This window comes from Canis aureus, chromosome 11, assembly GCF_053574225.1.
Source record: "Canis aureus isolate CA01 chromosome 11, VMU_Caureus_v.1.0, whole genome shotgun sequence".
In the NCBI taxonomy this organism is placed as follows: Eukaryota; Metazoa; Chordata; class Mammalia; order Carnivora; family Canidae; genus Canis; species Canis aureus.
In genome coordinates, this window is record NC_135621.1 from 27,813,875 (window position 1) to 27,873,155 (window position 59,281).

Consider the following 59,281-nt stretch of genomic DNA (forward strand, 5'->3'; position numbering starts at 1 on the left):
AACAAAAGAGGCCTAATTCTGACCCTTAGTGTTTATCTATCTCTGGGATAGAAGTTAGGATGAAGGGGAATCAAAAGGAATATGGTCTGAGGAAATTTTGGGGGGATTATGGAACTGGTCTGTATCCTGATAGTGGTGGTTACATGAATCTATGCACAAGGTAACTAACATTCATGTATACATACCAAGAGCTAATGTTACTGTTATTTTTTAAATAGTTTTTTTTTTTTTTTTAAGGAGTGGAGGTAGTCAAAAGGACTACTGCAGGGAGACATAACAGGATAAATCCCGAAAAGATGCTCTGGGAATTTTAACCATTAGGTAATTGGCAACCTTGGAAAAAACCTCAGTGAGTATTAAGGTTGGGAGCCAAGCTGCAAAGGTTCAAAGAATAACTTGAGCACTGAAGGGAAGCAGTCAGTACAGCCTCCTCTTTTAGAATTCCCGGAGGTGAAAAGAAGAACAGAATGGCACACAGCTCAAACAGATAAGGAGAACTGGGAGATCTAGCAAACTGGCAGAGCCAACCTTCCACAAGTTGCTCCATTTCAGTATTCTTCTAGAGCATGCATTTTGCACATGAACTACTTTTTTTTTTTTTTTTTAAGATTTTATTCATCTATTCACGAGAGACACACACACACAGAAAGAGGCAAAGACACAGGCAGAGGGAGAAGCAGGCTCCATTTAGGCAGCCTGACGTGTGACTCGATCCTGGAGACCCAAAGGCGGAGCTAAACCGCTGAGCCACCTGGGCTGTAAACTATTTACTTTCTTATTGTCCCATTAAACTAAAGCTGCTAAAACAAACCCAAAGTGATTACATTTTTAACACTGCTCCTTAGCTAACATTTACTGCACTCCTACTATGTACCAAGCACCATCCTAGATACAAAGGGACTAACGCCTGGTCCCTGGAAGATCCAGAGCACAGGATTTCTCACAATAGCAAGGTACTGGAGTGGAGATTTGCACAAAGGGCTCTGAAAGCCTTGACCTTCTGAATCAAATGCATTTTTATTCATCTTTATAAAAATCAAATAGGGAAGAAATGGAAACAAAGCTTAGATGTAATTTTGTAAAAATGTTCTTAATTTCTAAAAACGAAGAATGAGTTTAACTTAACATTAAATTTTTTAAATTTTTTATTTATTTATTCATGACAGAGAGAGAGAGAGAGAGAGAGAGAGAGGCAGAGACACAGGCAGAGGGAGAAGCAGGCTCCATGCAGGGAGCCCAACGTGGGACTCCATCCCAGGTCACCAGGATCAGGCCCTGGGCTGAAGGCAGGCACTAAACCGCTGAGCCACCCAGGCTGCCCAACATTAAATTTTTAACTTAGGTATGGACAACTTCATCACCAGTGGCACTTCCTATTTCTTTTCCTTTCTACTTTTCAGTGTCCTTTCTACCTTTCTTCCTCTGGATAATTTAGGAGGCAAAATGGAATAAGCACAGGCTTTGAAAACAGACACACTTAAAACTAAACCTATCCCTTAAAATTACTAGCCATGAGGCTCTTAGAGGGTCTTTTTCTTATCCAGAAAACAGTAATGACACCTATGTGACAGGCTTCCAGTAAGGATTAGGAAAAAATACATAGAGGCTGGCATGTGAGATGCATGCAGTAAATGTCAGTTAACATTATTACTATCGTTTCAACAAATGGTATTGCTCTGACTTAAAACACTTTTAAGTGCTTCTATCTGAATGAAGAAAAAAAATATTTTTTCAAAGGCATGGCATTGATATGCTACCTCAGAAATGCAGCTTGGTAATTTCTTCTTCTTAAATCCTATCACAAACTATTCTGCTCAAATGCTGATGTTTGGGACAAGCACTCAGAGAAGGCCAAGAACCAAGAAAATATAAAGGCAGCATTATCATCATTGCTGTGTCTGTCCCAAGCGGGCCAAGCCAGTCTGATTTGTGTTCTGGATTCCTTAATGTAGGGACCTACTACATTCATATCCCTCTCACTACCTACCCACAGCGATACAGCACGCTGTAGAGGTGCAAACCAACGTGCTAAAAGTTCTGTCTTTAGAGAGGCATTTACATAACATTACCAAAACAATAAATATATTCTCAAAGCCAAGATCATTGATGCTTCTCCAAATCAACAGGAAGCTATGGTCCATTGAAAGTCCCCACAACTATGAAGGAAATAGCCTCTATTGTTAAACTTTCACAAAATGCTAAGATGCGAGATTTTTATACACCTTCTTTCTATACGCTTAACTCCTGGGGTGCGGGGAGGCAACCAATGACGTTTTATTCACTATGGAGAAATACCTCTCGCCAATTTTGTTGCATAATTTCGCTTAGACTGTAATACAAATGACCAACTTGAAATTCGTCTTATTCCTCGCACAATTTCTAGCATAGATGCTAAAGAGTAATAAAACAGCCAAAGGATCCACGAAGAAGCAAGGAATCTTGAGACCGAGGTCGGCACACTCTGCCTAGAGAACTGAGGATGGGCTGGTCCTTACTTAAGATGCCCAACAAGCAGCTACGGTTACGGGGCGACCTCGGCCACTTTGGGGTATCTGGCCCTCCGTGGGCTGACAAACCCACTGGTTTGGACCCAAGGGATGCCAACTCAGGGGGAGACAGGAAACACTCCTGGCGCCGGCTCGTCCCATTTCCTCGTGGAAAGCCTGGACAGCCTCTCGAAGGTGGCCACGCCGCAGGGCTCTGGGATGAGGGGCGCGACACCCCCTTCCCCGGCCCGGATTAATCAGGGGAACGCGTCCACGCTGCCACGCAGGTCCCGCGGTGCCGCGCAGGCAGCCACCGGGGCGCTCGGGGGCCTGACGCCTCCGTCTACCTGCCCCCCAGCCAGGCAGGGGGCCCGACGCGCCTCCGAGGGCCCCCCGCTCTCCGCCGCCACGGGGAGCCCCTCCCCGCCCTGGAGGCGCCCCCCCGCCCAGCGACGGGAAGCGAACCCGACTCGACCAGCCCACCCGGAAGCCCTCCCCCAGCTCACACCTGCCGGCGCGTGACGCCCAGAGCCGCGCGCGCCCGCCCGCCGGCCCCGCCATTCGGGGCGCCCCTGCCCTGCGCGCGGGACGTCGCCCGCGTCCCTCCCCGACCCGGGGTCAAACCCACCGCACGCCCGCCCCCACGGAGCGCGAGCTCCACGCCGCCGCCGCCGCCGCCGCCGCCGCCCCCGCCCCCGCCGGGGCCCGCGCGCGCTCCCGCCCCCTTCGGCCCTGTCCCCGCCGCGCGCGCTCACTCGCGAGGACACGCACACGCTGCGCCTCAGCTTGACAGGCCGGCCCGCGCCGCGCGCTCCCGCGGGCGTCCTCGCCCACCCGGCCGCCCCGCTCGGACTGGGCGGTGCGCGGGGGAGGGGAAGGGCGGCAGTGGCCGTCGGTCCTCACTCACCGCCGAGCCGCGCCGGCTCCGAGTGCGCGGCGTTCCGCTGTGAGGCGATGCGCTGCGATGCGCGCGGTCCCCGCTTCTCCGCAGGCTATGGAGGCGACGTAGTAGGGGGACTGAGGGGGCGCGGGGGGGTCACTCCCTCCCTCTTCACCTCCCAGAAACACGGGGACCCCAGAAACTAAAAACAAAATAAACAAACTTTCCCCTCCGCCTCCCTCCCCCAAAACCACAACACAAACACTCGGGGGCCCGCCCAGAGCCCCACTCCATTGGCCGCAGGGAGGATGCTTCCGGCTCTCACTGGCTGGCGCTTGTGCCCATCAAGCTGCTGTTCCGCCCCTCCGAGTCCTCGCCGCTGCCGTCGCCCCTCATTGGCCAAGCGCTTCCCGTTTGACGAGCTAGGATTGGCTGAGCCGCCTGCGCCAATCATTCGGGGACACACCCCCTCAGCATCCCAGAGGCCGCTTCCTTGGTCGCGGACCCGGAGAGGCGAAGGGGAAACTAGAGCATGATGGCGGCCGAGCTCACTTGGCGCAACCATCGTCTTTTTTCTTTTTTTAGCTCATGGGTGCCTCGCCCTCGCGCTGTCTCCCCTGAGCTCCTCTCTCCATCCAGTATTGCCTAATAACGGAATCTATACGCGCCGGCTCCTTGATTTATCCCCTTCGAAGTGCTGAGTGTGGGCTGGTTGTGCGTCATTGGACCGTCAGAATGTCAGTCCTTAGTCACATCTTCAAGCTATTGGCGGAACGGCCAGAAGCCCCGTCCAACAACAAGGACTGGTGCCATTGGTTCGACTCCACAGAGTTCTTTCCCGGTACCTTATTGGGCCGGGAGGCGCGTCAGTCAGACCTGGATGCTCCGTGCTCCGGGTAATTGTTTGCTTGGGAGTTTGGGGGACTCCGGTCGTTTGGCCCGCAGCTGACGATGATACTGACTGTCGTTTATTTTGTGCCTCCTTTGTGCCAACGACTGTCCTCAGTCCTTTACAGGGATTATCTGTTTGAACCTGTGGGTTTTACATTCTCTGAATTTTACAGATAGAAACGAAGGCTCTAAAGAGAATTAGGACACTTGCCCAAGGTCACCTAGATAGAAAGTAATTGGTGAACCTGGCACTGGTCTTAGGAGGCTGGTTCCAGAGCCTTCGCTCTTTTTCACTGGCGCCTCTCCCTTCGTCCCGCATCTTACCTGCCTGCCAACACAACGTCTTAAAAACGTTTCATTCCGAAAGCAAGTTCCCCCGTCAGTCTCTGGAGGTGACATTGTGGGAGACTAAAGTTACGGAGAGGTTGTTACTGCCGCCACCGCCTTCTCCCTGGCACCCGTTCCTCCCCACCCTAAAGTAAACCATCTTGGTGTTTCCCGACCAGAAGCCCATCTACTTCTGTGTTTATTTTCTCAGCTTTATAAATGAACATTTCTACCATCCTTGTGTGCCAAGCCTACCTCCTCAACCCTCCCTCATCTATCTTCCAGCTCCCTCTTTGGAGAGAGAGAGAGAGAGAGAGAGACTTCGAGAGCCAGAAACAAGGAGAAGGAGAGTTTAAAGAGAGATAAAGAATAAATTGCTTTAGAGATAAATAATTTATCACATGCAAATGGAACAGCCCTTCAGCTCCTGGGAAGCTTCCAGAGTGGCCCCTGATGCAGTGCAAGACGTGTGCTTCTGGCTCCTCGCCACTAGATTCTCTGTGGCAGCTTTCAGAGAAGTGAATCCAACATTCCAGCCAGGGGAGGGCAGGATGCTAAGGACCCACTGCCAAAGAGCCAGCCCCAGCCTCTGGGACTGAAATGATCTCCAGGAGCACAGCTCTGGACTCCAGCCCACATTCCGTCTCGGGTAATTAACATTTTACCATCCCAAATCCCCATCCCCTGTAGCTTCAGTAGGATCACCGCCCTTGTTTTACTTCCTGATCCAAGCTGTTGTGTAACCTCGTTGGCACTGCTTTAGTAATAAAACAACCACTGTAACACTGTAATGCTCAACACTGAACAGACTTTCAGCAGAGGAAGACAAGGCATTTCACAAACATCAATTAAGATTAAATGGCAGGTATTCCTAGGGTAACTGCCAGCAGAAGGACAGAAAAGAAAGATCATGAGTTAAATTCTAATTAAATGTCCTAAAGAACCTGAATCCTTATAACTACGGGCACATACCCCATACCAGCATTCCAATATGGGGCTTCTGAACCAGAAGACACTGTTCAGGATTCAAGACCTTCCTTATCTTCACATTGGTTCTTTGTAACTCTTTTAACCCATAAATCAGTGCTTGGTTTTATAGTTAATTGTTGGACACATCTGTGTGCCCCAACTTAGTTGTATGTTCCTTGAAAACAAATGGTTTCTGGGACACCTGGGTGTCTCAGTGGTTGAGTATCTGTCTTTGGTTCAGGGCATGATCCTTGGTCCAGAGATCGAAACCCACATCGGGGTCCCTGCAGGGAGCCTGTTTCTCCCTCTGCCTATGTCTCTGCCTCCCTCTCTCTCTCTGTCATGAATGAATAAATAAAATATTTTTTAAAAAAAGAAATGGTTTCTTTTTCATCTTTATATTGTTCTGATTATAAAGGTCCCCAAACAAATAATTATTCAGTAAATGTTTATTGAGTCTGTCAGCACTTTCCTAAGGTACAAGGGCTACACAGATGAATAAAACCTCTGACTTCAGGGACCTCCAGTCTGGTGGGGTTGGCCAAAAGGTAAAGATCATCACAGTGCAGATGGCTTGGAAGAACACAGGAAGAACATAGGACTCAAGCTTGGCAGGACAGAAATGGCTTCCCAGAAGTGACATCTACAAGGAGAACTAAGGGGTGAAATGCAGTTAGCTGGCCAAGAGGCTGATGACATGTGGTGACCTGTAATATTTGTTCTCTGTGGGCAGGGAGCAACAGAGGACTATCCAGGAATGGCCAAAGCCTGTTTTTCCTATAATCTTTGTGAGGGCCTTCATCTCATTGTATTTTCCCTCCCCAGGAGAAAACAGGAAGCTGGAAACCCTGTCGTGTTTGCCCACTTGAGAATAGGAAAATAATTTTCAAATAAGATTACTGTTTTTCCAATAATAAAAGTAACACCGAGTAAAGATTTCGGACAGTATAGAAAGTTTTAAAGTAGAGAATATAAGCTCTCCTAAATCCCTACTAGAGCCAACTCCTGTTAAAGAGAGTATCTTCCCAGACTCATGAATAGACCCACATGTGGATTTCTTCTTCCCACAAATAGTGGGGTGTGGTTTAACATGTGCACTCTGAGAGCTCTCATTGCTCAAAACTGCAGCTTTGGGTGGAACCTGTCCTCACTTTCTATACTTATGGGATGGAGGCCAATAAATCAACCAAATGTTTATTGTAGAAGATGATGGCTTCAAATTCCTGTTACAGCAAATGACAAATTACCACCGTTACAGGACTCTGGGGCTTGTTCAGGCTAGTGTAAAGTCAATGAATGGGGGCGGGGGAATCTGCTGTGCCCACTGCCTTAGGGCTTATGGGTATGCTTTGGTGGTTGCAGAGTCAATCTGTACCCTGAAAAGGCAGTCCAGGTCAAAGAAGAATGTGCTAAGGTGCTCTTCTTTGCTGTTTCTCGTTCCTTCTCTGCATGCTACTTGGGGAAAATATTTTTTGTTTGTTTGTTCCAACTCACCCAGCTTTGAGAGTAAAAAAGCTCGTTAAGCCCTGCACAATTGTATTTAGGCCAAGTGCAGTATGTTCTTGGAGTGCTCTACTATTCTTAGAGCTCTATATGTAGGGTTCTATACAGTTGGCTTTTTGCTGGAAGAGAAGGCAGATTTAATGAGTGATAGCTGCCTTGGATGGCTACCAAAAGTGCTCTAAGCCATTTCAAGCAACAGGCCTTCCTCTTTTCCCTTGAGAGATTGCTCTGTGATCCCTGAACATATTGCATGGGCCTGGACAAAATCCAATGCAACGGGAATTTCTGTGAACGATTCTGCAATGACCCACAAGCTTGGGGTGACATAGCCAGCTGGATATGCTCCAACTCTGATTTCTGTGACACAGAAGAACTCTGTCCACCCTTTGCACTGGCCTCTCATTGCTATGAGATATTTGGAAGTGTTTATAAAGCATTCTGCAATTCTCTAATCGTATAACCATGGGAAGATCCCTGTAAAGGAACCTAATCCAAAAAAACAAGAAGCCTGCTGACAGCTGATACTGCTCAATGGGGTAGTGGGTATGGCCAGAGCCAAGGCCAAGAGCAGTGGGGTAGGGGAACTTTCTAAAGGGTGCTGATTATAGGGGACATGCTTATAAGTATTTATTACATGTCAGGTAGCATTTATTGTGGAACAAAGCTCTTGTGACCGACGCTATGCCACTTCTAAATCATCTTTCTTCTTATGACCACACTTCCTGAAAAGCTCCCTGTGAAGCAACGAACACCAGACTCCTCCTGTTTGCTGGCCAACGTTAGACCCACAGGAGGCTCGCAGGAGAACCAGAAGTGGCTGTTAATAATAACTACCCTCTCACACACACCTGCTTACTATGTGTCAGACACTACACTGAGGGCTCTACCCGGATCAAGGCAGCTCATCTTCACAACCCTGGTTAACCCCAGTTTCCAGAGAGGGAAACTGAGGCACTGGTTACTAACAAATTTGCCCAGGTCACCAAAGGTAATAACCTCAGAGCTGAACCCAGACAGTCTGACTCCAATGAGTAAGTTCTCTTCGCTGCTGTGTTGCCCGAGATGTCCACATCGAGAATGCCATAGGGCAGCTGGGGAGACACCTGGCCTCCAAAGGAGCAGTTGCCCTCAGAGCCTTCCTTCGCTCCACTCCAGGCTGGGCTCGTTTCTCCTACAGACTCGGGGAAAGAGGTGCGCCTCTTCCTGGCTAACGTATTGCCTCCGGTGGTCCTTCCTCCGCATCCCAGTTGGGAACTGGCTCTCCTCCCACCCACTCCAAAGCAGCCTCCTTTCTTCCTGCCCTTTCCCCTCCATTTCCTTTACTCAGCTTCTTAAGTAACGACCTGAAGCTGTCTCCATTGGTGCCCCTTCCTTCTTTAAACCCGACTCCTGGCCTTAAGGCTCTGCCGACACTCATTTCTCCAAGCTCATCTATGACCTCTTGTGGCCAAGATCCAAGAGCCTGTCTCAGTTCTCGTTTCCATGGCTTCATCACTACGTTTTACTCCGAGAATCTTGGCTTCCCAAAATAGCCAGCTTCCCTCCTACCTCTACAACTGTTCATGCTCTTTTTCATACCACCTCTTTCTCTAAGCTCCTTCAAAGGAGTCTGTCTGCTCTTCTCTCCTTCTGTTGCCTTCTGGGGGCATGAGGGTGGGGGCGAGGAGCTGGGTCATTGTCCTGCCTTCACCTCTAGGATTGCGACTTTCATCCCTCTGTCTTCAGCCTTCATTCTGCAGCTCAGTTGCTGTTCACCTTGAGCAAGTCACATACAGAGTGTCCTCTTCCTCCCTTCTAAAGTGAATATATTAAATCAGATTTACTCTTCTAGATTCTAAAATAATGATAAAACCTGAAGTTTTGGGATGCCTGGGTGGCTCAGCAGTTGAGAGTCTGCCTTTGGCTCAGGGCATGATCCCGGGGTCCCAGAATCGAGTCCCACATCAGGCTTCCTGCATGGAGCCTGCTTCTCCCTCTGCCTGTGTCTCTGCCTCTCCCTGTATCTCTCATGAATAAATAAATAAAATCTTTTAAAAAACCCCAAAACCCTGAAGTTTTGTTTTTGTTTTTTTTTAAGATTTTACTTATTTATTCATAGAGACAGAGAGAGAGAGGGGCAGAGGCACAGACAGAGGGAGAAGCAGGCTCCACGCAGGGAGCCCGATGTGGGACTCGATCCAGGGTCCCCAGGATCAAACCCTGGGCTGCAGGCGGCGCTAAACCGCTGCACCACTGGGCTGCCCAACCCTGAAGTTTTTAAATACATACCACACCCCGGCAGGACCAGCTACATAATTTGCGGCCATGCGGAATGAAAGCATGGGGCTCCCTGTTCCAAAATCATTGAAAATTTCAAGACAGTAACAGCAGAACATTAAACCAAATGTGGGACCCTCACCTTCTGAGTGTGGGGACCTGTGTGACTGTGAAGAAGATTGGCTGCCCATGAAACCAGCCCTAGTGCCAGGCACTGTCTTCAGAATTTTATATGTATTAATTTCTTCAGTCCTTATAACAACCTTAAAAAGTAGAATCAGATGAGGAAACTGAAGCAAACAGAGGTTAAATGACTATCCAAGGTCACGTTTTTTAGTTGGTAGAACTGAGAAAGATATCTGTTGGTCAGGGCTGTTGTGAGATTCACACGGTGAAGGATGGTCCCCGGGGACCCCTTGAGAGAACTTCTGGTGGCCCCTCAGCTGGGCCACACCCATCCCTTCCTCAGTGAGTTTGCAGACCTCCCTCCATGGCTTCCCTCTTTCTTCTGAACCAAGGTCCATGCTTCCTTCAAAGCTCAGTTTGAGTCCCCTCTCTCCTTGCAGGGGCTTCTGGAGCAGAGAAGTTGGGCCCACTTCTCTACTCCCCCAGAGTCAGTACCCCGTGTAGAGTCAGAGCCTGGTCATGGGGCTCTTTGTAGCCTTCAGAGCACTCACTTGCCCATTGCTTGACTTCTTGAGGTTCACTAATAACCAATTCTACAAGGCTACAGGGAAAACTTCTTTAAATCTCTCTCCACAACCTCATGGTAGCCTGTCTTACCTACCAGACTGGGAGGCCTTGAGGGCAAATATTATATCTGAATCTTCACTACATCTTTGATGCTTATAATTCTCTTGAAAGAATTCTTTCTAGGCTCTGGACCTTTCCCTGGAATGCCTTGCCTCATTCTTCCCTCTCCCATTCACTCCTCAGGTATTGGCTTAGAGACCACCTCCTCCTCTAGAAGGCTTCCCTGATCTCAACTTGTGGGTTAAGTGCCTCCTCTGGGCTTCCACACCCCCTGTACTTCCCCATCATAATGCTTGCCTTCCTGTGTCCATCTTCCCAACAAGGTTATAAACACATTGAGGGCAGAGACCAGGTCTGTCTTATTGTATTGCCTAGGTCACACTAAGTCCTCAATAAGTTTGCTTGAACAAATGAATCAATAAAAGTAAATATTAAATACATGTCATTAAACTCCAGGTTATTTAATGGCTTTCAACACAGGACTGGGCACCTGATAGATACTTATGTAAACTTATCGAATGGGTGAAAACCAACAACTCCGGAATTTCTGTAAAGAAGAAAGTTTTAGTGGCAGCAATCTGGTTAAAGCAGCAATCTGGTTGGTTCCTCTTGACAGAATAATGTCAAAGAAGGATCCCAGGTGTGACAACGAAGAGTTAGCATTGAGAACACAGAAGAAAAGTGTGCTGGGGCTTGCCGGCCACAGCCAGCCACTGCCTGTTTTTGCATAGCCCACAAGCTAAGAATGATTTTTACATTTTTTAAGTGGTTGGAAAAATTAAAAGAATAATATTTTATAGCACATGAAAATTATATGCAATCCCAATTTCAGGGTCCAGGCAGTTTCATTGGGAGGCAGCCACACCCACTCATTTACATACCACCTGCAGCAGTTGATTTAGTGTTACAGCAGTGAAGGATCCACATGTCCACAAAGCCTAGAATATTTACTGTCTGACCTCTTACAAAAAAAAGTTTGCCCACCCCTGGCCTCTGCCATCTTACTCTTACCCAGAGAAGGAAAAGAAACGTGTTGCAGCTGGCCACAAGGTGTCAGCATCTCACCATGGTGCTTTCAGCTGAATGGGCTCCTCTAAGGAACCACAGCCAGGAGTATGGCCCCAGGCCCTTGCGTGCCCTTGAGCAACTCCCAGTGCCACCAGGGAGCTGGCTGTAGTTGTGGAGAACGACGGAGCTTAGAAGGTAGAAGAGGGGAGCCTGGCTGACTCGATGGGTTAAGTGTCTGACTTTGGCTCGGGTCCTGATCTCAGGGTCCTGGGATCAAGCACCTGGGATGGAGCCCTGCATCAGACTCCTGGCTTGTCCCTCTCTCTCTGTCTGCCTGACACCCTGCCATTCTCTCACTCTCTCACTCTCTCAAATAAATAAATAAAATATTGAAGAAGAAGAAGAAGGAGGAGGAGGAGGAGGAGGAGGAAGTTGGGGAGGGTCTGGAGCTCACATGAAGGGGATAGGACTGGTTTGGGAAGTCCAGGGGCCTGGTGCAGGTAGGCAGGCTTTTTTGGGTGCGCTGGGTTTTTTTTTGTTTGCTTGTTTTGGGTTTAATTTGCATTTTATATATGAAGGGTTTTCCAAACAAACTAAAATTCTTTATTTTATCTAAAACTATCCATGAAGAAAAGCTGTGGGCCTTTTTCACAATCAGATAAGAGTGTAGCCCTCTTTCATGCCTGGAACCAACAAGCCCACAGAGCTAAGGTTGAGGAGGGGTGTGCACCGGGGAACATAGGGCCCTGCCCAGCAAAGCAGCCCACAAGTGGCACCCTGGCAGGATGTATTCCACCTTTCTTTCAAACCCTGGACCTTGAAACTCCTTTCAGGTGGGTGGGTATTTAGCTCTGTGTGCCAACTACTCAACCTGAAAGTGACAATCATATAGGGAGGGGCAGGGAGAATTCAGGAGAGAATGTCCCAAGAAGGAAATGATAAAGCTCTTTCACTTTAACACACCAACGGAAGTATCATTGACTGGTAACTAAGTTTCTTCAAATATTCACCACTGTGCTGAGTGCTTTACTCCCCACAGCCTCTGGAAAGTGGCACCAAGATTATCCCCATATTACACATAAGGAAACTGAAGTTCCAGGTGGGAGGCGACTTGCTGGGTCACTTAGCTAATAAGTAGCCAAGTGGGGAATCTACCCCCACACTGCCCAACCTGTGTGGCACCATGTGCCTCAGCTAAGGTCAAAGCAAACGGCATGCCCCAGCACCCCCCTAAAAACACAAGCTCTACCAGGGCCTCCAGGGCTCATCATTCATCCTAACTAAAATAAGCCTAACTCACAGTCAATATGCACTGAAGGAACAAAATGAATAAAGCCTTCCAAATACTCCAGTGAAGTGCCTTTCCTTGTCCAATCAGCCAACTCCCAAAGCCTTCCAGAAAGGTCCAAGCTGCACTCTGGAAATAATCACCAGGCATGGTTCTTGGTTCTTAGCATAGAATGGCATGTGCTTCCCCTTTGCTTGTGCCGAGGACGGTGGCCACTGCAGACAGACTGCCTGTTCTTGGCTTCCTCCTCTCTCTGCCAGACTCCTCATACTCTCACTGCTTCTGTGTCAGGTCTGAGCTGGTCTCCTATGAGACGTGGACATCTGCTCCTGGAACTGCTTTTTTTGTGGCTGCAGACAATGCCTAACTTCTAGTCACTTTACTGACTGAAAACGTGTCTCTAGCTGCCTATTGCTTGGAGAGGCCAGTGGAGTGCTCCAGATGGGTCCAGATAATTAGATTCCTGCCCTTCCCATGACTTGTTGGGTGACTGGACACATTTCCTCACATCAAAGCCCTCACCTCCTTGTCCCATTTTTGTGTTAGCAATTTGAACGGAAGCATGCAAAGTCCCTGAGCAGCCAGAGAGGCCTGGAGACCCAGGCCCACCCAGTCTGGAGTACCTGAGGAAGACTGTCCACCGAGGACACGTACTGAAAGAAGTCCTCCTTGAAGAAAGGATTCGGTCAGGAAGGACTTTTCATAACTCTGTTCTCAGGAAATTAAGTAGCAGAGAGCAGACTCCTATTTGGTGTCCATGTCTCAGAAGTCAGGAACAAGATTGAAAGGGTCATGATCAATTCTGAAGCCTCTGACACCACCCACATTGATTAACCTGGCTTACTCTATCAAGTGTTTGTCAAGTTTTCAATCATCTAACAAACAGACATTAACTGGATACTGTGGATAGAAAAGTAACCCAGATAAATGATGGACAGAATGGGTACCTACAACCCCTGGATGGGAACCCCAAGGACAGAATGGGTACCTACAACCTCTGGATGCGAACCCCGAGGACAGAATGGGTATCTCTCAGCCTCTGGTTGATCTAGCAATTACTCAGCCCAAGAACACACTCACAGGTGCACATGCCACCTTCCAGCTTTCTTGAAGGCACTCATCCTCTCAACCTTGGTCTGGCTCAGCCTGCTAAGTCCGGGGTGCCTGTTCTGCACCAGACCTTCTGCCCCTGGGGCAGCAATGCAGACGATTACAGTGACAGCCGCTGGGTCCTGCAGGCAGGGCGCCGTGACTGTGGCACACAGCCAGATGATCAACTACAGCCCCAGTGTGTGGCAGGACTCATCTGCTGCTAAGGGGGGCTCTGCTGATGTTGACTTGTGACACTCCAGGTAGCAGTTCCCACTTGGCCTGACTTGAGCCTGGAAGTTTCTCTGCTATCGGCCTTGGCTGCCTTTTGGGGTGAGGATGCTGTTGGGCACACACAGGTCTGGCCAAGGGTGCGTTTTATGGAGGGCTTGACTGAAACTAAAGGAAGGCGAACAGATTGGGAGGAAATGTAACAGGGCGCTCTGTGGAGTAAGGCAGATGTGTGCACATAAACACACCTGTTCTGGGGAGTACAAGGCAGTGAAGAGCTAACCAAGGTAACTAGAACGAGACAGAAGATGCTATTATGTCAGTTACAGAAAGCAAAATCTTTGGCAAATCAGCCACCCTCTATGGGCCAAAGCATTCCATCAAAGATACTAGCTTCATAGGAACATGCACGTGAAAGCACCTCAGAGAAGCAGCCTTTAAGGCCGCAATGAGCTGTCTCGCTCAGTAGGGGTGACTTCACCCCCTATTGACACTTGGTGACACCCAGAGACATCTTTGGTTGTCTGACCAGGAGAAATGCTACTGGCATTTAGTAGGTAGAAGTCGGGATGCTTCCTAACATCCTACAATTGTATAGGACAGCATCTCTCCCGACAGAGAATTTATGGCTCCCAAATGTCACCAGTGTTGAAGGCGAGAAGCCCAAGCTAGAGGAGCAGGCTTAGATCTGCATTTTATGCAGGGTGGGACCTTGGGAGAGCTGTGTACCTCCTCATCTGTAAGACCTGAGCTGCACATTACACAACTTTGGGAAGGTCAAGCCCCAAATGTCCAGGAAAACTTTTCATAACACTGTAAAGGCTTCTTTTCTGAGCTTTTCTTAGTTTGAAACCTGCAGGTGATGGAAGCATCTAGTACAGTCACTGGCATATAATAGGTGCTCAGCAAATTAAAGAGAAAATCATCATAGTAAAAACAAAAAAGGCCCATGTCCCCTTTCTGGCCTGTGTGCTCTGCATCTCAAGCCACCTTTTTTTTTTTTTTTTTTTTTGCCTGTCCATTCTATTAAGTTCTGTACAGGCAGAGGGTAGTGATGTTAGCAGAGGCTATGTCGAAAGCACCTTTGAATGATCAGGGATAGGACTGATCGTATACCCCGAGGACAGAAGACACAGGAGACCGGGAAGTTTTGCCAAATCCAGGGAGAGACTCCAGCCCCAGGAGTCCTATACTTCTCATTCCTATGGGGCAAGATCCAGGTGGCAGCTGCCCCAGGGTCTCGGTCCTCAGCTGCCTCCGCTCAGGGGTGTCAGCCCGCCCAAAGAGCTGTGCCAGTTGTTGGCACTCAGCCTACAGAAGCTGGACCCAGAGCGGGCAAGTTGGTGGAGGTGGCAGGTATGGAGTGTGCTGTTTCATCGTCTCCTCCGGGAGCCCTTCTGACGTTCCCAGCCTGTGGAAGCTGTTGCGAGGGGATCAAGGGCATGATCCACCCTCAAACGTGCCATCCGTCTGAGAATGCCAGATGTACCCTTGAGATTTGACGAGAGAGCGGATACTTCACAAAGTGTGTGCAAGTGCTGCAGCAGAGGGCGGATGTACTAAAAACTGCGAAGCCCCACGGCTGAACGGAGCGCGCTGGAGCTCGGGCAGACGCTAAGCTTGGTGCGGCAGGGTCCTCAGCAATCTTTGGACTGCGGCCTTGTCCCTGTCCCTGTCCCTGTCCGGAGCCTGCCTCAGCGCTGGGGGAGGTGCCTGCCTCAGGAGCCGGCACTCCTGCCACACAGCACCGCTTCCCATGGCCTCCCACCCCCCAGCTTCTAGGAAGAAAGTGGGAGAACCCCATCTTGGCGCCCGGGGAAACGGGCAGAAAGGCAGGCGTGGCTCAAGGCTTGGTGCTTCCAGTCTGGATCCTCTGACAGGTTAGAGCTGGGGAGGACCTGGGCCCGCTCTGGGTCAGAGGGGAGAGAGACAGGAGGCCAGCTTCTCTTGTGGGTAGAGGAACGAAGCCTTTGGGAAGAACCCTGAGGAGCTGGTCCCTTCTTCAGGCCTCCTCCCTTGCCCTCACCAAGGGTGATCTCTTCACACCCCCCCTGCCATTTGCCCACGTGTGTCTCATACCAACAAGGTGATGGCCTTGAGCAGAGGGGACACCCTCCACGGCCCAGTTTCTACCTCCCCCTTCCTTCCCCTGCAGAACAAGCACGTGCCACATTGTCAGCACTTCCCAGGAAGTGTTTAATCCTCATAAAAGCTCAAGGAGGTGGGTCAGGGTCCCCTGCCCTCCAGGCCCCTCCCCTCAGAAGCTAGCCTCAGGATGAGGGGAAGAGCCCCTGGGAACCAGGCTCACCCTTCCTTTCCTCCCCACCGCTGGAGGCCAGGTTCTCCTCCAAGTGCACCACACCATCCCACCTGCTGGTTCACTTCCGTGCCCGCAGTGCCCTCCCCCAACCCTGCACCTGTGCCCCTCCCCAAGGTGCTGGTGCCTAAGGGTTTTTGCAGAAGGAAAGACAGAGAGGAGTTTGGTTCAAAAGTAAGAGGCTGAAAAAGGCTGCCTGGTGGTGCTTCCACTGGGTGCCGCAGCCTTTCGGCTCTGCTGCAGCTATGATCTCCCAACAGTAGGCTCACAGAGCCTGCAGTTTGGCAGTTTCTCTGTTGTCCATTCCAGAAATCTCTCCTCAGACCCCTCTGGTTACATAAGTGTGGAGAGGGCAGCATGGGACTTTAGGCTGCTCTCCCTGGCTTGGTGTTGTAGCCATGAGGCCAGGCCTCTTTGCAGAGGACAAGGATCCTAGATGCAGCCTGACTTTTGGCAGAAGGCAAAGGCTGGTCTTTGGCTGAAATGGACCTGGAGAAGGCACAAAAGTCCTGGCTGTTGAGGGGGCTGAGGGCCATCTTGGGGGCAGGGGAAAGGACAAACGCCCTTGTCTGCAGGACTCAACCTCTCATACCACTTGAATCTCCCACCCTCGGTCAGCTCTCTCCCTGCCCTGGGCTGCAAATCAAGGCACATTAACAGGAGGAAGGGGCCCCAGGGAAAGGCACAAGAAGAACCCCCATATGTGTTTGCAGCAGGCAACAAGCCAAGGGGGTCTGGACCACTGGGTAGAGACTGCTACAACAGTGTGGAGAGAAGGAAAGGAGACCTTAGTCGGAGGGCTCTCAGAATGGCAGGGTCAGATCCTGCCACTGGCTGGGGGGAGGCCTTCCCCTCATTTCACTCTGGGTGTAGTACAGGAGCCTGCAGGAAGCAGGCCAGGAAGGCCGCAGCAGCCGGTGCCCCAGCAGTATCTTCCACCTTGAGTTCAGAGCCCAGGTCAAGGCTGGCTCCCTGGCTCAGAGCCCCATTTGTCCTCTTCCCTTATATCCCACCAAACCTCTTGGGGGACCAGAAGCACCGGGAAGCCCAGGGAAGGAGAAGTCAGGGAGCTGGGGCTGCCCTGGAGACCCCATCACATCGGGCATGAAGACATGGGCTCATCCCATCTGGGGACCTGCAGGGCAAGGCTGACTCAGTGGAGAGAGGGGGTCCAGCATAAAGGAGAGCAAACATGAGTCAAGCTTCCACTTAATGTAAACAAGAAGGAGTGACCCCTGCCCGGCCACCGACAGTCTTGTAGGGGCACGTGATCATCTTGAGATGCTGCAGACTCTCACATCTGGGGTTGAGGGGCCCTAAGGCCAGGATGGAGGCTGATGGGCAGGAAGCGAACAAGGGTCCAAAGTGCAAACTGGTACAGGGTTTGACCTGTGTTCTCCTTAGGACAGGGCCGGGGGCATCCACAGGTCCTACCCACCGCTGGCCCAGGGCTCAGGAAATCACACAATTGCTGGCCTTGGCAGGACTGGGACTTGTTTTACCTGCAGAGACAAGTGACACAGGCAAGGAAGACATAAGTGTTGGTGGACTCGCCTCCCACTCCTCTCCTGGGTACTGCCCGCACCCCAAATTGAGGGGTGGGGCTCACTGTCCCCCTCTCAAGCTGCTGATCTGGAACCAGTAGGCCCCCCAGGAAATCAAAGGAAAGGTTCTCCCTGTCTGGTACTCTCAGCAAGACTGTCACTGTTTGGGGGTATCAAGGGATCTCCGGATATCAGCAGTGTTGGGGGGGGGGGCGGTAGGATCCAGAACACCAATCTACTACGATAATCAATGACTTAAAAAGGCTTGCCAAGAGGTGGCTTACCAGTAGCTAATACTGTACACAGCCTCCCTCACAGCTTACAAACCGCCACCAGTCATGCTCTCAGGCAGCCCCCCGGGGCAGCCGCGCTGTGAGAGGGTGCCATTAGCCCTGCCTCACAGCTGAGGGCAGCGGGCCACCAGCTCCCCAGAGCCAGCAGCAGCACCTGGCCTCCAAATCCAGCCGCAGCTCCTTCCACTGTGCGGTTACTCCAGGAAGGGGTCACCAGGGTCAGCAGGCTGGCGGAGAGCCAGGCAGCGTGGCTGGGGGCGGGGGGTAGTTTTAACACAGAGGATGGAGGGAGCACACTTCATTGAGGGGGAAAGAAGAGGGAGAAAGGGGCACCCAGGTGGCTCAGTTGGTTGAGCATCTGCCTTTGGCTCGGTCGTGATTCCCAGGGTCCTGAGATTGAGCCCCACCTTGGGCTCCCTGCTTAGCCGGGAATCTGCTTCTCTCTCTCCCTCCCCTGCTCTTGCTATCTTTCTAGCTCACTCTCTCTCAAATAAATAAGATCTTAAAAAAAAAGAAAGAAAGAAGAAAGAAAGAAAGAAAGAAAGAAAGAAAGAAAGAAAGAAAGAAAGAAAGAAAGAAAGAAAGAAAAGGAAGAGAAAGCTGTTCTTCTCCAGGCCAGCCAGAGAAGCATGCTTCTCTTCCCAGGCCCCTTCTATCCATTTCCACTTCCTTTCAATCCAAAGCCGAGGCCGGTGGCTTCTCTGGCGGGATTTCTGTTTTCATAGCTGCAGAGGGAAGAGAGGGTGGCAGGGAGCTGCGAGGCAGATGCTGACACCTCCTGGCCCTCCAGGTGTTGGGCTGCTGGGCCTCTGTCCTCCTGGGCTCCTGCTGCCTCTCTCCCAGGTGCAAGCTTCTTCCTGCCCGTCCCTCCCTACAACTCCAAGGGTCCCCTCCCTGGCGCTCACACCACCTTCCGCTCACACCACCTTCCGCTATCACTCCAGCTGTGAATTTAATTAATGTGGCGGCTGCCTCCTCTCTTGAGCCATTAGGAAGGGAGACACTGAAGAGGCTTTAGTGGAGCCCTTCCAGACCCCCCCCACCCTCCAAGCTCAGCTCACCACCACCTTGTCTGGGCAGACTGAACCCACTCCTCGGGACTTGCTACAAGTCCAGCTGGGCCTCCTTGGGGCGTATCAGACTTAGAGAAGGTGGGAGGGCAGCTGGACGACTGTACCACCCGCTCCCTGGGGGCTCCAAGGGTCAAGGTGCTTGGGTCATCCTCCATGGTGGTGCCAGGCTGCCTCTGATGCAGCTCTGCTGGGGACTACTTCTGCTGTCCCACAGTCCCCTCTATGCTGCAATGGACACAGCAGTCCTCACTTCCTCTCCTTAGTGGCTTCCTTCCTTTGCTTGGCCTACAGAGCAGATGCTGAGTCTCTCCCTGGAGGCAGCAGCATTTTGGAGACAGGAAAGCAGATTGATTTCTGCCTCCAGAAGCAGGGGAGTGTGGCTCGGGGGTGGGAAGGGCAGGCCTGCTTTCCAGGGCTCCTACTCTCCTGCCCTGGGGTAGGGGGAAGCTGAGAGAGGCGGAGGGGTGAGGATTGGGGGAGCCTGAGTTTGCCAGTGTGTGCTTCCCACTTGTTCCATAAGGATCCTGAAAGCCTGCAGAGCTTCTTTAGACTCAGGATTCAACTCCATGCCTCTGACAGAGAGATGGTTTGAAGACAAATTCTTTGTGTGCTGTCATTCCTTCGGCGCACTTAGAGTCTACCTCATGCAGCTGTTTGGCAGAACCGAGGAGAATCAGACCTGCTCAGGTTAACAGGACAAGGTCTGTGTGGCAGGGGCAGCCCAAAGGTGATTTGAGGGAAGGCCAAACTGCAAAGGGAGCTAACACTGCAGAGACTGAACCTAGGGTGGGAGCTGGTGGAGGCGCCTGGGGCATCAGGACAAGGATGCTGATCTGGCTGGTCCAGACAGGGACCACGGGGTCTACCTACCAAGGGGTTTCAGGACTTCATATTCCCCCTTTCTGGAAGATTCTTCCTCTGGATGACCACACAGCTTTCTCCCGCCCTTCATTCAAGTCTCTGTTTCAATGCCCCTTTGTCCCTTCGTCAGAGAGGCCTTCTCGTTCACGCGTTATAAAAAGGGTCATTGCCCTCTCTTGCCCTTCTGTTTCCAGTACGGTGTTCATTCCATAAGAGCAGGGACTTTGCTTGCTTTGTTCACTGCTGTACCAGGAACTTAGAACAGCGCCTGGCACAGAGCAGACACTACATAGATATATATTTGTTGAGTAAAATGGGTGACCAGGCAGGGACAAGCTACTTAGAGGTTCATACCAATACTAACAATAAGCAGCATGAGTAGATCTTGACTGGGTGATACACAAGCCCTCACTCACCTAGATGGTGATGGACAGGCGCCTTGGCTAGGACCAAGCAAAACCAGAAGGGTGGAGGGATTATGACAGATGCCAATGAGAATGAGGATGCTTGCCTCTTTTCTAGAACCAAGTGGGATCAGTTCCTCAAAGGATGCTCACTTGACTCCCCTCACCTTCCTGTGTGATTGGGACCCTGACTGGTAATAGTGCTTGAGTTTATTAAATCAGACCTCCAAACACTGGCTGGGGCATGACCCATGATGGTCAGGAGTGACCCTGGATTTTGAAACTCTATCTTGACAAGACAGCTCTTGAGTAGACTTATCCTGGAACTGGAGACCCACAGGTCCCCTAGGGAGCTCTGAACCGCAGAAGCACGTTCCCAACCTTCCATCCATATGGCCCCAGATTTCTGAGAGAGATTTGAGACTTCCAGTCCCCAGAGGTGACACAGGTGAGCCTGAAGTCCCAAGTTCAAGAGCTTGGTGGCCATAGCACGAGGACCCACACCACATTGCCAGTTAGGGTGGCCCCCCATGCATGAATCAGGGAACCCAGGAGAGTTCTGGAAATGCAACTGTCACTGCAGAACAGAGAACTCTGAGAAGAAAAGCATGGGCCTGGGGGACCTTGGAAGGTGGTGACCCAGAGGCACTCTGGAGTGTTAATGGCACTCACCACTAATGGGATATGGGGGGTGGGGTGGGGTGGGGGAGTCCATTGGTAAGAAGCCTGTGGCCCTTCCAAACAGTCTTTAAAGATATAGGGAAGTGGCACTAACTCTAATCTTCTGGAGATAGCCACAACACTTGGTGCAGGGCCCTGGGACACAAGAGACCCTGCTGCCTTATCTCACTGCGTGACCGTGGATCAGAGGCTTGCTCCTCTGCATCTCCTATCTGTGAAACGATGGCACCAGGAAGTGTGGTTGCGAGTTCTGTGTGACACCATGTAGCATGTGTCTACCCAGCACTTGGTCAGGGTCAGGGAATGTCTATTGTGTTGGCATTTCCCAGTGATCTTCCTGGAGGGACAGGAGAGGCTCCACAACATTATTGGGAACATCCTCCCCAAGTCTGGCAGCCCCATGAGAGCTTTATCTGAGTGTCATCATAATCCGCTGCTCTGGGGACCCCTTATATGGAAAACACTCAGGACACTTGTTTAAAATACAGATTACTGAGCCTAGCCCAACGATACAGATTCCTCACTGTATTTTATTTTATTTTATTTTATTTTATTTTATTTTATTTTATTTTATTTTATTTATTATTTATTTTTTTAAAAGATTTTTTTTAAAGATTTTATTTATTTATTCATGATAGACATAGGGGGAGAGAGAGACAGAGATACAGGCAGAGGGAGAAGCAGGCTCCATGCAGGGAGCCTGATATGGGACCTGATCCCGGGACTCCAGGATCACGCCCTGGGCCAAAGGCAGGCGCTAAACCGCTGAGCCACCCAGGGATCCCCCTTCTCACTGTATTTTAACAAGCCTGTCCAGTGAATGTGCTCCCTGAGATTGGGATCTCTGTCCCAGAGGGCCTGTCCCAAGCTCCTGGGTGGACATAGGTGGCAGGCTTGGGAAAGGTGTTAAGTGCACCAGTGCAGAAGCAAGGTCTCAGTTGTTGAGAAAAACCGAAAGGAAAAGGAGCTCAGCTTCCACCAGTAGAGGGGGCAGTGAGCCTTCAAACCACCAGGCAACACCCTCCCACCTCCAAACCTGACAAGACACCACCCTCCCATCCCAAGACCTAAAAGAAGAAAGGGATTTCCAAAGGTTCTCCCAAGGGCCACACTTGGACCTGCAAAAATTTGCATACTGCTTGACAACTATATACTTCTTATCGAGCAATTTTACAGGCTGCCAGCATTTGCCTTTTCTATTTTTCTCTTCTACCCACCCTATCCATCAGCCCAGGGTCTCCCTTGACAAGAGGGCAGCAGGGAGAAAGAGGACAGAGTCAGAATCAGGAACTCAGAGGGACCTCAGAAACCCTCCCTGGCTCCGTCCCTCCTCTTCTTGAACAGGAAACAGCCCTGGGGAGGGGAAGGGATGTGTCCGGGGTATGGGGAGCAAAGTGCTGGGACCTGAGATCCCACATGATGTCTGCTCTGAATGGTGGCTGTAGGAAAAGGATCCTTTCCCTAGATGAGGGCTGTAAGGTAGTAAAGTGATTTCCTCCCAAATGACAGTTCTAGGAGTACTGGAATTACTAGTTCCAACCTTGGTGGCCCCAAGCAGTTGGGAATATGACCCTCTGGCACACAGAGTCCTAGTGACTTCGCTTCTGCCCAAGACGAGGCACCAGGACACCCCAGCTGGCAGTTAAACATTTAGGAAGCTGGAGGCTTTATCAGCCTGTGGGCAGAGGAGGGTCCTCTTTCTTGCCCCTGCCTTGGAAGGAAGCAAGTGGCAGGGACAGTAAAGAGCTCATTAGCAACCTGAATATCAGGCTCTCGGAAACTGGATGCCCAGCAGGTAGGCAGAGGCTGTGCTGGATGAGGCCACTCTCTTTCTTCTAAGTATGGAGAAGCAATAGGATGACCCTACTGGGCACCCCTGGGGCCTCTTGAGCTTTATGTGCTGGTGTGTTGGGCCCTCAGGGGAGCAGCTTCCCTAGGGTGCAGCCCCACATGCTTGGCTGGCTCCTGGGCACCGTGTGCTCATACTCAGAGGGCAGCGGCAGTGGCAGTGACCAGCCAAGTTCTCCAAGCAGGGGAACTCACTGCTGAGAGACTTAGGAAAGGCGGCAGCAAGGGACAAGACAATGGGGCCTTTTGTTTCTATGGAAACCACACCTCAGGGTGAGGGGCTGAAGGGAGAGAGCTTCCACTACACCTGCAGTCAGGGCAAGGGAAATGGCCCTTTGTGTGGTTGGGCTGCCCCTCCCCCTCCCTTCCCTGCCAGGTGTTCACCATGGCAACCCTTCCTCCAAACAAGAGGTGCAAAGTGGCAAAGCATCTGGTGTTGGGGGAGCCAGGGAGAGTGGACTGGGGGCCACCACCCCTCCCTCACAGGACACGGGCCCTGGCCTGTGTTTGAGTCCTGACCCTGCTACCACTTACTGGGCCCTGGGACCACTTAATTCACCTCTCTGAGCTTCAGCCATCTACCTCTGTGGTTGTCGTAAAGGCCAAGTGAGAGAGGAAGCATTTAGTGAAGGACCTGGCACATGGAGATGCCCAATAAATGCTTCCCAGCCAAAGGAATTCAGAGACTCCCAGGCCTGTCCTAACTGTAAGAAGCCCCGACCGAGTGTGTCAGGTTCTGTGGCGAGCTGGTGAATCAGCGGAGAGGAAGGTGGTTATGATCCTTGCACTCAAGCCACTATCGGCTCAAAGCTGGGGCTGTGGGGGACACAAGAGACCTGGAAGCACTCAGGCTGCCCAGGGCAAGGCCCCACCATCACCTGCCTGGCCAGGTGGAGGCCAGTCTCACTGCCGCAGGGTGCCATAGCCACGGGAGAAATCCCAACCTGGAGACAGACCCCTTGCACTCAGAGGTGCTGCCATGAGGAAAGGCACCAGCAGTGAGCAGCCTGGCTCTCACCACCAGTCTGGGGCCGGCTCCAGAGAAGGAGAGGCCCAGACCTCTAGGGGATCCCAGAGAGACAGCCAGGAGGAGAGCGCCACCAGGAAGAGTCTCTCCCAAATATAAGCAGCATGGCAAACAGTGCTTAGCAAATAAACACAGGGAAGAAACAAGTCAAACTATTTACAAGAGAGAGGAGGAAAGTGGGTCAGGGCATTGGTGGGGCCCAGGTGAGGGTGGGGCCTGTTTGATCACACTGGATTGTGATGAGAAACGTTGATGTGGCCAGGAACAAGTTTTCTAGAATGAGCCCTAGGCTCAGAGGCGGAGGTCAAGCCTGCATCAGGCCACTCCGCTGCCCTGTGCCTGTTTCTTCAGGCACAAAGGAGAAAGTGTCCAAGCCTCTAGAAGCAAGAACAATAGCTCTTAAGCTACTTCATGTCCAGCACTGTTTGAAGCACTTCATAGCCTCAGAACAGCTGAGCAAGGCAGGTACCCTTCTCCCCTTTTGTTTTATCATTTTTAAAGATCTGCTTAGTATTAGAGGGAGAGAGAGCACGAGTAGGGAGGGGCAGAGGGAGAGAAAGAGAGAATCTTAAGCAAGGCTCCACACACTGTGCAGAGCCCCATGCAAGGGGCTTGATCTCACGACCCTGAGATCATGACCTGAGCTGAATCAGAGTCAGCCCTTTTAGCCAACTGAGCCAGCCAGGTGCCTCACTCTTCTCCCCTTTCAGAGGAGAGGAAGTGAACTCGGCCCTCCAGCGGCTGGCTCATGACCATAAGGTAGAGAAAAGCTAGCACAGGATGGGAACTGAGGACCGTCTGACCTCAGAGCCCCCGCTCCCTGTGTGCCAGCATATAGGAGACAACGCTCCTGGATGAGGACAGGAGGCCCAGCGAGCACCAGGCCGAGAGGGAGGGCTCACCTGAGATGTCAGCACTGGAACCGTCTTTGGGCCTCTTTCCTGTCACAAACTCCACTTCTGCAAAGGTCTCGGTGGAGACGGTGCTGGTCATGCCGTTGGGCGCCGTGGGACTCTTGGCCCGCCGACTGAAGAACCTCTTGCTGAAGCGCTTGCCCTCGTTGGCCGGGGTGGCCTCCCCGTTGGCAGCCTCTCCCTTGCCGTTTCGGACAAGCACCTCCGGAGGTCTGGGCTTCAGGTCCACACGCAGGTGAGAGACCAACCTGCTGTCCTTCTGAATCAGCTCTCTGGGGGGAATGGGCTCCACAGGGGGCAGCATCTGCTCCAGCGTGACCAGGTCATTCAGGAAGCTCTCCAGCCGCCGGGCCGCCTCGCCGCCTCTGCCACCCTCCTCCTGCCCCTCTGGGTTGCCGCTGGCCTCCCGCTGCTGCCGGGCGGCCCAGCGCATCAGCTCCCCAGGTGGGTGGCGGCTGCCTGACACCAGGGCGTACTTGGGGTTGATAAGCTTGCGAGCCACGGTGGAGGAATACTCAGGGCCCAGCCTCCTGGCACCCCCTGCCAGGTTCAGCTGCTGGTACAAGTTCACCTCCTCTGAGATGGCATACAGCTCCCGGAACTCCACGTCGAAGGGCTCCACGTTCTGGCCTGTCAGGAGGAGGAGCAGGTTCCTGTCCACGTAGGAGGAACTCCATGTGAACCTGGGAATGGGAGGACAAGAAAGTGTGACACGTAGGCCCAGCCTATGGCCTCACCCTGCCAGCAGCCCCCTGGCGGTCCGTCTCACCCCCCCCCCCACACCCCACCTCATCTATCACTGAGGCTGATGCCTGGCTGCCCTGGGGAAGGCGTCTCCAGGACCCACATCCTCCCTCTTTGCCAGACCTTGACTTCAAGTGCACAAAGCGGGCAAGGGCATGAGAAGTCAGGCCTGGATTCCAGCCTTGTAAAGTAGGACACGTGGGGAGTATGGTCACAAAGGTGTTGTGAGGCTCACGTGTGGTACCACAAAGAAAACATTTAGCTCAGTTCCTGGCACAAACACACACTGAACAATTGGTAAAGCAGCTGCTGCTATTGTTAACGTAGCTCTTCTCAGAGTCTTTAGGGTGCACAGTGTCTGCAAACCCCCACACTTCAGCCCCATCAGAGGCCTTCTGCCACTTGTTGTTTCATGGCTCCAGGTATCTTTCCTCACCTAGATTTCAGTGTACTTGGAGGGCAGAGACCACACGGATACAGTCTCATGTTACTGGCAATTTACTTCTGAATTGGAATTTGGCACACATTCTCTCCACACCACATCCTCATGTTTCTTTTTTTCTTCTCTCTTCTCCTTTCCTCTCTCTTGTTTTGTCGGCATATGAAAATTCATTATTGTCATGTTTTCACCATCAAAACAATGATCTTGGTCTTTCCTTCTTGCCTTTGTATGAGGTCAAGAGAGAGACACTGGCTGCTTTACCTTAAAGCCAACTCCAAGAATGATCTTGGTCTTTCCTTCTTGCCTTTTGAGGTCAAGAGAGAGACATTGGCTGCTTTACCTTAAAGCCAACTCCACTGACAGCTTGACCTTGGCCATCAAATCCGGCAACCAGAACCTCATCATTTTCCTCAATAAAATTCAAACAACCATCACTGGGTACAAAGGCTGTGGCTTTTTTGCCATTCTTGATCAGCGGGACCCTGACACATTTCCCAATGGCAGAATGTGGCTGTTCTTCAACCCCTGCTTTGCCCAGCACAATTCCCTTTGCGTGGGAAGTGCCTCCAAAAAGTTTGGCCTTTGGGGCTGTGCCCAAAGGGGGCTTTCTGATACTGTTTATCATGCCACTTCTGATCTTCCTGGCAGTATGATAACTGTGACATTTGCCCACTCTGCCAGTGCTACAGGCCTGAGCAAAAGAGACCACACCCTCACATTTTCCTATATCTGGTCCACTCTGCTTCCTGATTGTCCGACCTGATGACTGGCCTCAAAATGCAACCGGTTGCTGTGGACCATGAAAGGCAAGCCACACTTAATGGCCAGTAATAGTTGACCCTTTCTGGAATAATCCAGTAGCCAGAAATGTTGAGGGCAAGGACTGGCCAGGAGGCTCTTCTTGCCATTAGATCACACAATATCTCTTAAACCCATAGCTCCGGGGGCCAGAGTCTTCCTGACCATGTACATTTGTTACTATAAATAAAGGCCTCCTGGGTGGTTCTCTGACCTGGCCCAACTCACCTGTAAGATCCAGTGGCTACTTTTTCGCCATCTACCATTAGGAACTTTGATGACAGGGTCCCCTTGATTTTCCCCATGGGCATGTAGAAGCCAACACCTGTCACAGAGCGGACACGGATGTTCTGTTCAGAAGAGGAGAAAGGCATTGTCACTCAGGCAGAGGGCTTATAAGGCTCTGAGCTAAGTTTTGTGTGGGCAAAGAAGGAACCCTCTTGTCCATGAAATCCTGCTTGTTGGCTCCTGTCTATACTACACTCTGCTTCCTACACCCATAGAGGTGGAACTCCATTTGGAGAGGAAGTTAGCAAATCTTGTTTAGAGCATGGATGAGCCCAGGATGGTTCCCAAAGCTCCCCAGAAGAGAACCATAGCCTGACCTTTGATCCTGACAGTGACTTTGTAAGGTGAGCACCCCAGGACTGGGCCAGAGCAGACTCCTTAGCCTCAATAGTCTTGAGATAAAATTTAAGCTGGGCATATAATTTAGAGTTATTAATTCACAAGGCATGGTTTTAGACAGAAAGAAGGGTTGAGCTCTTGACGTTCACCTGTGCCCCTGAACTGGGGAGGAGGCAGAGAATGGGGCAGAGGCAGCCTCATCTCATCTCCTGCCCTTCCCTCCCCACACTCCACCTCTACCCCAGTGGTACAACTTACCCGAATACGGAAGTCAGTGAGTCCCAGGCCCTGACACATCTCCAAGAAAAACTTCACGCCTGCCTCATCCAGGATGATATACACCGGGACCCGGCGCTTAAAGGCAGCATCCACAATGTCTTGGAAGATATCACCATCGGTGAAGAGGTCCATGACCACAGCAATGACCTGGATGGGGAAGGGCACTGGTGAGGCATGTGGTGATGCCATATTTACAGTGATACACTGTGTCCCAGAGAGGACCAGCTGGGCCTAGGTAACTGGAGGCCAAGAGTCAAACACCCCATCTGCACCACTCCTGGGATCTCCACATCCCCACCCACCTCTGAGCACATCTGAGCCCAGAGATAGGCTCTCTGCTCTGAGAAATGCCTGTGGGTCCAGGCTATGCTACTTGTACTTCATCCTTGACACTACCTCACCCTGGGCATTCTTCAGCAGCTCTTCAGAAGTCATATCAGGGAGATCTAGGAGGCTGAAGAAAGTTGGTCCTAGTGGCCCTAGGGAAACAAGTAGGCTCAAGAAGATGAGATCACTGAGAAGCATGGGATGGACTCCTTTCCACCACCTACAGATTTGCTCAAACCCATTCTCTGCAGGCTTTGGTGCTCTGATCTCCCTAGAGCTGTGCAAAGTTCCACACTCACCTTGGTTGCAGAATCAGGTAGAGAGCTCCAGTTAGCTCAAACTCTCTGGCCTCCAACTGGCCAGGTCATCCCACACCACCCTCAAGTAAAGGTCACTGCCTAGGACTCTTGATTTCTGTTAGTTGTAACTGAAAGCCTAAACTCTGAAGTGAGACAGACTGGGCCTGGTATACCAGCTCCACCACTGATTCATCAGTGCCCAGTGAATAATAGCAACTATCTCAAAGTGTTGTTGTGAGGGCTTAGGGAGGTAAACTATGAGAGCACTTGGCACAGTGCTTGGCACATGGTAAGCTCAACAAGTGGTATCCTCCATCCCTATCACCCTTACACATGTGCTCTACCATTACCCTCCCATTCACACAATATTATTTAAGACTATTTCATAATCATCCATACAAGTTAACATTTATTGAGCCCCATAGGCAGAGGGAGGATCTAAACTATAATCCCTAACTTCAAGGGGTTAATCCCATTGGAATGATAAGACATTTGCACAAAATAACTAAGACATGAGGCAAAATGAGATAAAATGCTTTAAGAGATGCACAAGTGACATGTGATGTGAGTTCAAAGTTGGAAGGGGGGTGGGTGGGAAGAGGGACAGCAGGAGGGAGGGAGACTGAATGATTACTTACAGCCAAAGGAGAACAAGAAAGCCTTCATCAGGGAAGCTGAAACCTGAAGAATGGGCAGCCTCAGGGACCATGAGAAATGAACTGGATGGAAAACCCAGCAGGCAAGTGGGCAGGGCTGTCGTGCATGGATATACAGGCTGTGCACTGCACATGAGCTCTGGGCTGAGGCAGTGAGTGGAAGCTGTGCCTGCCTGAGGAAGGGACACCTTTTCCTAATCTGTACGCAGCTTCCACCTGGGCTAGCAGAAGCCTACAAGGTGGGTGTTTCAGGCAAAGAACACATCATAACGGCACTGAGGTCAGGGACTAACATGCACTGCACATTTTCCATGTGCTCCACACTGTTCCAGATGCTTTAGGTAAATTTTCTAATTTGATCCTCACAATAAGGAGGACTGTTCTCATTTTACAGATGAGGAGGTAAATGAAAAGGGGCCAAATGATGGTCTATGGTTATACAGTTAGCATGTAGCAGAGCAGGGATTTGAACTCAAGTCTCTGACACTATAAGGTATTTTAGAAACATCACATCAAAAGCTGGTTCTTTGGGACACCTGGGTGGCTTAGCGGTTGAGTGTCTGCCTTCGGCTCAGGGATGATCCCAAAGTTCTGGGATCAAGTCTTGCATTGGGCTCCCTGTGGGGAATCTGCTTTTCCCTCGGCCTATGTCTCTGCCTCTCTCTCATGAATGAATAAATAAAATATTTTTTTAAAATAGCTGGTTTTTTTAAAAAAGACCAAACAAGATAGACAAACTTCTGGCTAGTTTGACAAAAACAGGAAATGCAAATAAAATGCTGAGTAAAAACAGAGAAATAGCCACACATATATTTACTTTTTAAGAAATTGTACTACTTAAGAAATAGTAAAATGGCAAAAGGAATATTAGGACTATTTACACACTGATGAATTTGAAAATGAGAATGACATGGTTAAGTCATTAAAAGCAAATTAAACATAATATAGCATAACCAGGTTTATCCTGGAAATGTTAGGAAATTCAACATCAGAAAATCTGTTGTTCTAATTTATAACATCTTTGGGGTCAAGGTAGGGAAATCATATATTTCCTTTTTTTTTTTTTAACTGCCTCTGAGGTTTTTATTTTTATTTTTTTAAAGATTTTATTTATTTATTCATGAGAAACAGAGAGAGAGAGAGGCAGAGACATAGGCAGAAGGAGAAGCAGGCTCCATGCATGGAGCCTGACATGGGACTCGATCCTGGGTTTCCAGGATCATACCCTGGGCTGAAGGCAGCGCCAAACTGCTGAGCCACCCGGGCTACCCATATATTATCTTTATAGGTTTTTTTTTTTTCTTTATAGGTTTTTAAAAAGTATTTAATAACATGGGATCTCTATTTGTGTTTAAAATTCTCAAAAAACTAGCAACAGAAGTGACCTTCCTTAAATTGATAAAGGCTATCTACAAAAAACCCACATGAAACATATTGAACAGAAAAACATTAGATGCATTCCCTTTAAGTCTCAAGAATGTCAATAATACTTTCACCACGTGTTGTGAAAAAAGTATTGGACCAATGCAACATGACAAGAGAGAGAGAGAGAGAGAGAGAGAGAGAGAGAAGGATTAAAAGAGCCAAAACTACTTGTATTTGGAGATGACATTTTTTTTTAAGGTAGGTCCATGCCCAGTGTGGAGTCCAAAGTAGAGCATGGAGCTTGAACTTATGACCCTGAGATCAAGGCCTGAACTGAGATCAACAGTCAGACACTTAACACAAGAGCCACCCAGGCACCCTTGGAGATGATATTTTTATAGAAAACCCAGTAAAATGCAGAATAATGTTATTAGAATTAACAGGAGAATTTAGCAAGATTGCCAGATACAAGAAAAACTAACAAAGGCCGACAGCATTCTTCTACTACAGTAGCAATCAAATAAAAAAGGGGGAAGGGGGAGAAAAAACTAAGATCAAAATTGCAATTTAAGCACATAAGATTTGAGAATTAATACCTTATGGAGAAATTTAGAAAGCTCTATTGAAGGATATTTTAAAATACATGAATAAAAAAATAAAAAATAAAATACATGAATAAATGAAGAGATAAATTGTGGATAAATATGGATAATATGATTCAATATTTGAAAAATCGAATTCTCCTCATATTAATAAAATTTAATGCAATTCCAATGGAAGTCCGGTAAATTTTTTTGAGGATTTCAAATACTTCCAAGATGCAAGGAAGAATAAAGACAAGTCCATTTTGAAAAAGAAAAGCTGAAAGGGGACACTTTTCCTACCAGATAGTAAGATATACTGACAACACATAGTAATAAGCATTGGGGTACTAAGGTAGGAAGGAATTAAAAAACCAATGGAAACAACTGTGTGTCAGAAACATAGAACTTTAAGTCTAATAGAGGTAGAATCACAACTCAGTGGAGAAAAAATGTTGCTTAGCAGATGGTATTGGGAATTGGCTTACTATAAAGAGAAAAAGTGTATCCCTGCCTTACGCTATACATAAAGGTGAATTTTGGGACGCCTGGGTGGCTCAGCCTTGAGCGTCTGTCTTCGGCTCAGGGTGTGATCCTGGAGTCCTGGGATTGAGTCACATCAGGCTCCCTGCATGGAGCCTGCTTCTCCCTCTGCCTGTGTCTCTGCCTCTCTCTCTCTCTCTGTGTCTCTCATGAATAAATAAATAAAATCTTTAAAAAAAAAAATAAAGATAAATTTCAGGTAGGCGAACTACCTAAATGTGGAAGATAAACCTAAATGTGAAAGATAAAAATTGATAAGATAGGTAAGTGGATTTCTTAAGAGTCTAAAAACATAAATCATAAGACAAATGAAATTAAAAAATATAATACATTTGACAAATTAAGAATTTTCTGTTTAAAGGAAGATGCTTAGATGAAGCCAACTGATTGGTGACAGGGAAAAGATACCTGCAATGTCTACAACCAAAAAGAATTAATACTATACAAGGGTTCCCTGCAAATCAGCAAGAAAAAGACAGGGAACTAATTAAAAAAATGGGCAAAGGATATGAATAGGCGATTCCTAGAGGAGATACCTGAATGGTTAATAAGTATATAAAGAGACGCAGACCTCATTAGCAATCAGAAAAATTCAAATTAAAGCAAAGAGATGAGAGAGAGAGATACTGCTTTACAACTGTAAAATTCACTAAAAATGAGAAAGCTGGCTAATTCCAAATGTTGGAATGTGAGGGAAGGGGAACCCTCATGCACTGCTGGTGGGAGGGAACACTGCTACAAACTATTCCCTACAGCAGTGGGCAGAGCTTGGTGGATTTAAGGATGGTGAATAACTCAAGCCAGCAATGCCATTCCCAGCCATGCCACCCAGGGAACCTCTTGGATCTTTGCAACAGTCTGTAAGCGGGCAGGAACAAAGACATTCACTGCAGCTTTCTTTGGCATAGCAAGGAGTTGCCCATCTCTAAAAAAAATGTTGGTAAGGAAAATGTGAGAAATGCACATTGCAGAGTCCTTGGTAGCCGACAGGAGCAATCAGTGTACAAGTTCTGGTGCAGAACCGGGACAGTTCTTTTGAAAACGGATAGTTTGATTTAAAGTGTCAGAGAATGAGATCTATATAGCCTAATAACATTTATGTAAATAAAAATGCAGGACATAAAATGTCAAGGGTCCAGACACGTGCAGGGACATGAACACATTAGGGTGGCTGCCTGTTGAGGGAGAGAGGAAGGGAAGGAGAAAATAAAATAAGAGGGCTGGGCCTTCTGTGGATTGATGATTGCAGCGCCCATGACCTGACAGTCACGATCAGCTCTGCACTTGAGGTCTAAAACAGACAAACACAAAGCGGGCGGCTCAGAGCAGTTCAGGGTAGTGAGAGTTCAACAGGGTTGGGCTGGATCGTGGAGGGTTTTAACTGGATGCATCGGGCTCCACTGCATCAGGACATACTTCCCCCATCTTGCAGGGTTTCTGATATCTTACCTCCCAAGTGCTGTCTGAGGCCACAGGCCATTGCTCATTTCCAAACTCTCTACAGTGTCCAGCTCAGAGTCAACTCTCAATGACACAGATGACTGGCTCTTGAGACGCTTCTGGATTCACACCCTTGCTTTCCTTTCACAATTGCAAAAGCAAGCAGGCAGTGGCCCACCCTCACCCCTACCCAACCCCACCTGGCGGAGGATGGTGATGTGAACAGATCATGAGCCAGAGGGAGAGATGAGTCTCGAGGGCCTCGCTTTCGGGAGGTTTGGTCTGTGGCACCCCGGTGAGAGCCAGCCATCTGTGTCACTACCAATTAAACAGTGAAATATCTGTAGTAGGAAGAGAAATCAATTGCTCTCTGACTTCTGCAATCTCATTGTGGAGGAGAAGTGATAATTACCCTCCGCTTTGGTCTCTGGAGGGCACTGCTTGACATTCAGCTCCACAGCTCCAGGCCCAAGCAAACCAGCTCCCCGCTCCCTCTGCCATGGTGTTTAATATGCCACGTAATCCTCCACCCCAAACCCAACTTTGAAATTCCTGGTGCAAATGGAAAATGGGGTTTGAAAAGAAGGACGTCACAGGCTTAGAACCTGGGGAGATAGATTTTGTCAGGAGAGAAAAGTCAATCCCCCCGGCCCACCCAGCAGGTTCCCAGTGTCCTTCACCTGGTTACCCACTGATGTGCAGTGCCCCGGGTGGGGAGAGGTTAATTCGAGGTGGCAGGAGTTTTTAGAAGCTGTCGCAGGCATCATGCTGCAATACTTCTCATCAGGTGTTTGGTTAGCTTAACATCTCCTCCTCTGATATCCTCCCTTGGCATAAGGGCAGGGGGGCAGGGGAGGGTTAGGAAGCCTCAGAACTCTCCTCTGTCATTTACCTTTAATTACACTGCCAGCTTTTCAGATTCTCTGTCTGGATTCCTTAATTAGCATTAGATAGTAAAATAACCAAAGGACTCCACCTTCCCCACACACTCCAAGGCAGCTCTGCCCAAGACTGCCTGCCAGGGACCAGCACCCCTGGTGTGTCTGGATGACCCAGACTAAAGGATTTTAGTGTGCCCCACAGGCACTTCCAAAATCAACATCCTCTTGGCCACCCTGGCCAGAAGCCCGAGTCTGCTGGTCTCCTCCTCCTCCCCACTGACCACAACCAATTGGTCGCAGAGTCCAACGGGTCCTCTGTGCTCCATTCACCTTCTCTGGGTCAACTCCTTTCTGTTCCCACTGCACTGCTGCTCTCACTCAGGCCCCCTCATCACTTACTGAACTTCTAGAATAGAAGACTCAACTAGTCTCTCCTACTAGTCTCTGTGTTCTCATTCTCCACAGCAGCGATCCCCCCAGACAACAGCCTCATGAACTGGGGGGCCCCAGGGCCCTTGAGAGAGGTTCAAACTCCTTAGCTTGGTATTTGAAGGGCCTTATGATTGGCCCCTTTCTGCATCTCCAGCTTCATCTTGGGCCAGATCACCTTCGTCCCTTGAATTCAGCTATGCAGAATGACCTACCATTTCCCTAACAAGGGGTTTCTCAACTATGGCACTATTGACCTCTTGGGGTGAGTACTACTTTGCTGGAGGGGAGGGTGGGGGGAGGGCTGTCCTTTGCATTGCAGGCTGTTTAGCAGCATGGCAGTAGCATCACTCCAAGTGGTGACAACCAAAAATATCTGTAGGTATGACTGGTAAATGTCTCCTGGGGCAAAATTGCATCACCCTGCCACTCCCTTTTGAGCACCTTTACACACATTGGGTGGTTTTGAGTCCTTTTGTTCCTATTCTTTCTATACCTTATGAAACTCCTATGCAGCTTTCAAGCTCAGCCAAGAATTTCCTGAACTTCTCCCTCCCCAGCAGTGCTTGCCACTCCCTGCTTCCTGCCCACGTTGTATTCCAGGCAAGCGAGAGTCCTTGACATCTTAGTGCAAGTAACATCTGCTGAACAGCTCTGTCCCTCACTGGGCTGTGGGCTCCTAGATGGCAGGGACCACGTGATTTCTATCAGCTTCTCCACCCTCAGGGGACATCTCTACACCGAGTCAGTTCTCTGTGTTTGCGGAATGAATGTCTACATGTTGCATTTGTGGGGTGCAGATGGAGCTTTTGTAGTCATCTCTTTTATTTCATTAATGACAAGGCACTAGGGTGGAGGAAAAAAAAATAATACAGCAAGATTCCTGGTAAGATCCTCTTGCTGGAAGGCAGAGTTAATGTTCTTCCTCAAGGGTGCACAGAAGGGAAAAGAAGTGGGTGCCTTTTAAGACTGCCACCTGAGCGACAGCTCAAAGGTCTGGTCTGTCTCTGTTCTACCCACCTAATATCTTAAAGGAGCAGCCAGCTCGTACATGAGGACAGTACTTAACCAAAGTACATCAGGCCAGGAGGCAGGGCTGCTAGCAGCACATAGGGCAAGCACCTTTGTGCAAATTGCAAAAGGGAGGTCGTCCTCCCTGTGACGGGCTGCATGTCAGCCCCACAAAGCCTCCCGGCTGTGCGGCTGTGCCTGCGTGCAGGGCATAGGCTGCACCTGAGCACTTAGCCCCTGCACTGAAGGACATTCCAGACTCCCGAAATCTCAGAAGTAAAAGGCAACTTCACAGCTGGAGCCCAGCCCCAAGGTTAATTTACTCTGTTGGGCACAGGTGAGACTAAAGCTTGGCCTTCTGACCCCAGTCCTGAGCTTCCCTATAGCATCACCAACCCATCATTACCCACCAACCCCCGTCACACCCCTACCCCCCAGTGATGGGGACAGGGCAGCTCTGGGCAGGGATCTTCTCTGGCGAGGACCCCAGCCCACTTCTGGTCACACAAAACCAGGATGCTTCAGTAGAGCAGGACAATACCACTTTCTCCTTCACAGTTTCCCTGACTCTGCTGACGTGGAGCTGTGTGCACTGGGGCAGGTGTGGCTGTCCTTGCTGGCAAAGATCCACCCCTTCCTCCCTCTGCTCTGTGGGAGCAGGAAGGGGCCACAGGCCAAGCCTGTTCACTGCAAGGGTGCTGGCTGATAGTCACATCTTTCTGGGGAGGAAGGGAAGAAAGCCCACCAAGGTACAGCAGTGGTTCCAGTCCCTGCTTCCTGGTAATGACGTATGTGAGCTTGGAGCCCTGACATTTACTTCCCAGGGCTGTTGGGAGGTTCAGATGAGGTCATGCTCATGGAATCCCACGAAAAAGCTGTACGGTTATAAGGGGCCATTAACAGGGCCCCTTCATAGGTAAATGGGGCTAACAACCCACACTGTGAGCCCTAAAGTTCCTCAGGGTAGGGAGGGCAGCAGCTGGCCACCTATCTGGCAGCCCAGGACAGTCAGTGTGCCTGGGACCAGAGAGCAGCCCTTACCTTTCCCTTGGACGGTAGTGCTGGGTCAGCCAGTCAGGAGTCTCCTCTTATCTACCCAGAGAGAGAGAGATCAAGGTCTATAGGGCAGTGGCTGTCAAACTCCAGCGTATAAAGAATCATTCAGGGTGGGCTGGGGATGGGGGTGTGTGCTTATTGAACGTGCAGATTCAAGAGCCCCATCTGCAGAGATTCTGATCTAGCAAGTCCTTAAATAATGCATTTCAGCAATACCCTTTCCCCCAGGTGATCTGAATGCAGGTGGTGGATGGGTCATGCTTCGAGTCCTGACTGGTAGTTGCAAGAGAATACACTCTCTGGAAGCAGACAGTCTTACTGGCTGTATGGCCTTGAGTGAGTCATTTAATTACTTTTTTATTAAATATTTTATTTATTTATTTGAGAGAGTAAGAGAGTACAAGCAGGGGGAGGGGCAGAGGGAGAGGGAGAGGGAGAAGCAGGCTTCCTGATGAGCAGGGACCCCAATGTGGGGCTGATTCCCAGGGCCCCAAGATCATGACCTGAGCTAAAGGTAGACACTCAACTGACTGAGCCCCCCAGGCACCTCTAGAGTGAGTCACTTAATCTAAGGCCCAGTTTCCTCAAATGGGGAGGTGATGCCTTCACAGAGAAGTTCCGGGTTTGAAGTGAGATGATGCAGGCGGCACAGGAGCATGGGGCTTGGCCTGGTGTGAGCAGTGCCCATCTTCTCTCCTAGAGACTGAACGCAGGACGAAAGGGCCAGCACTTCAGGGGAGGGGCGACAAGAGACGGAGTCGGAGAGAGCCAGTGAGGGGGCGCCACGCTCCCAGGGAGCCAGCTGCTGGGACCGCCCGCAGGCTCAGACATCAAGGTGGAGATGTTTCTCCTTTGTTCAGTACCATGCCCGGCAGGCCCAGCCTGGGGTGGTGATTAAAGCCTAGACAACACTACACTTACAGAAAGGTCAGAACTTGAACTAATTAAAGGGAAGGGCAGCTCAATTAAGTGGAGAGTCTGTAGGATGCACTGTTCCTCGAGCGATGCTGGGTGTCTGTAGCTGCACATGGGCAGCTGGATGGCGGTGAGCAAACAGCTGCCTGAGTAGAGAGGACCCCGAGGTGGCCCTGGGAACCTCACCGGCACAGCTGTTAGTGGAGCCCAGCAAGGTGCTGCCAGAGGATGGAAACAACTCATCTGGGGGGAGGGGGGTGGGGACTCTCAGCGCCCTGGGCACACCAGACTCACTTTCGTCATCAAGACTGCAGCGGGCTCCATCTGAATTATCACCAATTCTGCACAGGTAGGGTGGGAACAACTGGATGAGAAACCTTTATGCTATGCTTTCTGATTCCGCTCTCTGGGGTAAAAGGGAGAGGAGAGCCAACAGGGGAGGTCGGCACAGCCCCCCTGGAGAGGACACCCACGGAACACTGCCTGGCCCTGCCCCCATCCCCTTTGAGACGTCCCACCCTGGGCTCCAGATTCATTCTGCTAGACCCCTCGTCCAAGAGTGTATTGCAGTGAGGAAAGCTGACTTTGGAATCAGGGATCCCACGCTGGCGGGAAGACCTCTGGATTCTACCTGTAAACTGAAGCTGCCTCACGGTCCCATGAGGAAGCACAGAAATGCAGTAGAGTCTGCTAGGAACCTGGTACGGTGGCTGCCCTCTGATGCTCAGCATTAGCTTGATGGGATACCAGCTCACGCAGTCCCAATTGTTAGGAGCAAGTTGGACAGTTAGGTGGTCAGGGCCAGGGTCCCCGACAAGAAAATACAGAGTCAGGTCAGCTAAGATAAAACAGCACTAACATCCTGCGCTGCAGCTTAGACACGACTGCACTGCTTTGCAGCCCTTGCAGAAGTGACTTCTGCAAAACGTCCTAAGATAAGACAACTACATAGCATTTGTCACCATCATGGGCAAGGGGCAGTTAGGACATAAGCCCCCAGATGTCAGCAAAAACAGACCTTTCAGTGCATAGACATTAACCTAAAAGGTAGACAGATATGTGACCCTGTTGGGCATGACTCAGCACACTCTGGTTGCTTAAGAGAGTTCCACAAAAGAGTTCATAAAACCCCCTAAACATAGGAACTCTGAGGGCAACCCTCTCGGGCCCCCCTCCCTCTCTGAGAGCTTTGTTTTTGCTTTTTGTTTTTTTTATTTTTTAGATTTTATTTATTTGAGAGAGAGCGAGAGCGAGAGAGCACAAGTAGGGGGAACAGCACAAGAGGGAGAGGGAAAAGGAGAAGCAGACTCTCTGCTAAGCAGGAAGCCCAATATAGTTTAGCATCTGAAGGCAGACGCTCAACTGACTGAGCCACCCAGGGGTCCCCTGTCTGGAAGCTTTGTACTTTTGCTCAGTAAACTTGGCCCTGCTACCCACCACTCTTCATCTGCTCTAGCTCTTCATTTTTCAAAGTGGCATGACCAAGAGCTGCGGGCACTAAAGGCAGAGAAATCCTGCAACACAATCCCTCTCCCTCTTGGCAGGCAGACCCAGCAACACAATCCCAAACATGTCATTCCCCTGCTCAAACACACTGACCCCAGGCTGCCTACAGAATCCAGCCTTTAGCCCAGCTGAAGACCCTCCCTGTGCTTCCAATAAACTCGTACCACAGGAATCACTCTGTGTTCTCCAAACACACCAGCAGGCCCCCAGCCTTGACCTCATGCCCTAAATCATGCTGCGACCACCCTATCCTTGGGGTGATGGGTGCCCTTTCTCTGTAGAGGGCCTTATTTCACTCTTCCCAGAGGGTGTCCCAGGATCCTTCTCTGTCCCCTGCCCTTAGGGCAGTCTGTGCCCTTCCCAGGATGCTCAACTGCTCAGGCCTGTGTCAGTCCTGAGCACTGGAGTGGGGCAGGGGGAGAGCAGGGACCTGTCATTCCCTCCTATCCAGAGCCTGACCTGCTATAAATGTTCTAAAAACACCTCTGCAGTAGGGGGCTTCCCTCGGGATGCTAAGGACACAGTTTGGTCCAGAGCCCTGGCCCACCAAGAAGGCAGAGCCAAGACCAGTGGAGTCCTGCTCTGCTCAGAGGCCAGGTTGCCCCCATTCCACCAGCAGGGCATCTGTGCTTTGTCAGCTGAGGCTCCCCAGCTGTCTATGGCCATGTTACATTGTTTCAAGCTAATTAGACATCATTAAACACTAGGATCCTGGGATGCCCATGATGCAGGGGTAGCCACAGGAGCCTAATCCCACCCCAGCCAGGCTGCTTCCTCTCCCAGACCACTTGGTCTCTGTTCCTGACCCTGCAAGGTCATGTTTCCCTCCCGTGTGCCACTGGGACTCACTCTCTGTTGATCTGACCCTGTGAGGCTGTCACCCTCTTGACACTCATACCCCAAAATAGGCTGATGAAGGGGACAATATGTAAGAAACCCAGGCTAGCTCTCCAGAGAAGGAAAGCAGATCGCACCCACGTGAGCAAGGTCAACTAATTTAGCCGCGAAGAACCATATGTGACCCGCTAGGGAGTAAGCATAGCAATTCTTTTTAAGATCCTAGGCCAGCTTTTCTTTGCCCCACGGAGGGCTTCTGGGATGATTTCCCTGCACTAAGTTGGTGTTAATTAGTGAAAATTATCTAATGCAAGCTCATTTTAACATTAGCTTAAAGCTAAACATAATTAGGAAGATAAATCAGCTGCTAAAAAAAAATTAAATGATACACAGATGATTTTTAGGATCAGCTGCTGGTCTGGGTTACTGGCCTGGTGTTGGGAACACTATACAATACACAGGCAGAGCAAGGCAAGACTCGGAAAGTACCTACTGAGGTATTTCTTTTTTTTTTTTTTTTTTTTTTATTTATTTATGATAGTCAGAGAGAGAGAGAGAGAGAGAGAGAGAGAGAGAGAAGCAGAGACATAGGCAGAGGGAGAAGCAGGCTCCATGCACCAGGAGCCCGACGTGGGATTCGATCCCAGGTCTCCAGGATCGCGCCCTGGGCCAAAGGCAGGCGCTAAACCGCTGTGCCACCCAGGGATCCCTACTGAGGTATTTCTTGATTGATTCACCAGGGCAAGACAACTGGGGTTGGCAGTGACCCGGGAGGTTCTAAGAAGCAGAAAGGATAACTCTTAGATCCTCAGAAAGGATAACTGCCAAGTGATGCTACCTGGGAGGGTTTCCCCAGAGAGGAGAGTGCAGGGAGGAGTGTGGTTGGGGAAGGTGGTCTGGAGAGCACTGGGGTGCAGCAAATAAAGTGAATAAAGTAAATTCTCATCCTCTGTGGCCTCTCGCCTTACATGGCCCCCTCGCCCTCCTTCCCACACTGGCTGCTTCAGCTGTCAATTCCTGGGAGGCCTCTGCTCTCCTGGAACTCCGTGGGAATCAGACTCAGTTCCATGCAGCTCCACTAGTAACCAGAGGTGTGACCCTGTCCCCTCTGAACTTGTTTCCTTGTCTGTAAAACGGAAGGTTGCTGATTTGTTGTGGAAATGAAATGAAATAATATATTCTAAAAGGGCTGGCACCTGTGTATGTCTGGCACTGAAGTGCTAAGAACAGCCATTGACCCCCTCCCCCAAATGCCCTGCCTCCTTCAGACTTAGGCCTTCTTTTTACCTCTATTAGACTCAAGGTCAGGCTCCATATTTCATTCCGCTGTATATTTCTCGAACTGGGCACATAGTAGGTCCCCAACACCATGTTAAATGAATGAACACATATGTGGCATCTCCAGGGAAGAGAAGGGGGAATAAAGAACACTCAGAGTCTGTCCTCCGGGACCCACCAAAAGGTTAAAGAACCCTGAGCCCTGCCACTGCCCCAAGCATTTGCTGACTCACTGCTAGAAGAGAGAACAAAAAGAATACTTATCCAGAGCCTGCCACATGCCCAGGCAGTACTTCGAGGGGCCCAACAGAAAGATGACCACCACACAAGCTGTGCAGGGCGGAGCTTACAGATTATTGGAAACTTGGTCCAGGGAGACTAATAATTAGTAAAGCATAGGCTCTAACCCAGGGCTAAGATTATGCGATCACTAGCAAGTCCACAGACTCCACAGATTTCAGAGAAGGAAAAACAAAACCAGACAAGGCAGCAGCAGCTCCAGGTGAAGCTGACTGGTCATAGCACCCGGGGTGGTGAGGTGCGGTGGGGGAAGGATCTAGCAGGGGTCACTGGAGTGAGTCAGGCCGGTGGGGGCTGCTCAGGCCAGTGCCAGGAGCGCAGGCAGGCAGGCAGGCAGGCAGCCAGGACTCTGCCCTGCTCCCCACCTCCCCCCATCCCCCAGACTGGAATCCTGCCCAAGAACAGGCTCTGCCTTATACACTCTGAGAAAAGGGAGGTGGATCTGGCCACCAGCCAAGGTGAGGCAGCATCCTAGGGGCTGAGAGTATGGAAGGACTAGGGGGGTGGCTGGGAATCCCAGCAAGGCCTCAGCTGCTCAGTGAGGTCACAAGCCCCAGGGGGGCCAGAGCGTGGCCATTAAGAGGACAGCGTAGGTCCCTGGAAGCTACCTGCACTCAGTTTCCAGGTGACACCTGCCCCAATGTCTCCAAGTAGAATCTTCTCACCTAGTCGGCACAGATCAGAGCAGCTAGCAGCCCTGTACTTGTCTGTCTCCAAACTAGTCTGTGACCTTCCCAGAGCCTGGCTGGCAACAAATACACCTTTTTTCTCTAAGTTTCAGAAGGAAGAGGTGGCCCCAGAGGACAATCCCCAAGGGTAATGGCATTTGTAGCAGAAGCACAGAAGCCTTGAACTCCAACCCGGGTGGAATCCCAGCTAGCTTCTTATGAATTCTATGACCTTGTGCTTTCTCTGAGCCTCTGGGAAAACAGTGCATCCCTTGTGAGGGGCTGAGGATTGGATTAATTAAAGGAAACAGCATAGCGCCCATCTTTCTTTTTTTTTTTTAATTTTTTTTGTATTTATTTATGATAGTCACACACAGAGAGAGAGGCAGAGGCACAGGCAGAGGGAGAAGCAGGCTCCATGCACCAGGAGCCCGACGTGGGATTCGATCCCCGGTGTCGAGGATCGCGCCTTGGGCCAAAGGCAGGCGCTAAACCGCTGCGCCACCCAGGGATCCCAGCGCCCATCTTTCAACCACGTTAGCCCCTCTTCATAGAAATCCGTTTTATCTGCATACATTACTCATCTTTTTCAAAGAGCTGTCTCCCAGTCTTGCTTTAGAGCCTCAGCAGACTCGTGAAAGAAAGCAAGAAAGCAAGAATTATCCCCATTTACTGATGCAGAGATGACGCCTGAGGCAGGGTCACCAAGTGAGTGAGGACAGAGACAATCTGAGCAAGAATGAGGACACCTAGGCTCCCAGCTCCCAACTGTGTACTCTTCCTTCCTTTGGCAGTAGCCTGGTCGGGAGACCACAACCCAACAAACCTGGATCTGCTCCCCATGAAACCAAGAGAAGGTCATGAAGAAGGTACCCCTTTATTGAGGCCCCATCGTTGATGTTTGAGCTCCCTGGGAAATACCCATCCTCAGAGTTTCAGGGACTCAGTGTCAGATTTTAGAGGAACTAAGCCAGGCCTCTTTCTCCTCCAGAGAGAAGCACGGTTGGTCTTCCTACGCCCCACTGCCCAACTCTGAAAGCTCTAGTTCCTGAGGATATTTCCAGACTGCCCTCAGGCTCTTTGGGCTGGGCTTTGCAGCCAGTCAGGCCCTTCTGAATGACAGTGTGAGGGGAACACCCTTGGGGATGCCCAGTTTAGGAACTGGGACACCTCTATGCCTTCCTGTCTTGTCTCTGCCCATGGCAGATCTTAGAGAAGATCTGTGGCTGCCTATTCAGATCCCATAGCCCTGCAGACAGTGGAGACAGGCAGACAGCTGCTCTGACAAACAGCTACCACCAAAGCAAGGCCAACAGGTAAATGCAGTGGGATTGGTGGGAGGGGTGGAGGGTAGTGGGCAGCTGGTCTTCTCTCACAAGGAAGAAAAAGGAAATACACCTGCATAGGGTCCCCAGCCCCAACAATGGGAAGTGACTCCTAACTCTCCTAATTCATTTCCTGGACGTGGCATCCCTACTTCCTGGGAGGAAATTCGGCCACATTCCCTCCCCTGCTCTGAAAGAAGGCTGAGAAGGCAGCAGGTACTTTCCAGAACAATTGACATTTGTGGGCTACATTCTTGGTATCCTTAGTTTTCATACATAGTTTCCTCCTTGTTTTGTTTTTAAAGATTTTATTTATTTATTTGAAAGAGAGAGAGAGAATTAAGCAGGGGGAGCAGTAAGCAGAGGGAGAAGGAGAAGAAGGCTCCTCACTGAGCAGGGAGCCTGATGCAGAGCTCGATCCCAGGATCCTGGGATCATGACCTCAGCTGAAGGCAGACACTTAACCAACTAAGCCACCCAGGTGCCCCTCCTCATCCTTGTTTTTTAAAACCATCCAGAAATCTAGGGATCATCCTCCCATTTTGCAGATCAGGAGCCTCAGAGAAGGAAGTGCTTTACCCAAAGGAACACAGCTATTGAGTGGCCAGATCTAGACAGAAACCAAGATCTTTCGATTTAAAGGTCTTTCAAGGCCTGTGCTTGACCTTGACATGAAGCTGGGTCTCCATTGCTCTGAAATTCTGGCTCCTAGGATCAGTGATTGAGCATAAAGGAGAGACGCTTAGAATCCAACAGCCAAAGAGCTCGGGGCTTGGCAGGGGTGCCGGGACAGGCTGGGGCAAGATCCCGGAAGGGCTGTGCTCAGTCCTTGGAGCTGCAGCTGCACCATAATCCACCAGCCTCAGTGGGACAAGGACTCTGGAACTGCCCTGTGCCTCTGTAACAAAGTCTGTGTGGGATGGTTACTCGTGTAGAGAAGAAGGGTTAGGTGGATCAGACTTCTTTTTGTTTTTTTATCTACCTCATGCCAATATCCCAGTGCCCAGCATGGGGCCCAGTACAGAGACAGGGCTTGGCACTATTTGCTGGATGTCCTTGAACGAGGGAAGCGCTGATCGAGGCTAATAGAGGAAGACTAGCTTTACTTAGTGGCAAACAGCCACCTGCAAGGTGTGTCTCCTGGTATGGTGAGCCAGAGACCCCAAGACTTTGCCTTACCCCCTGGGCACATGTTCCCCAGGTGTTCACCCCCATCAACTCTCCAGACCTCTAACCATGCCTCCTGCTCTGCTGCTTTTCCCCAAACCCTTTTGCAGTTTGTTACAATGGGGATGAAAGGAATCTCCTGGGTAACACGCAGTTCAACAGGGGACTTCTCCAGACACTTGCTTCTCTACAGGGATGGAAAGAGATGGATGGCCAATCGGAGACAGTTTCCAACCCTTTATACAAATACTGACTGCCTGTGACCACTGGGGCCCTGTAAAGGAGACTCAGAGGATATGGTGGGGTCTCATTCCTCCAAAGCTGCTAGTCCCTGAGGATAAAACGAGCTCTCCCAAAGTGAGCTGTGTGTCAGGCACAAACCTGGAACAAACAAGGGGCCATGTCTGACAACAAAAAGGTGGCTTTTTTAAATTTTTATTTTTATTTTTTTAGAATAAGCTCAGGGATGGGGGAGGTGTGGAGTTTCGGGGAGAGGGCAGAGGAAGGGAGAGAATCTTAAGCAGGTTCCATGCCCAGTGCAGAGTCTCACATGGGGCTTGATCTCACGAGCCTGAGATGATGATCCAAGCTGAAATCAAGAGTCAGATGCTTTTTTTTTTTAAGAGTCAGATGCTTAACTGGCTCCCAGGTGCCTCCCAAAATGGTCACTTTTGAATTGAAAATTTGATAAAGTGCCAAGGAAGAGACAGCACCTGAGCTGGGTCCTGAAAGAAAGGAGACAAAGCCATCAGCAGGCAGGCAGGGGTAGGGCCAGGCCTGTTACATGCTCGTCTGTCTCCCATTAGCCAGGCAGGTCTGGCTGCAACAGGAGTGAAGAGCTCCTGGCTCATCAAAACTGCCTGGTCTACCAGCCTCCCTCTCTTGGGTTCTGTCTGTAATCTTCTGTCTGTCTATAGTCATTGGTAATTCTGACCACAGACCTGGAGAGGCTATAAAATCTCTTTGTCTTTGGTCTAAAGACAAGCCATTTCACCCTTTAGGACCTCAGATGACTCCCTGAAGAAATGAAGATAATACTCTGCCTCATGTGATGATTGAGTCTCAAAGGACACAAGGCACTCACTGTGTGGTTGGCAGTGAAGTGCATTTGGGTGTGAGGCCCAGGAGTGCGAGGTCAAGGGTCAGTCAATGAGGTAGGGGGCCAGTAAATTTTCTATTCTGTAGGCAACCTCTCTAAACCCATGGAGGAGCCTCAAAAACAGATGCCACCAGGCACAGGGTGGAGATGCAAAGATGGGTGGAGGCTTGGTGCAATCTCAGCCTTCCTGTTGCGTTTGGACATGCTTGTGGCCAGATCCTCAGCGTCAAAGGGCCTTCCCTAACCTGGGTCTGGGTTAATGCCCCTGCTGCCATGCCCTCTGTCAGGCACTTAGCATATTCTAATGATGCTTTAGTAGATTAGCTGGCTACTCAAGAGCAGGGGTGTGTTTTATATGCCTGTTTTCTGCTAATGTGCTTAGCACACAGTAACGCTGAAATATCTGTCCAGTGACCAGATGAACATGCTCCTTCCAAATCACGAGCCCACCCAAACTGCAGCCGTTTGGTCCTCTCCCTCTGCTCCTGTACATAAGAACCCAAAATTTCCCAGTCTACACATGGTCTGGCTTGAGGTCTCTCCTGGCCCTCTGCAGTCAGTGACCTGAGCAGCCGCAGTAGCCACCTCCCCTGGTCATCTCTGTCAGCATGAGACAGGCCAGGAACTCATTTCTTGGTCCCTGAAGACACCTTTTCTGCCTGCAGCTAGCTTACACAAAGTCCATCATTCAGTGACACTAAAATAAGCAGATCATTCAAGGGGGAAAAGGCAGCAGGAAAAAACTGCACCCCACAAGTAAACATGGCCAAGTGTCTAAATGCCAGCTAGCCAGCACAGCCAGCAGAGCCAGTGCAGCCACAAGGGCCTTCCGCCATCCACAGAGGCCTAGAAACACACACAACTGGCCGCTTTGGAGGCCTTCCTCCCAGTCCACCAGGTCCCACCTCTACACCTGCTGGCCTGTCTCTTCAGTGCCCTCTGCCTCCCCTCACCCTCAATCAGATTTTCTTTTAGATTTTATTTATTTATTCATGAGAGACAGAAAGAGAGGCAGAGACACAGGCAGAGGGAGAAGCAGGCTCCCTGCAGGGAGCCTGATGCAGAACTCGATCCTAGGACCCCCGGGATCACATCCTGAGCCAAACGCAGATGCTCAGCCACTGAGCCACCCAGGTGCCCCTAGATTTTCAAACTGTCTCCTAGTTAGGCTCCCTTCTCTCGATCCAAGGCCAGGTGGGAAGCCCTCACAAGTCTGTGGCAGTGGGTAAAGTCCTGCCTACTCCCCTGTGCCTCAGTTTTCTGTTTGTCATTCAGGAATAAAGACAATAGAGCCTCATGAAGGTCTTCTGAAGATGAAATGAGATAAACTACGAACTCTCCGGGATGCAGCTGGATGGGTGCATGTCCTTTTGCCTCCTACCACAGCCCCTCATCTCAGCACAGAAACCATCTCAGCCTGCCTTACCTGGCCTGGCAGCCAGGCCGCAGCAGGCCGCAGCAGGCCGACTACTTCCCCTGCAGACAAAGGAAACTCCCTCAAGGCATCAGGGTGAAAAGGAAGGGGGAAAGTGTAGAGGAACAGCTGTGGAAGGTTGCTTACCAGCCGAACAAGCTGGGGGAGTCAGGAGCAGATGGAGGTAAAAGGGTGTAGCCTCTAGAGCAGAAGCGAGGGGTCTGGGTCTTTCCATCACCAACCATGTGATCTTCAGGCAAACTCCCTTCCTCCTCTGTCCCTCAGTTGTGACCTGTGAAACAGGTCAACCTCTCTGTCCTGCCTATTTCATGGGGTCTCTGAGAAGAAGGTGCTGTAGAGACTTGAGTGACAGTGGGGCCCCCAGAGGCCTGGGAGTTGAGGGGTCATAGATAGGTTCAGAAGCTGCCTCTGATAGGGTGTGCTCACCTGCTCTAGACTCAGTGTTAGGATGCTCGCACCAGGCCCCACCTAGTACTTAGCTTCCACCACCATAGCTCTTTCCTCCTGCCAAAGCTGCTTGCTGTTTTGTTTTTTTAAATATTTTATTTATTTATTTTGAGAGAGCAGAAGTGGGGGTGGGGAGACAGAGGGAGAGGGAGAAGCAGACTCCCTGCTGAGGGGCTTGATCCCAGGACCTGAGATCATGACCTGGGCCAAAGGCAGCCTGCCTACTTAACTGACTGAGCCACCCAGGCGCACCCAGACACCCCCATAGCACTTGCTATTCTGAAGGAAAAAAAATCTCTTGCTCCTGCTCCCAAGTCTCTTAATGGAAAAACCGCCCATTCCAGTTTCCTTCTCTTTCCCCTTTCAACTCTGCAATTCACCTCCCCCAGGAAGCCCTCCCAGATTAGGTTAAAAAAAAAAAAAAACAACAACAACGCTTTTCCTTACTTTTCCTTCCAGTGTCTCCCCCAGTATCTGAGTTAATTAACTCTTGGAGGGCAAAACCCACAACTTATGTGCTTCTATGGCCGGCGCCTGGCACATAGTGGGCACTTAGGAAATAACTACTAGCTCAATATGTACACATTGGATTTGTTCACAATTGTTAAAGTTTCTATTGTTAAACATTTAAAGAGTGAAGAACTTTACATTCCACAGGAGACTCCTGACATCCCACATGGGACTGGCAGCCTCTGTGGGCAGGGGTCCTGTCTCTTCTTTTAACAGGGACACAAAATCTGTACCCCAGGTTGTGACCAAGCTAGCTCCATTCACCCCCCTCGGTTTAGTCCTGGGGCACTACCATCAGAGAGCAGGGCAGGACAGCACAGTGGTTAAGGGCAAGGACTTTGGCTTTCGAATCTTGGCACAGCCACTTACTAGTTGTGTGACCTTTGGCAAGTAACTGTTCAGAATAAAAAATAAGGCAAATCCCCATCTCACCTAGTTGTTGTGAAAAGCAAGAGAGAAAATGAAAGCAAATTACTAGCATTGGGCCTGGCACCCAGGAAGCACTAACGAACCAAGGCTTTGAGGATTGCATCGTGAGACCTGACCTCTTGCTCCAGCTGAACAGCATTTACAGTACTATTATCCTTTGTCCTTTCTCCTCCTCTTCTCACACTTGCCTTTCTCTTTTGCAGGATGCAATATACAAAGAAAGCTCAGGCAAATTAGGAGGAACTTCTTACCGGGGGAGGAGGGCATTTGGACAGTGAAAAGTTCATTCTTCCTTCTGGCAGCCGATCTAGCCAACAACCTGCATCATCCCTTCCAGGAAAAGGAGCGTCACCACTGGTCTTTCTAGATTAGTCTTTCCTCCCAGGCCACTTCAGCCTCAAGGGGTAACAGGACTCAACCACATCCATCCAGTTAAATTAGAAGGGTGGGTCCAAGCCACTCCTGTTGTATACTCTGAACTGGGCACAAAAGATTGCTGGTGTTCCTCAAATATCTGTGCACGGAAGCCAGATTTAACTAACAGAACTAGAGAATGCTCCATTAAATTTGAATTTCAGATGAACAACACACATCTTAGTATCAGTATGCCCCATGCAATATTTGAGGCATACAGATACTAAAAATTATTTGTTGTCTGAAATTCAAATTTAATGGAATGTCCCATATTTTATCTGACAACTCTACCCAGGTGCCCCTACCCAAGGGCAGAGAGTAAAGATTAAACTCTTCTCCCTGCCCCACAACCTACTGGCCCATCAGTATTCCAACCAGCTACTGTGGAAACATCCCCTCTTGAGGTCAGCCCCCAAGCAGAGTAGACACAGTGAGAGCTTTCTCACACTGCACCCGCACCCTGCCCCAGCTGTTTTTTTTTTTTTAAGTTTTATTTATTTATTCATGATAGACAGAGAGAGGGGGGGGAGGGCAGAGACACAGGCAGAGGGAGAAGCAGCTCCATGCAGGGAGTCCAACGAGGACTCGATCCCTGGTCTCCAGGATCGTGCCCTGGGCCAAAGGCAGGTGCTAAACCACCGTGTCACCCAGGGTTCCCTGCCCCGGCTGTTGATTCCAGTTATGTGCCTTGTCAAAGTGGCCAGCACAGAGCCAAGCCCATAGCGGGTGCTCAAAATAGTTCTTCATTCACTCTAGGCTGCTTGACTTCTAGTACTGGCCCCCAAGGGGGTGTGAATGCCAGCCCAGTCTTGACTCTGGGGGCCTCCTAACGAACAGCTCGGCTGGGGTAGGGAAGTCCCAGCACCCAGTTCTTGGGGCTGATTGAGAACCAAATGAGAATATCGCTTGGGATCTGTTGTGTAAATCCCTGGGCCGCCCATGGGTTGTCATCAAGACCTCTGAGTGGCCCATTTTGCCACAAGGCCCCACAGCCCCCTTCTCCCCTACAAGAGACTAACTTGTCAAGGAAATAGAAGCCCAGAGCGGAGGAAAGCCAGCCCTCCGGACACTGTAATAATGACAAACTGTCCACCACCTTGTAATTCGCCAAACACATTCCCATCCATCCTCTGTAGAGGCCTCACCAGCCCCTCGACCCGAGGGAGGGTTCTGGGCCCATTTTCCAGAGCGGCCCGGGGTAGTCCTGCCCCAGGCCCTGCCTCGGAGGTGGGGCCGGGTCCCAGGCGCTGCCGGTGGGGGTCGCACAGGTCTGGGGTGGGGGCCTACCTTCTGGGCCTCTTGGATCATCTGCCTGACCACCTGCTTGAGGTGGGGCGCCTTCTCCTCCTTGGGGGGGTGGGTGAAGACGGTGATGCGGCTCACGCCGCGGTAGACGCCGGTGTCGGTCCAGCCCAGGTCCAGCGGGGGCACCTCGGTGTCGGAGCGGTCGGGCCAGTAGGCCAGGGACTCGCAGGGCTCGGGCTCGGCCTGCGCCGACGCTTTGGCCTTGGCCTTGCTCTTGCCGCGGGCGGCGGCGGCGGCGGCGGCGGCCTCGTAGGGGCTCCAGGCGGCGCGGAGGGCCTGCTGCTCCTGGCTGGAGAGGAAGCCCCGCAGCTGCTCCTTCTGGACCAGCTCGCGGTAGGCCTGCTCGCCGCCGCCCAGCAGCGCCTCCAGCGCGGCCCGCCGCCGCTCGCAGTAGTAGAAGGCGGCCTGCGCCTCGGTCACCCTCTCGTTCACGTGCGCCTCGTCCAGGCAGCTCAGCTGGGACTCGGCCATGGCGCTGCGGCCGCCCGTCCCGGCCCCGGCCCCGGCCCCGGCCCCGGCCGCGGCCCCGGTCGCCCCGCCGCACCTGGAGCCGAGGGGCGGGGCGCCTCACCTGGCCGCGAGGCCGGCCAATCCGCGCGGGCCGGGGCGCGGGCGCGGCCGTCGGGCGGGGGGCGGGGGCTCGGGCCTGCGGGGCGGGCGGGGGGCGGGCGCCCTCGGGCGGGCAGGAACTCGCGGGGGAGGCACCAGAGGCCACCTAACCCCCGCCGCCGCCGCCGCCTGGCCGGGCGCGACCCGCAGCAGGTGCGCGCTCATCTTCTCCGCAGCTACGGCCGCGAGCACGTGCTTGGCCGCGGTGCCTCGGGGCCGGTGGATCTGACCGCTCCCCGCCGTGGGGGTCTGCGGGCCCCGCTGCCCGACAGGATTGTGACGGCCCAGGGTGGGGGGCGGTTGGCCTGCAACACCCCCAGCTCCCGGCCCACGTGTCCCAGTTTGGAGATCAGAGGGCTCCAGAAGCTAATACAGGACCTTCACCACGATAAAAATTTCCTAAAAAAATAGAACAAATCCAAATACAGCAAAGATGTCAGCTGCGGTGGTGGGTTTCCGCGCCGCCCCCACCCCTGCCCCATTTTAATTTGAAGTGACAAGTGTGTGTGTGTGTGTGTGTGTGTGTGTGTGTGTGTGTGTTTGGGCAAGACAGGCTGCCAGAGGCCTGATTACTATATTAGTGATTCAAAGTACATGTTTGAGCTCAAGGAAAGAAGCCACACACACACACATCTCACCAGCAGCGGCTGCTCTGCTGTTTCCCATTGGATTAAATACAATCTTCTTAGTCATTAACATATTATTTTGTTCATGCACTGCTGTACAATTTGATTCTCCACATTCAAAATATTTTCAGATCATAGCAACCAAAGGTTCACATTTCTCCCATTTTATAGCACAGCATCTCAGAGCTGGAAGGAGCATTAGAAACTAGTCCAACCCCCTCATTTTACAGCTGAGGAAATTGAGGCCTTGAAACACGTGGTCTAACCAGGCCTCCCGCAAAAGGAGAGGCAGGGCATGGGCTCTATTAGCTTCTCTGTTGTCTCCATGATCTTTGCTGTACATCTCAGTCACCTTTGCCCTTTTTCCTTGTGAAATGGCAGAAGGTTACTGGGGACCTGATTCTAAACTGCAGGGAATTTGAAGAAGTTGCCTGTTTCTGGGCCTTCCTTTGACAGTGTGGGGGGAAAAAAAAGAGGGTTAGATTTTCAAATATCTGTGACTCTTGTGACAGCAGTTGCTTCTGGCACCAGTGTCAGCCCAAAGATCAGTGGTGGTGGGCAGAGAAATGCCTATCACCCTGGCACCCTTAGGAATTGCAAGGCCTCACTTTTGGCAAACATTTTACTCATCTTTAGGCAAATTTCATCTTTACAATGAAGACCATTTAGTTCACTTCCTAAAGATTTTGAGGCCCTAAGAGATGCTAGACTATGCCCTGGGAGCGTAGAGGAACTCGGGGAGGTGGGGGGATAACACAGGTGTAACAAAAGTGCTCTGATAAACTCAAGCAGCAGTGCTTTGGAAGCAAACATTTACTCAATGCCTACAATGTGTCTGGCATGCGGTAGGCACTTAGTACATATTTCTTTAAAACAGAATGAAATAGGGCCAAGAGAAAGGTATGCACAGGGAGCTGTGGGGATTGTGAGGGAAGAAATAAATCTGTCCAATGCGATGTGGATAAGAGAGGCTTACCCAGCAGGAGGGGATTTTGAGTGGAGCCTAAAAGATGAGAATATTTCAAGGGGAAAGAGCAAAGGAAGACCCTCCAGGCAGAGGGAGATAGCCAGAGCATCATGCTGGGATCAGGCACAGGTGGCTTCAGGTCAAGATCATTAGCTCTCAGAGCCTTAGTGTCCTCATCTGCAAAACGGGATAACAATGGTGATTTCCTAATACCTCCCAGATTGTTGTGGGGATTAGCTGAGATGTGGTATTTGATTTAATCAGTTTTGTGTCTGACTGGTAGAAAGTGGCTTACAACATTGCTTCCAACACTTTCCTGTGCATAGAAATTGCCTGGAGGATCTTGTGAAAATGAGGATTCTGATTCAGTAGGTCTGAGGTGAGGCCCGAAACTCTGCATTTCTAGCAAGCTCTCAGGTGATGCTGGTAGCACTGGCCTATAGACCGCACTTTGCCTAGCAAGGATTTCAAGAGGCCAGTGAATAAGAGAGTGAACTTTCATGTCAGGGAGTCCTGGGATGAATCTCACTTTCTAGGGATAAGCTGTGTATCCCTGGGAAAGTTACTTCCCTTTTCTGGGCCTTGGTCGCATCTTCAGTGAAATGTGTGCAGTAAAAAGTCCTACCTTACAGGGCTTGTGAAAAAGGAAGTAAGTGAATAGATATATACTGCTTAGTGGAGTGTCTGGCCTAGCGGAAAAGCCAGTAAAGGGTCATCAGTGTTAAAGCTAGGAAGATGAGACTGGAAGAGAGGGACATTGGGGCCAAATTGTGGGGACCTTGATTTTATTTACTTATTTTTAAAGATCTTATTTATTTATTCATGAGAAACACACAGAGAGAGAGAGAGGCAGAGACATAGGCAGAGGGAGAAGCAGGCACTCCTCAGGGAGCCCAATGTGGGACATGTGGGACTCGATCCTGGGACCCCAGGATCACGCCCTGAGCCAAAGGCAGACGCTCAACCGCTGAGCCACCCAGCCGTCACAGGACCTTGATTTTAGATCTTATCCTGTAGCTAGAGGGGAGGCACAGAAGGTTATTAAGAGGCTGATATGTTCATTAAAAAAATATCAGTAATTACTATGTGCCTGGTACTGTGCTAATTATTTTATGGATCCTTCAAATGAATTCATGTAATCCTATTTTAAAAATTATTATCATCCCCATTTTATAGGTAAGAAAACTGAAGCACAGAGAGGTTCAGTAGTTTATTCTAGATCACCCAGCTAATGATTAGGAGAGTCAGGATTTAAACCCAGATCATCTGACTCCAGAGCTTGCCTACCCACCCACCTCGCTATACTGCCTCAGTTGAGAATGTTAGGAAGTGACATTAGTAAGAGACAGTGCTCCCCTTGCTTACTAATTTCTTTATTCAGCTGAATTCATTCGCTGAATGCCTAGCATGGTGTTCTGGGTTAGACACCATTCAGTTACAAATCCTTATTGAGCTTTACTAAAGCACAAGGCTCTACTCTAGGTGCAGCAGTTCAGCTCTGAACAAAACCAGTCCTTGCTCATGTGGAGCTCACACTGAAGTGCAGTGATTAAGACATGGTTTTTGCTCTCAAAGAAGCACAAATGTTGTGTGACATAAGTTGGAATTGGACAGAAGGTTAGAATCAGAGTAGAGTATTTTAGTAACAGTTGACTTTGGAAAAGATCCCTCCTAGATGTAACCGATAGGAAACACACTGTGGTGTTTTTGTAATATTCCCCTTTGGGTACCAAGGACTTATTTATTCAGCTAACATTTTTGAGCAGTTAATGTGTACTAGATAACATGCTTGCCACTGGGAATAAAATAGAGGAATCCGACGCGATAGCTAGCTGCCCTGGTGGCTGCCTCAGTTTAGCTGGGAGTCATATGCCCACAGCTGTCTCTACAAAGCAGGGGTAAGTGATGGCATTAGCGTTCTCAGAGAGGTTGCAGGCTACAGAGGCATTTTAACATAAAATTATCCAATTTGATCTGCCCCTAATCTGGTGAAGTAGACTCTAAAGGGGATTACAGGGAGGGGTTAAAGATGAATAAACTTGGGCAGCCTGGATGGGTCAGTGGTTTAGTGCTGCCTTTGGCCCAGGGCCTGATCCTGGAGACCTGGGATCGAGTCCCATGTCAGGCTCCCTGCATGGAGCCTGCTTCTCCCTCTGCCTGTGTCTCTGTCTCTCTCTCTGTCTCTCTGTCTCTCATGAATAAATAAATAAAATCTTAAAAAAACAAAAAAGATGAATAAACTGAGACTGGGGGTGGGTGGGGAGGACCAGCTCCAGGTTATCAGCTGGCAAGTGGAAATGCTGGGGCACCTGTCCATGCATTCTGACCCCCCACCTGGGCTTCCACCCTCCCACACAGGTAAACACTGTGCATTATCACTGAGTTTTTTTAAAAAGCTTACCCACCGGGAAATCTATTCCTTTTGGGCACAGGCTCTATCGACTTTGCATCTGGGGACATTCTATGAGGTGGTGACACCCTAGGATTGGAAGCCTTTGGCCCCAGACCAATCCCTCCAGTCCTGGTTTGGAGTTTCCCTGAGCTAGGTGGAGCCTACTGTGCTTGCATTTCCAACTTCGGAAGCCACTTTGCCCAAGGTGACTGTGCCTTCCTAAGAAATGGTGTCTCCTCCTCTGGCAGTTGCTGCCCCCTGCCACCTGGGACCTTGGCTCCTGTTCACCTTCCCCACCCCGGGGCATGCTGCCTGCTGTGTGTGCAGTAAAGATGCGACATCTTGTAGTTAATGCTAATTGCAGCTGTGTTCATCTCCCTGCACATCTATTTCCCAGGCCCTCCTGTAGTTCGAGTCCCAAAATAGCCCACCTCATGATATATCAGCTACGATTCCCAGGGCTGACTTTTTCTCCTTTGTAGGAATTTGTGTCAGGAGCGCCTGTTGTAAAACTTTGGGGACTTGGGGCACCTGGGTGGCTCAGTGGTTGAGCATCTGCCTTTGGCTCAGGGCGTGATCCCGGGGTCCTGGGATCAAGTCCCACATTGGGCTCCCTGCATGGACCTTGCTTCTCCCTCTGCCTGTGTCTCTGCCTCTCTCTCTGTCTCTCATCAATCAATAAATAAAATCTTTAAAAATAAATAAATAAGTGCAAATTAACCAAAATTAAATAAAAGTAAGAAATTCAGGGTGCCTGGTTGGCTCAGTTGATAGAGCATATGACTCTTGGTCTCGGGGTCATGGGTTCAAGCCCCACATTGGGCGTGGAGCCTACTTTAAAAAAATCTTATAAAAAATAAATTAAAAGTATGAAATGCGATTCCTCAGTCACAGTGACTGCATTCAAAGTGCTCAATAACCAATGGGGCCAATGGCTACACACTGGATGGTGCAGATACAGAACATTTCTAATGTCACAGAGAGTTCTTTTACATGGTGCTGCTATAAGAACTCACATGCGGAGATAGTTACTCCGGGGCTGGGACCTTAAGAAGGCTTTTCCAGGGAGGTGGACCTCGAGCTGGGGTGGTAAGGGAGCATTGGAGGCAGAAACCACTCCTGGGGGAAAGAGGGAAATTGTGCCCTTCACATTTGCATGCCAGCTCTGGTGGGGACCTGGCCCCGAGGGAATGTGGAACCCGTGAATGAACGAATGAATGTAATGATCAAGGCAAATACAGGCTAAACTAACACGTTAGATTTGTTATGCAAGTGTGTGTGTGTAAGTGTATTTTTGTCTTGTGTTTGTGTGTACATGTGTGTATGTGTATACACGTGTACAGGTATATATGTGTGTACAGTCACATGTGTAGGTGACTACACATATGTGAGTATATACATGTGGATGTTTCAGGGGTGAGGGGAAGGACGGGGAGAAGGAATAGGCCAGAAATAGACGTTGCTCCGTGAAAGTTCTTGAATCTCTGAATTCCAGGGTGAGTTTGAACTTAGTGCTGTTGGCAGTTGGGAGCCACGGATGGTGTGTGAGCTGGGAAATGGCAGGATGTCCCAGCAGGACGGCCAGAGGCAGAGAGAGCCCCTGGTGTGCTCGGACAACATGCAGTGTTTGAGAAAGCCGGCTACTCCAGTTCTGAGGCTGGGGAGGTGTTGAGAAGGAAGTCACGGGAAGGGATGGGGTTATCTCTCACTTCTTTCTTGCACAGAGTTCCGGGAGCCGTGTGCCCTGGTATGCAGGCTGTGTGTGCAGCTTGAGCAATCTTCACCCCCCAGGGCAAAGTGCTGCCGAGAACCGCCTCCCCCTTCCAAGAGCTAGCAGTGCTGCGAACTGGGGTGTGTCTGAAACATTTTTAGGCAAATTTTAAAACAGCTCTGACCCCGACCAAGGGACCTGGGTTGGAATATTTAGTATTTGTTCATCTCTGTCTTTAGGGACTAGGTCCTTTGCCCACCGATCCCTCTAGGGTGAGGTCAGAAGAGCAGTGGCAGGAGACAGTTCCACAGAGGGAGAAGTGCTCTCTGAGGGTGGGATCAAGGAGGACTTCGTGAAGGAGGTGGCATTTCCCCCAGCCTTGCAGGCTGGCTAGGATGTAGACAGAGGGCAATAGAGAGGAACACTGCAGGTGGAGGATCGATATGCCCAGTCACCAGAGGAGGAATATGTAGGGTGCAGTTCAGGCAGAGAGTAGCCCAGAGGTCCTGCCTCTCCCTCACCCCCCAGCTCTGGAAGGCAGCATGAATCTCAAGCCTGGGATAGTGGGGGGAATGTTTTTAGTAGAGATAATGCCCTATCTGGGTGGAGTGATGTATAAAGTAGCGGAGAGCCTGGAGGTGGGCAGGCCAGCCAGAGGAAGTAATGGCAGCTCCAGGACCAGCCTGTCATTCTCCCTCAAGAATCACTCCTTTAGGGGCACCTGGGTGGCTCAGTGGTTGAGCATCTGCCTTTGGCTCAGGGTGTGATCCTGGGGTCCTGGGATCGAGTTCCACATCAGGCTCCCCTCGGGGAGCCTGCCTCTCCCTCTGCCTGTGTCTCTGCCTCTCTCTCTGTGTCTCTCATCAATAAGTAAAATATTAAAAGAAGAAGAATCACTCCTTTATTTGGCCAACACCCTCAGCACTTTGTCCCTTGCAGGCCACTGTTACAGGGCAGCTGTCCTCTGGAAGGGGGTGGGCGAGGCCCAGGGAGGGGATTTACTACCTCAGCAGGTTTATCAGTGTGATAGGTGCAGAGAGACTTACCCTGCTGAGGGCTGAGTACAGGACAGGCAGGTTTCTAAGAAGAGGAGACCTTTGCAACAACATGTCGAGGAGGGTGAGGTGGGATGCAGAAGGCTGTTTCTGCTACAGTGGAAGGTGTAGTGGGACCGCCCTCTCTGCTGGGGCTCACCAAACAATTCCTATGATTCTGTTTACTTCTCATGACCACTTTGTGTTATTGTCTCTGGTTCTCTAGAGTAGCTCAGAGAGGTCAAGTAACTTGTCCAGGCTCACAGAGTCAGTGGCAGAGTGCTTCCTCCACTCTTTCCACATTGCCTACAGGGGAAGCAGGGGACAGCTAGAAAGGAGGGGGCTCTGGGGCACATAATTCAAAGATGGGCTTTCTCTACAGGACTAGGAGTTTCTAGAGTGCCCCAGATCACAGCTGGCAACTGAAAAGCTGCTGGCCGTGTAACACCTCCTACTGGTTCTCATACCCTCTGTACAAGGTGTGAATTCCTCTTTCTGCTCTTGACCAGGTATGGGGAAACTCAACTGTGGAGTAGGAGTGGATATGGCTCCAGTGTCCTGAGCCACACTCAGATATAACCCTGTTGGCCACGTGTATATGGCAGAGGAAGAATAAGGAGCAGCCAAGACTTAAAACTGAAGGCAGCGTCCAAGGAGGAAGTTGGGGAAGGCAGATGAGTGGGGTCCAGCTTCTCTTCTGGGATTACAGGGGCCACCGGTGACAGTGAGCATCAGATGGTGCTGGTGCTATGAGCCAGCAGCATCAGGGACCCCGGCATGAGGCCAATGAAGTGTTGGTGAGCAGAGTGGGGGAAGGGAGCAGCAGCCCAATATTGGGAGGTTTGGGCAGGTAGACAGGCAGGATGGCAACGTGCTAGGAGATCCCAGCAGCAGGGGTCTGGATTCTGGAAGGGGACTAGCCAGGAGGAGAAGGGGAGGGGAGGAGCTGGCTGCTGCAGATAGGCCTGGCGAGGCATCTCACTGCAGAAAAGAAGGAAGAGACTGGCTAAGATCAAGGGTAGGATCAAGGAGCCAATCCTAGAAACTTGTGCAGAGCCCCACAAGTCAGGAGTTGGCCCCAGCAAGCTGGGCCTGTGACATGGATCCAGTGAGGACAGAAGGGCCACAGAGCCCAGGAATGGGTAGTCCCTTTAGCAAGTACCCTAAAAGTACTGGGTACCCTAAGGCAGCACACCCCTAAGGGGACTTCCTTAGGAAGTCTAGGTTCAGTAAAGGACCCGGGGAGTCCCCAGGGATTCATGAGTATCAATTCCAGAAGCTAAGTTTCTGTCAACGGTAGGGAGAATCTGTAACTTTTATGTGTCCTGCCAGAGACGCTGGCTTGCTAGTTTCTCCATTTTATTTTTTTTTTTTTTTTTTTTTTTTAATTTTTATTTATTTATGATAGTCACACAGAGAGAGAGAGAGAGGCAGAGACACAGGCAGAGGGAGAAGCAGGCTCCATGCACCGGGAGCCCGACATGGGATTCGATCCCGGGTCTCCAGGATCGCGCCCTGGGCCAAAGGCAGGCGCTAAACCGCTGCGCCACCCAGGGATCCCTTCTCCATTTTATTTTAAACACAACTCAATCCATTCCTTTCCTACACTCATCTTGAGTCATTCTTACCTAAGAGGAGTCTGATGATCTGTGTTTATTTAGTATATGCCATCTGCATGCATCAGTGGTTTAGTGCACTTTATTTTACTGACAAGGAAAATGAGGCACAGAAGGGCGAAGAGACTTCCTGAAGCTCCAGTGGCCCTGAGCAAGCGAGGACAGAGTCCAGGCTGTGGAGCCCCCAGCCAGTGCTCCCTTTCCCCTGCATCCCCCACCTCATCTGGACTTGCCATGGTAACCAAGCCTCCTCCAGCGTGGGAAGCAGAGGCTGCGTAGCAGTTACCTAGCAACTCCCCATAACCAGGTCAGAGCAGGGGGAGGGAGGCACCATGTGCTGCCCACCCTGGGGAATTCAGTCCTGTTGAAATGGGATTGCCCACGTCAGAACATGGCCACAAATGACCCTGGATAGAGCCATACCCGGAAGCACCTGTGTAGGAGAGTCTCATGCCAGGATCAGTGCTATTGTGGGACTATGGCGCAGAGCTGGCTGGCTGGGGCCTCGGTCTTCACAGTAGACACAGGGCCTCACTATGTACAGTTCTGGTTTCTGTGCATAGCATGGAA

General features: G+C 50.5%; 2 protein-coding genes and 2 long non-coding RNA genes across 6 annotated transcripts in view; 2 read left to right on the top strand and 2 right to left on the bottom strand.

Moving 5' to 3' along the window:
• TNRC6B (trinucleotide repeat containing adaptor 6B) overlaps positions 1-3,618 on the bottom strand; it is a 255,544-nt gene extending 251,926 nt beyond the window's left edge. Inside the window, exon 1 of one of the 2 annotated variants that reach the window (XM_077914417.1) lies at positions 3,394-3,618. The gene's annotated coding sequence lies outside the window, so the exon portion shown is untranslated. The remainder of the gene's footprint in view (positions 1-3,393) is intronic. The other variant, XM_077914433.1, reaches the window with a different exon arrangement.
• A 12,235-nt stretch (positions 3,619-15,853) lies between these two features.
• On the bottom strand, positions 15,854-50,299 carry FAM83F (family with sequence similarity 83 member F). The gene is made up of 5 exons (XM_077914435.1): positions 49,739-50,299; positions 27,513-27,680; positions 26,856-26,977; positions 24,632-25,326; positions 15,854-17,500 (listed from the first exon to the last, which is right to left on the bottom strand). Exons 1-5 carry the CDS (start codon positions 50,225-50,227, stop codon positions 17,451-17,453), a joined length of 1,524 nt encoding a protein of 507 aa, XP_077770561.1. The 5' UTR covers positions 50,228-50,299; the 3' UTR covers positions 15,854-17,450.
• LOC144323677 (uncharacterized) lies at positions 22,986-26,260 on the top strand. The gene is made up of 2 exons (XR_013389052.1): positions 22,986-24,194; positions 24,561-26,260. It is a non-coding gene; the product is annotated as an uncharacterized LOC144323677 (long non-coding RNA).
• On the top strand, positions 33,990-41,941 carry LOC144323675 (uncharacterized). Of its 2 annotated transcripts, XR_013389050.1 has the most exons (4): positions 33,990-34,319; positions 36,350-36,457; positions 39,933-40,096; positions 41,733-41,941. It is a non-coding gene; the product is annotated as an uncharacterized LOC144323675 (long non-coding RNA). The 2 variants fall into 2 exon arrangements; XR_013389051.1 differs by lacking the exon at positions 39,933-40,096.
• Positions 50,300-59,281: the final 8,982 nt, after the last annotated feature.

Coding starts and splice junctions, on each gene's coding strand:
- FAM83F (XM_077914435.1), bottom strand. CDS start 50,227: ATGGCCGAGTCCCAGCTGAGCTGCCTGGACGAGGCGCACGTGAACGAG. Junction 25,327..26,855: donor GTAGCCACTGGATCTTACAG/GTGAGTTGGGCC, acceptor TCCCATTCCCAG/GTTCACATGGAGTTCCTCCT. Junction 17,501..24,631: donor TTCCAGTGCTGACATCTCAG/GTGAGCCCTCCC, acceptor TTGTCTCTGCAG/GTAAAACAAGTCCCAGTCCT.